The following is a 70,253-nucleotide window of genomic DNA, read 5'->3' on the forward strand; positions in this document are numbered from 1 at the left end:
TGGGGCATTGCAGGCCTAGTGGTGCCAGTAGTCAGCCATGGCTTGGCTGGGCCCGAGCAGAGGGGCCCTGCCTGTCCGTGGCGCTGGGGAGCCCCTGCTCGCCCCTTCCCCCCCTCCCAGCTACAGGCAGAGCCCCAGCAGCCCTCTGCCCAGCAGTGGGGAGCTGCGTGCAGGGATACGGTGCTCTCACCTGGCTCCCCAGAGTTGGGCGCCTCCTCCTCGTTCCCTTGGAACATGCTTGGCATCATCGGCGAGAAACAAGAGAGTCAGTGCTCTCTCCACACCTCACCAGGCCGCACTGAGCTCGGCCCCAGCCCAGCAGCCTTAGCTCTGCTCCCGGCCCCGCGGGTCACAATGGCCGCTCCCTGCCACCACTGTGACATCACGGTCACCACCTCACGGGGCTGAGGGCGCGGCACACACGCAGGAGGGCGGTGGCTCCTGTGGGTAGTGCGGAGCCAGGGGCCCGGTGCTGACAGCATCCTTGGGGAGCAAGGATGGCCTCCCTCAGGCCTTCCGCACCGCGCCCATGCTGGGACGGCACAGCAGAGAGTCTAGGAAAGGCCTGCGGGTCAACAGCGCAGCCGGCATTTCTAGTGCGTGTGCTGACCGACTTCCCAGGCTCTGATGGCCACAGGACAAGGGGGAACGGTATCACTGGCAGGAAGACACTCAAGATATCTGCACGTCGGGAGCACAGAAGCACACGGTGGCATTATTGTCTTAGGCCCAAATTAAAATAACTGCTGCTTGGACATCATAGTTGAAAACAACCTAGTCTGCCTCTGTAGTTCTATTTTTTAACTTTGTGTACGGAACACATTGACCTGTAATAAACATTTAGTACTGGGAATCAAAACCTTAAACTACACATTTAAAACTTGGTAATCTTCCTGGGGAACGCGCGGTTAACCTACATTCCTGATGATTCCGCCATATTTATCCTGTCCAAAGTAGTTAGTAAGCATTCGATCCATCAGCAACTGCTGTTCCCAGGCTACTTTTTTGATCTTGCAATTAAATTAATTTGATGTGGGTAACACACAGTTACTACGCAGACCTGTGAATGGTTTTGACCTGAGAAAAGAGGAGGTCGGGTGAACTGCGAGAGGGAATTCCTCGCTCGGATGGTGCTGAGGCCCTGGCACGGCTGCCCAGAGAAGCTGTGGGTACCCATTCCTGCAGGCAGTCCAGGCCCGGTTGGACAGGACCCTGTTCTAACCTGACCTGGGTGGCAGCGCTCCCATGGCCGGCACTTGAGGCTGCGCGGGTTTTATGATCCTTTCCTATCCGAGTCTTCACACATCAAAGCTTCAGCCCTTATACAATTCCCAGAAGCAAAGCGGCACAGGCAGGGCACAATTCCCTTCAAGCCTGCATGTAGAACGAGTGAGGAGAATTTCTGAAGTGTGTGCTTTCTTTGACCTGCTGGCAACGGTCACCGTGCCAGAGCAGGAGACGAACCATCCCTTGTCCAGGGCTGCAGTCCTGGAGTCACACTGGAGCATCCCTGCACTTCCAGACTGACCCCTTTTCTAGTTTCTCCGTGAACGTCAGGCCAACGCTGATGGGACATCCCCCATGTCTAGAGAGCCGCCCTCTGTGGGGATGTTCAGGGCCTCACTGGGTTGGGCTCCAGGCAGCCTCCTCTAGTGGGTGACAACCAACATACTGCAGGAGTTTGGAACTTGATAGACTTTACTGTCCCTTCCAACCCAAGCCAGTCCAGGATCCTGTGATTCAAAACGTCTGTCAGATCCAGCATTAACCCAGATTACTAAGACACCTACCCAGTCATGACTTCTACAAAGGCTACCCTGGTAGTCAAGTGTGATTTTTTCCCTAGTAAATCCAAGCTTACTACTCTGGATAGCCCTTCTACTACTTCTTTTTTTCCAACTGTTTTGAGATGCTATCCAGAATAAGTTGTTGCAACACTTTCCCAGGGATGGATTTGAGCCTGAGTGGCCTATAGTTTCCTGTGGCCTATAGTTTCCTGTGTCCTAATTCCTGACCTTTTCGAAGATTGGAATGACACTGGCTATCCTCCAGTCTTCAGGTATCTCTCCTGTTCTCCACGACTTTTTGCAGATGATGAACAGCCGGGCTGTAAACAGACACTGCTGGCTCATGTCCAGCTTCTCCTCTATCAGGACCCGCAAGTGCTTCTCTGCAGGGCTGCTCTCAAGGAGATCCTCCTCCAGTCTGTATAAATACCTGGGATTGCCCCGAGCCAAGTGCAACGGCTTGCATTTGGCCGTGTTGAACCTTATGAGGTTCACGTGAGTCCACTGCTCCAGCCTGTCCAGGTCCGTCTGGGTGGCTTCCCTTCCCTCCAGCGTACTGATGACACTGCTCAGCTTGGCGTGGTCTGCAGACTTGTTGAGGGTGTGCTTGATTCCATCGTCTGTGTCATCGATAAAGATGGGGAAGGGCACCGGTCCTGAGAACAGCTCTTGGGGGACACCGCTTGTGACCGACTTCCACCCAGATCACAACCCTGTGGTTGCGACCAGCCAACCAGTTCTTAATCCACTGAATAGTCCATCTTTCAAAAACACACCTCTACAATTTAGAGAGAAGGATGTGGTGAGGGACCATGTCAAAAGCTTTGCAGAATTACAGAGTCACAGAATCACAGAATTGTAGGAGTTGGAAGGGACCTCTAGAGATCATCCAGTCCAACCCCCCTGCCATAGCAGGCTCCCTACACCACGTCACACAGGTAGGTGTCCAGGCGGGTCTTGAATATCTCCAGAGAAGGAGACTCCACCACCTCCCTGGGCAGCCTGTTCCATCCGTCACCCTCACCGTAAAGAAGTTCTTGCACACATTCGTGCGGAACTTCCTATGCTGAAGTTTCAGCCCATTACCCCTAGTCCTGTCCCCACGCACTACTGAAAACAGACCAGCCTCGTCACTATGGCTCCCACACTTCAGGTATTTATAAACATGGATCAAGTCCCCTCTCAGCCTTCTTTTCTCAAGGCTAAACAGACCCAGTTCCCTAAGTCTCTCCTCACACGGAAGATGCTCCAGGCCCTTCACCATCTTTGTGGCCCTCCGCTGGACTCTTTCCAAGAGATCCCTGTCTTTTTTGTACTGGGGAGCCCAGAACTGGACACAGTATTCCAGATGAGGCCTTACCAGGGCAGAGTAGAGCGGGAGGATCACCTCCCTCGACCTGCTGGCCACGCTCTTTTTAATGCACCCCAGGATGCCATTGGCCTTTTTGGCTACAAGGGCACACTGCTGGCTCATGGCCAACCTGTCGTCCACCAGGACGCCCAGGTCCCTCTCAGCAGAGCTCCTCTCCAGCAGGTCTTCCCCCAGCCTGTACTGGTGCATGCAATTATTTCTACCTAGGTGCAAGACTCTACACTTGCTTTTGTTAAACCTCATCCGGTTTCTTACTGCCCAGCTCTCCAGCCTGTCCAGGTCTCGCTGAATGGCAGCACAGCCTTCAGGCGTGTCAGCCAATCCTCCCAACTTCGTGTCATCAGCAAACTTGCTGAGGGTGGTCACTATCCCCTCATCAAGGTCATTGATGAAGATGTTGAACAAGACCGGACCCAGTACAGACCCCTGGGGGATGCCGCTAGTCACAGGCCTCCAGCCGGACACCGCACCGCCAACAACAACCCTCTGCGCTCTGCCAGTCAGCCAATTCTCGATCCACTTCACCGTCCACTCGTCTATCCCATACTTCTTCAGCTTTGTTATAAGGATGCCATGGGGGACAGTATCAAAAGCCTTACAGAAATCAAGGTAGACTACATCTACCGCTCTCCCCCCGTCCACCCAGCCAGTGACATCTTCATAAAAGGCCACCAGGTTGGTCGAGCACGACCTCCCCTTGGTGAACCCATGCTGAGTACTCCTGATAACCTCCTTTTCTCCCAGTCATCTTCTAGGAAGATGACATCCATCACCCTTCCCCCATCCACCGACTGCCATCCCTCCATCACAGAAGGCCACAAGAGTGGTCAGGCAAGATCTGATGTTGGTGAAGCCACGCTGGCTGTTTCGCATCCCCTCTTGGTCTCCCAGAAAAGGAACGGACTGAAACCCCTCTGCCTGTACCTTGCAGTCAGTCGCTGCTGTTCTGGCTGGGGTGGCTCTGAAGCAGCTAACCTGGGCAGTCAAGGGTTACACCAAGTGTTACACTGTGTTACCTTGCATTCTGATATCATCTTTAGGAAACTGACTTTCCTCCTCAGATTGCTGCCACCCTTTTGTTTTCAGGCCCGTCTCCCACCTCCCTACCCCTCCCTCCTTTTCCCCTTTCCCCTTCTCCAGGGTGTGGGTCTGTGGGTCCCCTTTCCCCGTTGGTCACGGAAACGGCCTGAACTGGCCTGTAAACCATCGAGGCACCTCCGTCACCGCCCCTTTTTCCCCTTTTTCACCCCCGTCACAGACGCAGATGGACCTAAAGATAACTCCGTGGCAAACATCTGGGAAGGCGCTGGGGAGAAGACAGCCCTGTGGTCTTGGCTCCTAACACTCCCCACCCCAGGACAAAGCAGAGAACAACGAAGCCAAGATGTGGGGTGTATGTTAAGGGTTTATTTATTTTTTTTTAAATGGGGGAATCATAAAAATCGGGGGGGGATGGGACACGGTTGTTTCCGCGCTGTCTTTGGGGCTGGTTGTGGGGATGTCTTGTCTGATGTTGGGCCCGGGGGCGGCTTTGTGCCCGGGCTGGTCCACGGAAGGATGAAGTTAACACACGTGGACTCTCTTCAAGGTTGACTTTCTCTGCCGCCTGGGACAGCAGCCATCACGTGGGGATGGGACACGGCTGCTTCGGTGCCACCTCTGGGTCTAGCTTTGGGGATGTCTTCTCCGGTGGTTTGCCCGGGAGCGGCTTTGTGCCCGGGCTGGTCCGCTGACGATCGAAGCTCGTCCGGGTGGTCTCTCTCCAAGGTTGACTTGCCGCTCGAGACCGCAGCCGTCATGTGGGGTTGGGACACGGCTGCTACTGCGCTGCCTTCAGCACCGTCTGCGGGGACGTCTTCTCCGCTGGTTTGCCCGGGAGCGGCTTCGTGTCCGGGCCGTTCTCCGCTGCCTGGACCGGCTGCCACGGCCTCCTCGGGGCCGGCTGCGGGAAGCTGAAGCCCGACGCCCCACTGGGGATCGGCTTCGAGTGTTCGCCCGCCTTCGCTGCCTGGATGGTGTCCGGCGTGCAGGCAGCGGGGAAGCCCTCGAGGACACGGACGGTGCTGGCGTGGCCGAGGTGCGGGTGCTGCTCCGAGCACCTCGGGCCGTCGTACGGCTCCCTCCGCGACGTCTCTGGGGCCGAGCCCGGGAGCCCGAGGCACGGCCTTGCAATGGGGAGCGGCTCCTCGTGCGGCCGGTCCCCCTCTGTCTGGGACGCTCGGTGGGCGCGGGTACCGAGGATCTTCTGCAGGCCCGCGCTGGCCCCCGTCTGCTGGGGCTCTGGGAGCAGGTCTCGGCACCTGCAGCTGGTGCCCGTCTCCTGCCGCCGCGTCCTCGGCGCTGCTGAGAGGCGTCCCGCTCCTCAGATGGACGGGAGCGGGTGCCAGTCTGCTCAGTCGCCGGCGCTCTGGGCTGGACGCTGAGCTCAGGCAGCTGGGAGCTGCAGGGTGGGCTGGACGCTGCCCGCCTAGCAGGACCGGAGCTGGTGTTTTCAGGTCCTGTAATGATGTGACACTGAGGCACTGGTACCTCCCGGCTGGAAGTGCTGGAGGCGTCCGGCTCAGAGTCGGTGCGGGAAGCTGTAAGGAGAGACGGGAAGCTCAGCAGGATGAACATGCAGCCCCAGGGCAGGCCGGGCTGCCATCCCCCATGGGGCAGAGAGACTGTGGCAAGGCCACCGTGAGCACCCGTCCCGAGGCACGCGGCTCTTTGCCTCTTACCGGTGCCCGCAGCAGCGCAGGTGTCGCACTCCCAGCTGCTGCCGCCGGTGGCCCAGAAGGTGCAGTTCCGGTGCGTGCCTTCTGAGCCACAGGAGCTGCAGAGCAGCAGCTGCCAGCGCCTGCGGAAGCAAAGGGGTTGTGGCTGTGAGGACAAAGCAAGCCAAGGCGGGGAGCAGCCGGCACGGCTCTGGCACTCAATCCTTGCTCCCCCAGCCTGTGCTGAGGCTGAGATCCCACGCAGAGCCCCAGAGGACTGCGGAGGTCACTCACCCCGCTTCCTGTGCTCTCTCCCTGCCTCCGAGGTAGATGCACATCTTGGCATCACACCGCCTGTGCCTCTCTCGCAGCGGCTGGTAGTCCTCATCGTCCCACCAGGATGGTCGTCTGCCAGAGAAGAGAGGGAATGTGATGAGTCCCCAGTGCCCCAGGCGTAAGGCAGATCCAGGGCATCCGCCTTGAGCTCATTCTCAGCTTCTTCATGAAGCCGAGACCAATGCTCTCAGGACGGCAAGGGACTGGGCCTGCCGGGGCTGGCACAGCTCCTGTGCCCGAGTGTCTGCAGAGCCGGGCAGAAGGACACCAACCTGACTGGGATCTGGATCCCCAGCGTGGTCATTTGGGACCTGAACTGCGTTCTTCCTCCACAGACGGGGCAGAAGAAGCGCATGGTGGCAGCGTGCAAGGCATGTTTCTGCAGGAGAAGCACAAGGAGTGTGAGCGTGAGCGTGAGCAAGGCTGGGTGCTGCTGAGCACCAGCTGTGCCCGCAAGACAAGGGGAGAGCTCCTACCCTGATGCAGCCCCGGTGGAACCAGGCCTGTTTGCACACCGGGCACATCATGGTGTGGTAGGACGTGCTGTCCCCCACAGGCTCCAGGCAGATGACACAGGAGGTGTTCTGAGATGGAGCTGCCTCCGCTGCCTGTCGAGGGCGATGCTCCCAGCAGAAGGACCTGGGCAGGAGGACAGAAAGGGATGGGCACGGTGAGAAGCGCGGTAAGGAGGGCAGAGGACCAGGAGAGAGCTCCAGGCCTGGGCTCTGGCTCTGGCAGGATGCTGGGAGCTGTTGCTGCGGGTTCCTCCCCGGGAGGAACAGGGAGGGACGGCAGCTTGGCTGCTGCTGCCAGCCCTTACCGGTGCTGCCCAAAATATTGGGTGACGCACTCCCCGTCCTCGGCGCAGGGCAGATGGAAGCTGCGCTCACAGCCTGTCTGCGCGCAGCTGATGGTAGCTCCCCTCTCGCCGCAGACAAAGCAGTGCTGCAAAGAGCAGACCAGTCCCCATCAGTGGAGGGCTCGGGGCCTCCGTGGCTGACCCCGCTTCTCCGGGCAGGGCGCAGAGTCCCACCACAGAGGCTGGTCTGCTGTGGTGGGACTTTGTCCCAGAGCCGGTTGGAAAGGCTGCGATCACTTTGTTTGGGTCCTCACCTTCTGGTCAGCCAGCTGAACTGCATGCTGGACGGCATGAAGGGAGAAGCCAAAAAGTTCTCCCAGCGGGGTTCGCCACTCCAAAAGGCCATCGGCAAAGAACTGTAGGAGAGAAAAGAGTGTGATCTCGTGAGGCCAGGAAGGCAGGGAGCATCCCTGGCAGGAGCCCGAGGCCTTGAGCGAACTTACCAAGCAGAACTGGTGGGCACAGAGCCCACCGGTGGCAACCATCTGCCCGCAGGTGTCCGGGTTGACCCGTGCCCTGCGGCACAGCACGCACTCTGCAGAGGAAGGAGAGAGCAACCGTGAGCAGCGGTGAGCACCTGGCAGGGCCGGCTGTCCCTGGGGCATTGCAGGCCTAGTGGTGCCAGTAGTCAGCCATGGCTTGGCTGGGCCCGAGCAGAGGGGCCCTGCCTGTCCGTGGCGCTGGGGAGCCCCTGCTCGCCCCTTCCCCCCCTCCCAGCTACAGGCAGAGCCCCAGCAGCCCTCTGCCCAGCAGTGGGGAGCTGCGTGCAGGGATACGGTGCTCTCACCTGGCTCCCCAGAGTTGGGCGCCTCCTCCTCGTTCCCTTGGAACATGCTTGGCATCATCGGCGAGAAACAAGAGAGTCAGTGCTCTCTCCACACCTCACCAGGCCGCACTGAGCTCGGCCCCAGCCCAGCAGCCTTAGCTCTGCTCCCGGCCCCGCGGGTCACAATGGCCGCTCCCTGCCACCACTGTGACATCACGGTCACCACCTCACGGGGCTGAGGGCGCGGCACACACGCAGGAGGGCGGTGGCTCCTGTGGGTAGTGCGGAGCCAGGGGCCCGGTGCTGACAGCATCCTTGGGGAGCAAGGATGGCCTCCCTCAGGCCTTCCGCACCGCGCCCATGCTGGGACGGCACAGCAGAGAGTCTAGGAAAGGCCTGCGGGTCAACAGCGCAGCCGGCATTTCTAGTGCGTGTGCTGACCGACTTCCCAGGCTCTGATGGCCACAGGACAAGGGGGAACGGTATCACTGGCAGGAAGACACTCAAGATATCTGCACGTCGGGAGCACAGAAGCACACGGTGGCATTATTGTCTTAGGCCCAAATTAAAATAACTGCTGCTTGGACATCATAGTTGAAAACAACCTAGTCTGCCTCTGTAGTTCTATTTTTTAACTTTGTGTACGGAACACATTGACCTGTAATAAACATTTAGTACTGGGAATCAAAACCTTAAACTACACATTTAAAACTTGGTAATCTTCCTGGGGAACGCGCGGTTAACCTACATTCCTGATGATTCCGCCATATTTATCCTGTCCAAAGTAGTTAGTAAGCATCCGATCCATCAGCAACTGCTGTTCCCAGGCTACTTTTTTGATCTTGCAATTAAATTAATTTGATGTGGGTAACACACAGTTACTACGCAGACCTGTGAATGGTTTTGACCTGAGAAAAGAGGAGGTCGGGTGAACTGCGAGAGGGAATTCCTCGCTCGGAGGGCGCTGAGGCCCTGGCACGGCTGCCCAGAGAAGCTGTGGGTACCCATTCCTGCAGGCAGTCCAGGCCCGGTTGGACAGGACCCTGTTCTAACCTGACCTGGGTGGCAGCGCTCCCATGGCCGGCACTTGAGGCTGCGCGGGTTTTATGATCCTTTCCTATCCGAGTCTTCACACATCAAAGCTTCAGCCCTTATACAATTCCCAGAAGCAAAGCGGCACAGGCAGGGCACAATTCCCTTCAAGCCTGCATGTAGAACGAGTGAGGAGAATTTCTGAAGTGTGTGCTTTCTTTGACCTGCTGGCAACGGTCACCGTGCCAGAGCAGGAGACGAACCATCCCTTGTCCAGGGCTGCAGTCCTGGAGTCACACTGGAGCATCCCTGCACTTCCAGACTGACCCCTTTTCTAGTTTCTCCGTGAACGTCAGGCCAACGCTGATGGGACATCCCCCATGTCTAGAGAGCCGCCCTCTGTGGGGATGTTCAGGGCCTCACTGGGTTGGGCTCCAGGCAGCCTCCTCTAGTGGGTGACAACCAACATACTGCAGGAGTTTGGAACTTGATAGACTTTACTGTCCCTTCCAACCCAAGCCAGTCCAGGATCCTGTGATTCAAAACGTCTGTCAGATCCAGCATTAACCCAGATTACTAAGACACCTACCCAGTCATGACTTCTACAAAGGCTACCCTGGTAGTCAAGTGTGATTTTTTCCCTAGTAAATCCAAGCTTACTACTCTGGATAGCCCTTCTACTACTTCTTTTTTTCCAACTGTTTTGAGATGCTATCCAGAATAAGTTGTTGCAACACTTTCCCAGGGATGGATTTGAGCCTGAGTGGCCTATAGTTTCCTGTGGCCTATAGTTTCCTGTGTCCTAATTCCTGACCTTTTCGAAGATTGGAATGACACTGGCTATCCTCCAGTCTTCAGGTATCTCTCCTGTTCTCCACGACTTTTTGCAGATGATGAACAGCCGGGCTGTAAACAGACACTGCTGGCTCATGTCCAGCTTCTCCTCTATCAGGACCCGCAAGTGCTTCTCTGCAGGGCTGCTCTCAAGGAGATCCTCCTCCAGTCTGTATAAATACCTGGGATTGCCCCGAGCCAAGTGCAACGGCTTGCATTTGGCCGTGTTGAACCTTATGAGGTTCACGTGAGTCCACTGCTCCAGCCTGTCCAGGTCCGTCTGGGTGGCTTCCCTTCCCTCCAGCGTACTGATGACACTGCTCAGCTTGGCGTGGTCTGCAGACTTGTTGAGGGTGTGCTTGATTCCATCGTCTGTGTCATCGATAAAGATGGGGAAGGGCACCGGTCCTGAGAACAGCTCTTGGGGGACACCGCTTGTGACCGACTTCCACCCAGATCACAACCCTGTGGTTGCGACCAGCCAACCAGTTCTTAATCCACTGAATAGTCCATCTTTCAAAAACACACCTCTACAATTTAGAGAGAAGGATGTGGTGAGGGACCATGTCAAAAGCTTTGCAGAATTACAGAGTCACAGAATCACAGAATTGTAGGAGTTGGAAGGGACCTCTAGAGATCATCCAGTCCAACCCCCCTGCCATAGCAGGCTCCCTACACCACGTCACACAGGTAGGTGTCCAGGCGGGTCTTGAATATCTCCAGAGAAGGAGACTCCACCACCTCCCTGGGCAGCCTGTTCCATCCGTCACCCTCACCGTAAAGAAGTTCTTGCACACATTCGTGCGGAACTTCCTATGCTGAAGTTTCAGCCCATTACCCCTAGTCCTGTCCCCACGCACTACTGAAAACAGACCAGCCTCGTCACTATGGCTCCCACACTTCAGGTATTTATAAACATGGATCAAGTCCCCTCTCAGCCTTCTTTTCTCAAGGCTAAACAGACCCAGTTCCCTAAGTCTCTCCTCACACGGAAGATGCTCCAGGCCCTTCACCATCTTTGTGGCCCTCCGCTGGACTCTTTCCAAGAGATCCCTGTCTTTTTTGTACTGGGGAGCCCAGAACTGGACACAGTATTCCAGATGAGGCCTTACCAGGGCAGAGTAGAGCGGGAGGATCACCTCCCTCGACCTGCTGGCCACGCTCTTTTTAATGCACCCCAGGATGCCATTGGCCTTTTTGGCTACAAGGGCACACTGCTGGCTCATGGCCAACCTGTCGTCCACCAGGACGCCCAGGTCCCTCTCAGCAGAGCTCCTCTCCAGCAGGTCTTCCCCCAGCCTGTACTGGTGCATGCAATTATTTCTACCTAGGTGCAAGACTCTACACTTGCTTTTGTTAAACCTCATCCGGTTTCTTACTGCCCAGCTCTCCAGCCTGTCCAGGTCTCGCTGAATGGCAGCACAGCCTTCAGGCGTGTCAGCCAATCCTCCCAACTTCGTGTCATCAGCAAACTTGCTGAGGGTGGTCACTATCCCCTCATCAAGGTCATTGATGAAGATGTTGAACAAGACCGGACCCAGTACAGACCCCTGGGGGATGCCGCTAGTCACAGGCCTCCAGCCGGACACCGCACCGCCAACAACAACCCTCTGCGCTCTGCCAGTCAGCCAATTCTCGATCCACTTCACCGTCCACTCGTCTATCCCATACTTCTTCAGCTTTGTTATAAGGATGCCATGGGGGACAGTATCAAAAGCCTTACAGAAATCAAGGTAGACTACATCTACCGCTCTCCCCCCGTCCACCCAGCCAGTGACATCTTCATAAAAGGCCACCAGGTTGGTCGAGCACGACCTCCCCTTGGTGAACCCATGCTGAGTACTCCTGATAACCTCCTTTTCTCCCAGTCATCTTCTAGGAAGATGACATCCATCACCCTTCCCCCATCCACCGACTGCCATCCCTCCATCACAGAAGGCCACAAGAGTGGTCAGGCAAGATCTGATGTTGGTGAAGCCACGCTGGCTGTTTCGCATCCCCTCTTGGTCTCCCAGAAAAGGAACGGACTGAAACCCCTCTGCCTGTACCTTGCAGTCAGTCGCTGCTGTTCTGGCTGGGGTGGCTCTGAAGCAGCTAACCTGGGCAGTCAAGGGTTACACCAAGTGTTACACTGTGTTACCTTGCATTCTGATATCATCTTTAGGAAACTGACTTTCCTCCTCAGATTGCTGCCACCCTTTTGTTTTCAGGCCCGTCTCCCACCTCCCTACCCCTCCCTCCTTTTCCCCTTTCCCCTTCTCCAGGGTGTGGGTCTGTGGGTCCCCTTTCCCCGTTGGTCACGGAAACGGCCTGAACTGGCCTGTAAACCATCGAGGCACCTCCGTCACCGCCCCTTTTTCCCCTTTTTCACCCCCGTCACAGACGCAGATGGACCTAAAGATAACTCCGTGGCAAACATCTGGGAAGGCGCTGGGGAGAAGACAGCCCTGTGGTCTTGGCTCCTAACACTCCCCACCCCAGGACAAAGCAGAGAACAACGAAGCCAAGATGTGGGGTGTATGTTAAGGGTTTATTTATTTTTTTTTTTTTAAATGGGGGAATCATAAAAATCGGGGGGGGGGGATGGGACACGGTTGTTTCCGTGCTGTCTTTGGGGCTGGTTGTGGGGATGTCTTGTCTGATGTTGGGCCCGGGGGCGGCTTTGTGCCCGGGCTGGTCCACGGAAGGATGAAGTTAACACACGTGGACTCTCTTCAAGGTTGACTTTCTCTGCCGCCTGGGACAGCAGCCATCACGTGGGGATGGGACACGGCTGCTTCGGTGCCACCTCTGGGTCTAGCTTTGGGGATGTCTTCTCCGGTGGTTTGCCCGGGAGCGGCTTTGTGCCCGGGCTGGTCCGCTGACGATCGAAGCTCGTCCGGGTGGTCTCTCTCCAAGGTTGACTTGCCGCTCGAGACCGCAGCCGTCATGTGGGGTTGGGACACGGCTGCTACTGCGCTGCCTTCAGCACCGTCTGCGGGGACGTCTTCTCCGCTGGTTTGCCCGGGAGCGGCTTCGTGTCCGGGCCGTTCTCCGCTGCCTGGACCGGCTGCCACGGCCTCCTCGGGGCCGGCTGCGGGAAGCTGAAGCCCGACGCCCCACTGGGGATCGGCTTCGAGTGTTCGCCCGCCTTCGCTGCCTGGATGGTCTCCGACGTGCAGGCAGCGGGGAAGCCCTCGAGGACACGGACGGTGCTGGCGTGGCCGAGGTGCGGGTGCTGCTCCGAGCACCTCGGGCCGTCGTACGGCTCCCTCCGCGACGTCTCTGGGGCCGAGCCCGGGAGCCCGAGGCACGGCCTTGCAATGGGGAGCGGCTCCTCGTGCGGCCGGTCCCCCTCCGTCTGGGACGCTCGGTGGGCGCGGGTACCGAGGATCTTCTGCAGGCCCGCGCTGGCCCCCGTCTGCTGGGGCTCTGGGAGCAGGTCTCGGCACCTGCAGCTGGTGCCCGTCTCCTGCCGCCGCGTCCTCGGCGCTGCTGAGAGGCGTCCCGCTCCTCAGATGGACGGGAGCGGGTGCCAGTCTGCTCAGTCGCCGGCGCTCTGGGCTGGACGCTGAGCTCAGGCAGCTGGGAGCTGCAGGGTGGGCTGGACGCTGCCCGCCTAGCAGGACCGGAGCTGGTGTTTTCAGGTCCTGTAATGATGTGACACTGAGGCACTGGTACCTCCCGGCTGGAAGTGCTGGAGGCGTCCGGCTCAGAGTCGGTGCGGGAAGCTGTAAGGAGAGACGGGAAGCTCAGCAGGATGAACATGCAGCCCCAGGGCAGGCCGGGCTGCCATCCCCCATGGGGCAGAGAGACTGTGGCAAGGCCACCGTGAGCACCCGTCCCGAGGCACGCGGCTCTTTGCCTCTTACCGGTGCCCGCAGCAGCGCAGGTGTCGCACTCCCAGCTGCTGCCGCCGGTGGCCCAGAAGGTGCAGTTCCGGTGCGTGCCTTCTGAGCCACAGGAGCTGCAGAGCAGCAGCTGCCAGCGCCTGCGGAAGCAAAGGGGTTGTGGCTGTGAGGACAAAGCAAGCCAAGGCGGGGAGCAGCCGGCACGGCTCTGGCACTCAATCCTTGCTCCCCCAGCCTGTGCTGAGGCTGAGATCCCACGCAGAGCCCCAGAGGACTGCGGAGGTCACTCACCCCGCTTCCTGTGCTCTCTCCCTGCCTCCGAGGTAGATGCACATCTTGGCATCACACCGCCTGTGCCTCTCTCGCAGCGGCTGGTAGTCCTCATCGTCCCACCAGGATGGTCGTCTGCCAGAGAACAGAGGGAATGTGATGAGTCCCCAGTGCCCCAGGCGTAAGGCAGATCCAGGGCATCCGCCTTGAGCTCATTCTCAGCTTCTTCATGAAGCCGAGACCAATGCTCTCAGGACGGCAAGGGACTGGGCCTGCCGGGGCTGGCACAGCTCCTGTGCCCGAGTGTCTGCAGAGCCGGGCAGAAGGACACCAACCTGACTGGGATCTGGATCCCCAGCGTGGTCATTTGGGACCTGAACTGCGTTCTTCCTCCACAGACGGGGCAGAAGAAGCGCATGGTGGCAGCGTGCAAGGCATGTTTCTGCAGGAGAAGCACAAGGAGTGTGAGCGTGAGCGTGAGCAAGGCTGGGTGCTGCTGAGCACCAGCTGTGCCCGCAAGACAAGGGGAGAGCTCCTACCCTGATGCAGCCCCGGTGGAACCAGGCCTGTTTGCACACCGGGCACATCATGGTGTGGTAGGACGTGCTGTCCCCCACAGGCTCCAGGCAGATGACACAGGAGGTGTTCTGAGATGGAGCTGCCTCCGCTGCCTGTCGAGGGCGATGCTCCCAGCAGAAGGACCTGGGCAGGAGGACAGAAAGGGATGGGCACGGTGAGAAGCGCGGTAAGGAGGGCAGAGGACCAGGAGAGAGCTCCAGGCCTGGGCTCTGGCTCTGGCAGGATGCTGGGAGCTGTTGCTGCGGGTTCCTCCCCGGGAGGAACAGGGAGGGACGGCAGCTTGGCTGCTGCTGCCAGCCCTTACCGGTGCTGCCCAAAATATTGGGTGACACACTCCCCGTCCTCGGCGCAGGGCAGATGGAAGCTGCGCTCACAGCCTGTCTGCGCGCAGCTGATGGTAGCTCCCCTCTCGCCGCAGACAAAGCAGTGCTGCAAAGAGCAGACCAGTCCCCATCAGTGGAGGGCTCGGGGCCTCCGTGGCTGACCCCGCTTCTCCGGGCAGGGCGCAGAGTCCCACCACAGAGGCTGGTCTGCTGTGGTGGGACTTTGTCCCAGAGCCGGTTGGAAAGGCTGCGATCACTTTGTTTGGGTCCTCACCTTCTGGTCAGCCAGCTGAACTGCATGCTGGACGGCATGAAGGGAGAAGCCAAAAAGTTCTCCCAGCGGGGTTCGCCACTCCAAAAGGCCATCGGCAAAGAACTGTAGGAGAGAAAAGAGTGTGATCTCGTGAGGCCAGGAAGGCAGGGAGCATCCCTGGCAGGAGCCCGAGGCCTTGAGCGAACTTACCAAGCAGAACTGGTGGGCACAGAGCCCACCGGTGGCAACCATCTGCCCGCAGGTGTCCGGGTTGACCCGTGCCCTGCGGCACAGCACGCACTCTGCAGAGGAAGGAGAGAGCAACCGTGAGCAGCGGTGAGCACCTGGCAGGGCCGGCTGTCCCTGGGGCATTGCAGGCCTAGTGGTGCCAGTAGTCAGCCATGGCTTGGCTGGGCCCGAGCAGAGGGGCCCTGCCTGTCCGTGGCGCTGGGGAGCCCCTGCTCGCCCCTTCCCCCCCTCCCAGCTACAGGCAGAGCCCCAGCAGCCCTCTGCCCAGCAGTGGGGAGCTGCGTGCAGGGATACGGTGCTCTCACCTGGCTCCCCAGAGTTGGGCGCCTCCTCCTCGTTCCCTTGGAACATGCTTGGCATCATCGGCGAGAAACAAGAGAGTCAGTGCTCTCTCCACACCTCACCAGGCCGCACTGAGCTCGGCCCCAGCCCAGCAGCCTTAGCTCTGCTCCCGGCCCCGCGGGTCACAATGGCCGCTCCCTGCCACCACTGTGACATCACGGTCACCACCTCACGGGGCTGAGGGCGCGGCACACACGCAGGAGGGCGGTGGCTCCTGTGGGTAGTGCGGAGCCAGGGGCCCGGTGCTGACAGCATCCTTGGGGAGCAAGGATGGCCTCCCTCAGGCCTTCCGCACCGCGCCCATGCTGGGACGGCACAGCAGAGAGTCTAGGAAAGGCCTGCGGGTCAACAGCGCAGCCGGCATTTCTAGTGCGTGTGCTGACCGACTTCCCAGGCTCTGATGGCCACAGGACAAGGGGGAACGGTATCACTGGCAGGAAGACACTCAAGATATCTGCACGTCGGGAGCACAGAAGCACACGGTGGCATTATTGTCTTATGCCCAAATTAAAATAACTGCTGCTTGGACATCATAGTTGAAAACAACCTAGTCTGCCTCTGTAGTTCTATTTTTTAACTTTGTGTATGGAACACATTGACCTGTAATAAACATTTAATACTGGGAATCAAAACCTTAAACTACACATTTAAAACTTGGTAATCTTCCTGGGGAACGCGCGGTTAACCTACATTCCTGATGATTCCGCCATATTTATCCTGTCCAAAGTAGTTAGTAAGCATCCGATCCATCAGCAACTGCTGTTCCCAGGCTACTTTTTTGGTCTTGCAATTAAATTAATTTGATGTGGGTAACATACAGTTACTACACGGCCCTGTTAATGAGATACTCCCACTTAATACTCACTAGCCTTCCTGAGGATCTTTTAATCCGAGTTCTTGGAAGGTGTACTAGATCAAATGCTGCTTGTCAGGCAGATCACAAACATTTGCCAGATTGGCTCAGCAAAGTGGCACTGCATTTTTTTTCGTCACTTCAGTGCTTGCGTTTAGTCGCTTAGACTCCGGCCTGGTTACCTACCATCAGTTCTAAATCTAAATGACTGTTGTGTGGCACACAGAAGGACAAGCAGGCAGTGTGGAAGAGAAGCAACCAGAAAGCTGAGGAAGAGGAAGCTAAAAGCAGAGCACCTTTTTCTCCCACCATTGAAATAGCTCAGGGCTGTTATTTCCATCCTACTGAAAATGAGTATTAATGATAAAAACCGTGGCAGGTAAACGATTTGCCTGTTGTTAACTATACAGCAAAATAACCTATTTCTTAGGAAGACATAGAAGATCAAGAAAATTCACAGCCTATACCAGTTAGACTTTATAGCTTTAAGAACATAACCTAAAAACATTACCTTTCCAAGAAGATCATACACGTTGGTACTCACGGGATGTTGGAGAGATGTAAGGTGGCAGATGGAGGAAAGATATTCTGGAAGTTCTTAAAGCCAGGCTTCTTGAAGCGATGCAATGGGCTATTGCTATAGTCCTGTGTCAGACCATTATCCTCCTCTCCTACACGAGGGAGTTGAATGTTCTGATGTTTTGAAAGAGTTGTACGAATGAACTTTCCATAGAGTTTCTGCCCATTCAAGTTGCTGATAGCTAATCAGTGGAAATATCATTTGGACATGAAAACAGATGGTCAGAGGGGAACTAAAAATAGTTCTTTGGATACTGCTCTTGCCTTCCATTTAGTGACAGATTTCACAATCTCAATTTAAAGAGCAAGCTCCATCTCTACAAAATGGGCTAAGTTTTTTCCCTTCATATCACTGCAATCTAATGCAATGGAAATACAAAATTGCATTATTCTTAAACAGCTAGATCTAAGATAAGGTATATGAAAAGTGTATGACTTATTAATATGATCAACTACAGGAAAACTGTACAACTTTTTAATAGAAACATTTACCAGATTAAGACTTGTACCACCACAGGCAAACCATTTGTTTACATGAAAGCAAGCCAATCAATATCAACATTTGAAAGCAAAAGTTCACATATAGAAAAGTTCACAATGATGGATTTAATTTGGTTATGATAGCCACCGACAGAAGGCAAATTACTGAGTGTCATCATATTCATGATGGTTAGCACCATAACTGCCTTTAAAATCAGTACCTATTTAAGCCTGTATTGCATCTGCCATCTGAACCAAAGCGTTTTCTTTTTTCTTAAACATGATCTTCACACGAAGCACATCACCAAAAGCACCTGTGGAAATTCAGAAAGAAAATTTGTTCAGAGTATTACTACAAAAAGCACATGTGCAAGTCCGTCATTTTTCACTAAAATCAGCTTAACAAAGAATAATCATATCATTAAACAGCTTGGTTAGAACATTAACATGAAGGAGATATTTCAAGCTTGTATATTATTTTTTAAGGCTTAGAAATAGGAGGAAAAAAAAACCACACCAATAAGCAGAATCTCAGTCATAAAATTGTATGTCTACGTTCAGCTGTTAAGTAGCACAAGTGTTAAAAGTCCTCTCAACAGAGGAGTATTAAAACATTACTGTGTCAACATTCTTCCCTGCAAATAACAAATACGCCAGTTCTGTAGCCCATTTCCTCCAAGACAACCTTTACCTTTTCATCTTACTTTGCTTTGCCACTCTTTGTAGTGAAGAACTCAGAACACACACTGAAATTCTTCTGAAACTGCAACAACTCCGTCTTTTTGTACCTGTGTCTTTCAGCTGTTGACTCAAAACACCATCAAAAAACCTGCACATTCTTTTGTGCATTTTCTGGACAGAACCAGAAGTTTAACTGAAGTTTAATTAACTACCACTTGCCACTTAAATAAAAAGAACTCTAGCCCTGTAGTTTCTAAAGGTATACTTGACGTATCTTACCAAATAAGATGAAAAGTCCATGTGGTGTGATGGCCTGTTTAAATGATAAAATGAGTGTGTTATTTTTAAAGCCAGGCAAATGAAGAAAAATAGACCTTAAGAGCATGGTAAACTAAAAGAATGGAAGAGATTCTGAACACTAATACCATTAAATCATATTTTTATGCACATATCAAATACATACACAGGCTAACACTTCAGCTCATGCATTTTCATCACTCAAAACTCAGAGTCAGTCATGCTGGAGAAATTATTAATATGTTAAGTGGCTTAATTACTTGAAATGATTATTTCCAAGCTTTCTAAGACAGCATTTCATACACTAATAAACCAAAGCAATTTGCTATGCTAAAAATAGAAAGGAGCATTCAGTGACTCCGTCTTTTCTAAAATGCAGATACCACCTAAAAAAACTAAAACCTGTTGCTGCGATGTGTATTTGCTCTGTTTTAAATTTGGTCCCCATGGCCCCCTGTTAGTAATATGCACACCATTTGTGTATAGTTGAAGCACATACTGAGTGATACTTTATTTTTGTCGGATTAAAAGCTCTGAAAAGAAAGCCTGAAATAAGTAATTTTTCTTCAGAGATTTTTCATTAAATCCTAGTGTATCGAGTTCCACAGTCATCAAAGAAGTGAATTTGCACTCCAATCAAGCCAAACTTTATCCAGCTGAGACAAGAGTTTTGCCTATAACAGGCACTGAAAATTTATGTTGTAACATGCGTTGCAGTATAAAGTTCTAAATGGTAACTTCTTAGATATAATTACAGATATAATTAGTATTAAGTAAAGCAGCAAAGTCCTAAAAATAAGTTTGATCTATGCTTCACAGTTCCTTATTCTGAAAAAGCACAGTCTCTTGTGGCTCAAAGAATCATCCTTAATAATTATTTGTACAAAGCTCAACAGAAATCTGTCATTACTTGATAAGATACACTGACAAAGCACAGTATAATTGCTTTGCCTTACAGACCTAATCTATAGCTTTCTTGTTATGCTTAATGTGAAATTCAATTATTAGTAAGGAAAAAAAAGTATGAAATACAGCAATTACTTAAAGATTAAAGGAACTGGTCAACAGATTTTTAAACTTTTGCTAACATGAATATAATTTACATTCTGACAATTACTCTTAATTTCATCAGTTTTATGATTAAGTGAATCCATCAAGGGCGTAAAACAAAGAATTTTACATTACTGTTGTAGAATTGCTTATAAGCAGTTAAGTAGAACCCAGTAAAACTCAGTATTATGTTATGGCCTTTCTAAACTTGCTTATTAATTAAGAGATGTAGATTGCTTTTAAGTAAGTAGATCAATGTACAAAGTTTGAGTAACAAGGGTAAGCCTCTGAAACAAATCACTGTAAAAGTCACTACCCAAGTTATCCTCGGCAGTCTTACTGTGAACACATACAAGGAATAAAAAACAATTGTGTGGTACTATGAAATGAGAATATGCATATTTATTGATGTTAAAAAATGGATTTATAGATATGTCATACCAAGGGATGCCCATGCCCCTCCCCTTCAAGTTTGCCATGCTGGAATCACAGAATATACTGTGCTGGATCCAGTGGTCCTTGGGGGTTCCTTCCAACCCCAGTCTCCACACAGCACCACTCAAACCCATACCCTGTGTGTGAGAGCAGTGCCCAAATGCTCCTGAGCTCCGGCAGCTCGGGGCCATGCCTGCTGCCCTGGGGAGCTGTGCCATGCCCACTGCCCTGTGGGGTACAGCCTTTCCCTGACTCCCTGAACCTCCCCTGACACAGCTCCCTGTGAGGAGCTGCAGCTGCCATGAGGCCTCCTCTGCTCTGGGATGAAAGACTAAGAAGGTTCTGTCAGTGTTTTCAAAGAAAAGTCATTTCTCATGTTTTTATCTTCATTTCTCTTCCCTCTGGTTTCTCTGACTTCTCATGTATCAAACGAAAAAATTCTTTAGCTTTTCTAATGATAAAATGGTACCTTAAGAACTGTAATATCGCTGAGGTATCAATGAGTTTAGCCCTCCGTTGTGTACTACCTCAAACATTTTGCATGTACAACCTCAGACCTTTCACTAACCACAAACTCACAATTACACCGCTAAACTATTTTCTCTGAAGTAAATTGTGTTTAAAAGCTTTTCACTGCTGAACAAAATTTTTAAGGTTCATCAATAATAGAAATTAGCTCTAACAAAAATAAAGATCACAGAATCACCAAGGTTGGTAAAATCCTCTCAGGTTACCCAGTCCAACCCTCCACTTATCACCAATATTGCCGCAGTAAACCATGTCCCTCAGTATCACATCTAAGTGTTTCTTGGACACCCCCAGGGTTGCTGATTCCACCACCTCCCTGTTCATTCAGCTACTCCCCACAAGACCAGTGCTCCAGACCTCTCACAGATTCATTTCCCTTCTCTGAACACATTCCAAGGCCTCAATAACTTTCTTGCAGTGAAAGGTCCATGACTGATCGTAATACTCACGGTGTGGCCTCACTAATATTGAATACAGAGGGATGATCAGTTCCTAGCTCCTGCTGGCAACATAATTTCTGATACAAGCAAGGATGCCATTTTGCATGTACAACCTGGGCACACTGCTGGCTCATGTTCAGCTGAGCAATGACCAATATCCCCAGGTCCATTTCTTCTATACAGCTTCCAGCCACTCTGCCTCAAGCATGTAGTATTGACTGGGGTTGTTGTGGCCAAAGAGCAAGACTCAGCGCTTGGACTTGTGGAACTTGCTGGCTGGGCCTGATCTCCTGGTTGTCCTGCACATGCCATGTGATCTCTCTCAAGATAATCTGTTCTGTAAGTTATGCCCTCATTTTGGTATTATCAGCATAGAGCTTTTCTCATTTGTAGCTTCAGCTAAATTCAATTTGCAGTAAGGATTCTGGCAGCTGGTACAAGTGGTCACTTGCATCAGTACTACTGATCAAACCTACCTCAGGGTTGAGGCTGCTGACCAATAAAACAGAATTTCCTGGAACACCTGGATTATACATCTGTACAGATGCCACACATGTGGTGACTGCAAGAAAAGGAAGTACTCCAGGTAGACATGAAATTGAAAGATTATAGCCTCACTTGAGACATTATAGGAAACAAAAGCAGACTAGGTTCTTCAAAAAAATTGATCTTCAGTAAAAATAATGTTTGTACATTATTAAGGTATTCCTAGTATCTCATTAATAAAGTAAAATGCACTTCCCTCTACTGATAAAGAAATATTTAGCCACAACAGATCCACTGAAAAGGGGAGTTTAATTGCAGCCCAGAAACAAACAGAAATCAGCTAGCACCAAAGTATATCCTGTACTAGAAAGGGACTGCCATTTTTTACTCACTTTTTAAGTCTAATATTAAATGCCTCTCAGTGTCCCTCCCTAAAATGCAATTTAGACAAGTTTGACAATGAAAGTCCAGCATAGATTAGTATTCATTGAAGTTTAGGCATATGTGGTGTAATGTTTGCTAAGTATATTTTTGTACATAGAAGTGAAATACATTCTAGAAACTTTCTGGAAGTTTAAATCATGTAATGTTTTACAGTGATGAGATATCACTGCTTCCTAGATATCTGTGAGAAAGTATGGGCCAAATAATTGAACAACCCAAGCCAGTCTGAGCTTCTGAATTCTAGTAGCTATTGCAGCATATTTTTCTTTTCAAGCAGGAGAACCTTTCCAGTTTGTATAAGTACATTAAAAAACCAGCAGCTGCAGTTACAAGCATTAACAGATTTGGAATATCAGTGTAGAAAGATCTTGCTTCAAAGGTGGCTCACAGGCTTTCAGGCTGCTAAGCAGAGTTAAGCACTACCTTGGGGAACAAGTAAGGTTGTGCTAGATGCACATATTTCATATGTTAGTAGTTTGTAGTTAGTTAGACTGCTGACTATTTAGTTTAACAAATTGGGACACACATAATGAGCACATGAAACCTACAAATCTGGCAGCGCTTTAGTGCTCAAACTTCCATCACTGACTAAAACAGCCGTGCTCACTAACAAATGGTTGTCAGTACAAATAATACAACACCATATGAAGTTATGAATCACAATAACAACAAACGAAACAGACACCGTGGATCAAGTACTCATAAATATTGCATAATGTCACACCTCCTCTTATCTGTAGTGTCAAAGCACCTTTAATATAAACAACAGAATACATACATCAAACCAAAGCAAGTAATTGTGTTCTTTATAATACACGAGTGTGTGCATTGCTGACAAGTTCTGGCAATAAAGATATGAATAACTTATTCACAGTCCAAAAATGATAATGGAGACATTTAATGAAGAGATAAAGAGCTTTCATTTTGCCAAACAAGATCTGCATTTTGCACACTGATACCAAAAACATACATGTAAAAGTAGTCAAGCAGGACTAATGCAGAAAGATCTGGAACTCTTTCATGCATGTTGCATTTGTAAAATCATTTCCTTTTTTGGCAGGTAGCTTTCAAAGCATACTCGTTCATGCTCAGTGGGTAAGGAAGATTTTAAAATTCAAAGCATTCATAAAATATGCTTTTTTGCATATTTTTTTAGTAAAACAAAATTTTTTGTTTTACTATTAAGATACCTTCAAGTCTACAGTAAAATTGGATGCATTATTCTGATACCTGCTTTATCACAGAATTATAGAATGGCCTGGATAGTTCTCCATCAAACATGCTCATACATGTAATAAAATAGGAAGCATAAATACTGACATGACTCCCAGTAACTTTTTATCACATCATTCGGCTATGTGCTATTTGAACACATGTATGGCAGCATAACACAGTAATCTGTCTGATGATTTACACTTATAATTAGTGATTAATAAAGTTGAATAAACAAGCATGCACATGCTGTTTATGTCAAAAAAAAAAAAAAAAAAAAAAAAAAAAAAGCTTCCCCAAAGTCACTTCAAACAGATAATGCTTTCTCTATACAATGGAAGTAACTTCTAAAATTTACTAAAGGAATTTAATAAAATGTTCTTCTAAAAGGCAACTACAAAATGTAATTGTAATATTTGTGTATTTCTTATGGCTTATTCCTTAAAGCAAGCAGTCATACTAAAATATCAACAAACAAGAGCTAGCATACTTTAAAACATTTACTTTCAAGAAGCTTTGGGGAATCAGTCAATTTTGGATGGCTGCCACTGACTTTTCTGATATGCAGTGTTCATTATATTGCCTTACACGAATGATGCAATTCCACACCATCCTAAAGATACAGATTGTGATGATGCTTTTAATTTGCCCATCTGAATATATTCAGATATCATTTATCTGAACAAGGTTTCAGATACTCATTTATCTAGAATAGGATTTTCTGCTTTCCACACAAACTTTACTGAATCTAACAATCGGTGTTATACATAACATGTTCTTTTGTTTGTTTGTTTCTAACAGAATCTATTATATAACCAGGGAATACAACTCCTAAGAGTATGCAATGTAAAAAGCATAATGATCATAGTGCATATATGCCACTAAAAATAAGGACTTCTTACCAAAGGCAGCAATTACAGCTGGATCTAGGGGTAGCTGGCCTTCAACAGCTGGAAGGTCAAAGCGAGTGAAATCTCTGCTTTTGTCATTGTTGTACTTCACCCTAAGGCTTGTTAACTTGGAGAACTCAATGTGTAGAGTGCAGCATGAATTGTAGATATTTCGGCCATCCAGAATCTGGAAACAAATAGTTAAGTTTTCAGATAGAAAACACTTTGTGCAGACCTCCCTCATAAATTGATATTTTTATCTGTATCCAAAAGAAAAGCATGTGCATTTAATGTGCAATGTTTATGGGCATTTCCCCTCTTTGTAAATATCTATGGAAGTACAACAACATGGTAATGGATTTCCAACCAGCCTGTAAACTGGTTGGTTTGCTTTACTGGGATTTGATTCTCTTCAGTAACTGAGTTTTGGCAAACACAAGCTTAAAGGTGCACATCCTGTTTTTTCTCTTCCCAGACCCAAACTATCAGCCACAAAATAAAACACCTTTAAACTCTCTCAAGCCACCTCACAGGAATTTGAGAAGTCTGTATATTCATTTTTGATGGGCTTTTCTCAAAAAGATCTTTGGATCACTTCTAAGGGCCTTGTGGAGAGACATTTCCAAACATAGTGTTATGACTTGAAGCCACATCTCAGTAACAATCTTCTCTTGGAAGACTGACTAACCATGACACCAGGTGTGGATCTTACCAAGTTTCATGTAAACCTCCAGAATAAACTGTCTCTCAGAGCTGAGCCTAGATATTAAGACATCAGTAATGTAATGCTCAGTTGGTAAGCTAAGATCTCTAAAATTTAAATAAAATACTCAAGTGAAAGGGTCATAATTGAAAAATATATATATTTAAATACATACATATGTATTTTTAAAAGTAGGCAATTCTGTTTTTGTAGAGGCTGTTACCCATACCATACCCTTGAATCATGTTGCCTTATTTACTTGTTTTTGCAGGTAACAAACCAACCCAGCAAAGAGACAAGTGACATTCACCAGACTCACAAGTTAGCAAGATCCCAGTGTCTTTCATGCTAGCACAAGTTAAAGACGAGCACTGATGTTTGCTGTGAGCCCTATATTCAGTATGGGTACAGAAAAGAAAAACTGTTACCCAAGCAATTACATTCTAGAACTTATATAAGATACATCTATCTTTAAGAAAGCAAAATGTAAAAATAAAGCCCTATGTTTTTGTGGGAGGCCTGCTACTGTGTTCCTGGCACATTAACAGGAAAAAAGGAAATCAGTGAGAAGGGTTTACTGGAGAAGACATGGTTGTTTTCTTCATGTTCTGAAGCTACTGAGCTATTGAGATCTATCTTTTAATATTAAAGCTTATGAATGGAAAAAGTTCTTTCAAAACATACGATAAGAAGTAGTTTTAAGTTATGCAGAATATACGGGCTAATTAAAAAAATGCCTCAGTATCTCAAGCTAATACAAGTCAGACGCTTAAAAAAAATAAAAAAAAAATAAAAAATCAAAGCACTAATTAATACTCCAGAAATAAAACAGACTTCACAACATATAAACAAATATAATCCAGGCAAACTGACATGACTTCTTCTGAAGACAGCAAAAGTAGAAACCTTTTGGACCACCAAACCACTGAATCAGTTTGCTTTTACCATTGTTCAGAAGTACACAGCAAGATTTCATCTTCACGAATTTCTCATTATCAATCATATCTCATTATCACTCCTCTGAGCAAAATTAGGGAGAGAAAACATGTCACACTGGAGCAGAAATGAGCAGCAGAGAAATAGCAATACAGATTGACCACAACTTCCATTCCCTTTCTCCTCTACTGAATGGGAAGGGGAAGAGGCAACAGTCAGCAGTGAAGGGAGCAGAAGTGAAAGGAAAGGCTTGCAGGTAGAGGTTTGAGTTGTGTTGGATTTTGGTTTTGTGGTTTGTTTGGTTTTTGTTCTTTTTCTCTTCAGTTCTCACTATCCTACTCTATTTTTAAAGGGCAAAAAATTACATCCATCTTCTTCAAGTCAAACCTGCCTTATTTGTGATGGCAGCAGATGAACTGTCAGTATCACAGCTTATGAGTTTCTTCATCATATTTCCTTCCCTTGTCCTGCTGCAGATGGAGAGTGTGCAGCTCAGTGTGCACCTGACAGACTTTCAAGGTTTACACATGACAGGCATATAAATGTGTACTAGAAATCATAGTACTATGGTTACTTTAACAATAATGAATCTGATGACAGATTTCCAGGTAAAATTTCACATCTTCCAAGTGCAGTTCCTTAAGGTGTAATATGCTGACCACAGAGATCACTATTACTGAGACAGTCCTGCTCCATTTTTCCTCTGAATCCTCATATATTCAGCATATGTCTCCAGAAAACTGTTCATTTTTTAACTGCCAAGTTACAAGCTGAATCACTCAGAAGAATCCAGGAAGCACCAGAGCTTTAAAGCAGAGAGTAGAACGCAAAGCTGGAAGCAGGAGAAACATTTCTAGCTCATTTTGACAGTAAAATGCTGGTAGGTGAGTTCAATTACTCACTGAATTGCTACTTCAAGGACATCTCAAGCTCTTTCAGCTTTTAATACTTCTAATTAACAAGAAATGCTCATTAAAAAAGTATTATTAATGTCAGATTTCTGCTAGAAACCTCGTCCTGAAGTCCAATTAGAGAGCAATTAGTCTTTAGAGTAGCTGTCTCTGGAAATATCCCTTATTCACTTCTTCCTCAACTGTTCAATATTGAATGTAAAACCAATCACACTAGTGCTGTAAAATATAAATAAAACATTAAACATAGAATTTTTTTTCAACAAATTACATACTTTCCATTCCAATTCATAATTTCATCATTTAAGAGCTTGCTTTTGTATAGCTCTATGTATTGATGGATATTACAAATGTCAGCTTGTACAAAGGGCACGGGTAAAAATATAATATGTCCATCAGTGGAGCATGGGCATGTAGTTTCTAGAGATCAAAACATTGTATGACTGACATTATATGGCTATTATTAGTACAAATTACAGCAGTTTCAGGTAAGTGAAGCTAAGCCTTTATCTTGCATTAAGATTCACTTAAAAGGGCAACAGAGAGTATGCTCAGTCAATGCAAACTGAATCTATTTTTTGCATCTCCTACTAAACCTCCTCAGTGAAAATTCCCATTCTTTTCCTTGTACAGAAGGCTTGTTCTTTCAAAATGAAGGCACAATCATCCTATGACAAAAGCTCTTTCACAATGTTAGCCTTCAAGATCCCTGATGCAGTGCTCTGCCAGAGAAAAGTTTACATCTGACAAATGCCATTAACAAATAATAATAACTCATTATCTTATTTTTAGGAACAGGAAGTTATCTAGAATATCTTCATGGAACTGGACATCACAAAGCGATTCCTTCTGACATTACGCACAAGAAAACAAAAAGATATCTCAGTGCTAATATATTTTTCAACAGTCTGCGTTTCATATAAGAAAATAATACTAGGAACAGTTATCTCTACATCTGCAAGACATAATATGCCCCTTAGAAAACAAATATGGTTACATAGCTATTTGCTGAGCATTTATTGCCAATTGTTGGAAAAAAGGGGTTTAGGAAACAAGATTAGTATATGCGAGAAAGAAGTTGTAGATAACAGCTTCCATGTACCAACACTTTAGATATATCTGAAAACAGAAAAACAATTTTGCAGCAGTCTTGACTATTTATCAACTGGTAGGAACAGAGAGCTCTGAAGAATTCACTAACTTTATCTGTTAATTCCCAGAAAAATTATGAAGTTCTTAGAATCTACAAAGAGAGAAAGAGCCAGGAGAACTTCTTCCTTCATAATTTATTGTTTGATTTATAATCTGTGCTTTAAAGGAAAAAAGATATTTTCCGCACTAAGCCGGGCGTCTCCTCGCTCTCTTCAGGCGGCGCCTTGAAGCTCAGCCCGCACGAAGCATCAGCAGCGGAGATTTGCCGCACGGAGGAGGCGGCAGCAGGTGGCGGTGCGCCGACTCCCCGAACGAGGCACGGCGGCTGCGGGTGGCTCCGCACAGCGCCGGAGGGTTCACTCGGGGACGCCGAGGAGCAGCGCTCGGGCGCTAAGGCGGCCGGAGGGGAGCCGGGCGGCACGGCCCAGCCTACCTGCTAGAGGGGGGAGCCCGGCGGCACGGCGGCACTGCAGCACACAGCGGCACGGCACCGGGCACAGCACTCCCCCCAACGCAGCCAATGCACGGAGGGGCCGGGCCGGCACCCGCGCGAGGAAAGGGAGACAGAGCGGGACGGACGCAGGTCGGAGAACAGACTTTATTGACATCAGTTACACGTACAGGACGCGACAGCTTCCTTGCAAACAGAAAGCACGGCGGTCCTGAAGGGACATACAAACCTTGTACAACTGCTGCACAAGTAGAAAAATGGGCCACAACTTCCCGAGAACCCAAAATGCTCATAGATAGACGTGCACAGAGAAGGCTGCTCTGTTTCCCTTTTAAGTTTCCTAGACATGCACCAGTCAGAAACCATTCCCTGCAGCAGATCAGTCTCTCAGAACCTGAACACAGCATGCCCCCCTGCTCACCTGGAAGCGACTAATTCGTTGTTTCTCACAGCTCAGAAATGCAAAGACATTCAGAAGCAAACATACCATAACTACAGCATCAGCAGCTATGTTGTCATACTCCACAAATGATGATGTGCTTCTAGAGTGCGGATGTGTGTTTCTAGTGTGCTTCTAGTGTGCTTCAAGTGTGCTTCAAGTGCGGACACACTGGCCATTGGGCCCGGGAGTGCCCAACTGGGTTTGGCTGTGGTTGTGGGATGAGAAGCCGTGGCAGAGCAGGCTTCCAGTTCATGTCTTCATCTCTTCCGGACATCTGTTACCGCTGTGGTGAGTCTGGCCATCTTGCTAAGGACTGTGATCTTCAGGAGGATGAAGCCTGCTATAACTGCGGTAGAGGTGGCCACATTGCTAAGGACTGCAAGGAGCCGAAGAGAGAGAGAGAGCAGAGCTGCTACAACTGTGGCAAACCTGGCCACATGGCTCATGACTGTGACCATGCAGACGAGCAGAAATGCTACTCTCGTGGAGAATCTGGTCACATTCAAAAAGACTGCACCAAAGTGAAATGCTATAGGTGTGGTGAGACTGGCCACGTAGCCATCAACTGCAGCAAGACCAGCGAAGTCAACTGCTATTGCTGCGGCGAGTCAGGGCACCTTGCATGGGAATGCACAATTGAAGCTACAGCCTAATTATTTTCCTTTGTCGCCCCTCCTTTTTCTGATTGATGGCTATATTATTTTTCTCTGAATCCTCTTCACTGGCCAAAGGTTGGCAGATAGAGGCTACTCCCAGGCCAGTGAGCTTTACTTGCCGTGTAAAAGGAGGAAAGGGGTGGAAAAATCAACTTTCTGCATTTAACTACAAAAATGTTTATGTTTAGTTTGGTAGAGGTGTTATGTATAATGCTTTGTTAAAGAACCCCCTTTCCGTGCCACTGGTGAATAGGGATTGATGAGTGGGAAGAGTTGAGTCAGACCAGCAAAAACCCTCTCTGGGTTCCATGGAAGTGATCCTATGCAGGAGAAAAGATATTCTAGAGGGAAAGGAACAAGATGCCCCATCATCGTTATTAGATGCAGCTGTTTCCTTCAGACTTTGCTTTGTGGTCCCCATCTGTGGGTTTGGGATCTCTCCTCTCCTCCTTTGTATTTCTTCTGCAAGTTCAGAACTGCTTTTTCTGCAAATTAAAGATAAAAATCCCAATGGTTTTCATCTACTCCTGCTCAAAACAAGTACAGTAAGAATGTAATAGAATCGATCCATAAAAGTGATATGTAAATAGTATTACAGGAATCCAGTTCATGCTACAGCAAACACACACCTCAGAAATGCTTGAAGACTCTCAAGGAAAAAAGAAGAAGTGATCCCAGGATTCTGTGTTACTGACTATTCTGGCACATGGGAGTTTATGAAGCGTTAAAGGAACACTGAACAACCTCCACCCTTGAGAACAAGAATATGTGACTCGTCTCTGAACTAGAGCCTGTAACTACCAGATGTTCAGAGCGGTTTCTGAGAGGAACAGAGACACAGACCTGCAGGAAGAACTCAGAAGAGCACACGTCACGTCATCAGTGGGGAAAAACAATATAACACCATATAATATAAACATAATGTAACATCAGAAGGCACAGCAATGAAGTAAGGATAGAGGAGGTACAAACTGTATCAAAGCAAGGATTCTTTATTTCAATTCATCGTTTCCCAGCTGCTGCAGATATACCAGATACAAATAACAGTCAGAAACAGTGTGCACAAGTACAACAGAGAGAAGAAACTAAAGCATTTAAATACTGTAGAATGGTATATTAAAACAAGAAAACATAATTCAGATAGCTGGATGGACAGATAAGAGCAATATCCTCTGAGCTGTCAGGCTAGAAAGTCCCACGGGGAAAAGACAAAATTAGTACTTGTAGAAACATGGCGAGTACTGCATCAAACCCAAATCTTATTGGCAGGAGGCCGAAAATCGTAACAAATGGATGGGTGCATATCTAAGCATTAGACTGAGCTAGGAAAAACAATGACCCCAAGTCTGTCTTACAGCCTCACGGATGTCTGTATCAGAAGAGGCATCTGTCAGTGCCTAAACAGATCGTACATCAGTAGCATCATCCCTTGGTCAATCTGCCTATTTAATGTCTAAAACACTCCAAATTTCAAAGGAGACAGTTTAATCCTTTTCAATTTCTGAGGACAGACCTATAATTCTTACAGGTCACAGAGGAGGGCAGTGCTGCTCTAGTAGTACTAACTGGAAAGAGGATATCAATGACTGAGTATGGAAAAACATCTAACAGAAAAGGCTGACAGAAACATTCTGTCAGTACCTGAGTAATGGAGCTTTAGAAGATTCTGTTTGGCTTTCCGTGCATTCCAACTGTGCTGCTTCGTGTTTATCTCCCGCTTTTCCTTGTTCACCTATTTCTGTTTTCCTGCTGGAGGTTAACCTGCACATCACCTCCTCTTGGCTGGACGCTACATTGTGAAACGATGCTTTCCCTGAATTCTCTCAAGTTTCACACTGGCTTCTCTCATCTACTGCTGTAATAGGCTCAGGCAGCAGGGCAGCAGTAAGAACATTTGTATTTGTTGAAGCCCCTTTCATTTGGAAAGGATTACCTGTAAGAGAGTTGAGACTCATTAAAAAACTTCAGTGATTCCCTTTCATTGATAACACTGTAGTCCAAAAATGAGCATAACATTAAAATGGCTTAAAAGATGAGGGCTTTTTTTTTTCTCTTCAGTTTTTTGTCATTTTGTTGTTCAAAACCACCGCTAAGACTAGAGAATTCACAATCTACTTTTAAAGTCTGTAAAATCTTACAGACATTGTATGGAAAGAGCTGGAGAAATTTAGTTGTACAGCCGCACCCCCAATCTTTACAGCACACAACAGAGCTTAGTGAAGTCATCCAGCTGCTTACAATTCCACCATCTCTCTTTCAAGTTCACTTCAGAACCAAGAAGTACATCTCCAAACCCTTCAAAGGCTCAGCTGATTGAAAACTGTACTGTCGGGAATTCTGCTTTCCTTCTGTTGATTTCTTCAGAGACTGATTAAACAGCGCATGTACTTTTTAAAAGACCAACAAAGACTAAAAAGTGAACTGTGTTACAGCACAGTAACATGAACACCTTCAGTTATTAGCACTCTCCAGCAGGGGAAAATATTTGCTAAGCAGACAGTAACAGGTTCAGTCCAAAAATCTCCTGAAATTCACAAGTAGAATAAATCCAGCATCTTCTCATTGAAGATTACTTAAAATGCTCTACGAGACACAAAATCAGAGCATGGTGATGGACATATGGCAATAAATATTGACCCTGCTTTTTGCACATGCCTGTGGATTTGGCAGGAAGAAAGTATTTTGGGCTTCTAATACCGATTTTCCCATATCTTACCCAAGTCTTAGTTCCAAACCTCCAAGCTCTGTTTTAGTTTCTTTTACCAACAAGCAGTTATCACCTTGGCGCCCTGCATTACTTTTAAATGATTAGCAGCTGAAAAGTGTGTTTTCTTCAATTATCACCTCCCATTCTCCTCTTCCTCTTGCTCTACACTTGCACAGTCCAGCCCAGCCACTCACATTCACTGCTGCTGGCATTCACTTCAACATTTCAGGAGCCACTACAGCTCACTAAGCTACTGGAAAAATACACGGGCTTTCTCCCTCTACCACCTTCAGGTTTTGAGGGGTATGTGAGTCAGTGTCACAAAGAGCTCTAACAAATGCTGAACACGGCAGAGGTAATAAGCAGGCGTTCACTGCTGAGAGAAAAGAGCAAGAACTTCCCTTCATGGAAGTTCTTAACCTTCTTCTTTAACCGTCATGGTTAAATGTGACTATATCTGTGCAAAAATAACTAAATAGAATCAGAAATACCAGGTCTGTAAAACAGGTGAACACATTTGCACCAAATATTTCCCTCTACAGAGTTTGAGAAACCGGGCACTTCCAGGCTGTAATTGAATGAAATGACTTACCTGAGCAAAGCTGACTGTACGCTGACTGTCCTTGGCAGGGCAAGGATTTTGCACAGCTCTGTCCAGAGAACTTTCATCCAGATCATCCTCTGGCCCAAGGTGAGATTCCACACATTCTGGTGACAAGTGCCCAGAACTTCCACAAACATCTTTCATCTCTTTCTCTGTTCTGTAAGATGTATGATCAGATAGTTTGAAACCAATTAAGGGTACCCTGCGTAAGGGCTTAAACTCTGTATAATATGATTCTAATTGTGCCTTTACTGTGAGGCTTACACAGTTACCTGTTTAAAAATTACTAAAGAACATACACAACATTCAAACAGATCTATATGAAATATTTCAGTAGAAAATCTCCATAACACCACTAACTTGAGACTTTACTAATAAAGGCACGACCAAGCAAGAAAGCTTAGGAGCTCACTAATGTTTGCAAACTGATCCATCAATGAATGTTTCCTTCCAGACACAGTTTGTTGGCAGGCAGTGAAGTAGCAAGTTGATCAGTAAGTACTGCAACAGCAAGCACAGATTAACATTGACACTCAAAAGTCTTCAGGTAACATCTGAGAAATAAAAACCTTAAAAACAGAAGTCTAAATTAAACTTCTGTGCAATTAACACACAGTGTCCATAAGCACACAATCTCCATCATGCACACACTTCAGCTCTTATTTTAGAAGAATCTTAGCTGACGATTTCTTCCTACCTCCCTTTGTTGTCCGTTTGCTTGACAAGTTCCATCCTAGTTCCAAAATTCTGAAGGCCTGAAGCATCCCTTGAAGTTGGTCCGACCCTGACCTGTTCCACCTCCTGCATTTCTGTACTGCCTCTCAAGTCCATAGACTCTAAGAAATATGAAGTTGTATTTTAAGATTAATAAGTTACGTTACGCAATTTGAGCATTTTCTTGTATATCATTTTAAATACGAGTTTTTGTATTTAATGCATATGTATGTAGTTCTGTATAAATATACATACCGAAGTTTACTCCTATATACGTCGTATACATACATTCTTTATTAAAAAATGCTGGCATATATGTAGGTTAAAATTTATGTCTTGTATTTATGATCTACACATCTTGCCTTGGTATCTTGTGCTCTTTGCCACCTTACATATCACTACTTTCCATAACTGCGTTATGAAAAACAAAACTATTCTGTACATCTCCCCTTCCAGTTCTGATGGAAAGCAATGACACTAGCAACAGAAGGAAAGCACACTGTACTGTACTTCTGTCATTGCCAGACCAGTAATTGATTTTGACATTTCATTTAATTTTAAATTGAGGCTTTGGTTTATGTATAAAACTACAATAAATGAGTATCTCATGGTACAGCTTTGACACGTAATCTGTGAACGGGAATTGGAAAAATCACTTCAGTTTTATGTTATAAAGAGCCACTAATCCGCTAGAAGAAACTATTTTAAAATCCCAGGATAAGAAACAGACTTACCACGTTGAACACTGTCTAGCTGTTCCACAACTACATTCATATTAAGAGGCTTCTGAACTGCACTTTCATTAGACTTCAGTACTCCAGTGTTTGGATCTGACTTCTGGAGACTGTCTCTTCCCAGTCTCATACTGTTCACCAAAGGCAGAGAACTGTTGCTAAAGGTAAGAAGGAGAAATGCCATCAGCATAGCTCTTGATTTCTTGACATCTAGCAATAAGATATTCTCAGCAAAGATGCTGTACAAGACAGATGAGAGAGGTAAAACAGATGACAATGAACAGATGTAACACAGACTGCAGCTGACAGAGGAGGCATTATTTGGCAGAAAAGAAAACAAAACAAAAGCAAACATCAGCTGCTTTGGTAACTGGAACAAGTACATTTACTGCAAGCTAGTACGTCCTCTATCAAAATAACTGAAACATGAAAATGTGAGATGATCAGTGATCTAACACTGATCACATGCTACTAAGTTTTGGTTAAAAATATAGCAAAAGAACTGCTGAACTTAAGTAAAAGCTTCAGTTATGTTTTTACAGAAGAGTACAAGCTGATAATTTGTTCAAGCAGTCAACAGTCTTCCAAACAACAGAACATGATGATCTCTAGATTCTTTCTGAAAAAGAGTTCCATCTATTTTAACTATGACGAATATCTGAGTAAAACTGACAAACACAATGATAGAAGATCACTGCTCCTTGATATTTGTTCTATATGGAGAGCGCAGTAGCAATGACAGTTAAGCAATCTGCCTTGGCCCAATTAGCCATAAAGTACTTTGGGAAAATGATCTTAAGGATTAGCAGCAATTTCATACCAAGAAAGTTCTATCATTCTTCCCTCCCAAACATAAATTAACTGCTGGAGTGAGGAATAAATTTCACATCTCTCAAATCACAGAACAACATCGCAAAAATTATAAAGAAAAGATACAGGTGCTGGTTCCATGTGACACAGAAAATTACCCAAGCTGAGAAATTTTCACTAAAGCAAGATTGCTTGCAATTCAAGACAAAATTCCAGAGAGAACCTTGCAAAAGTAAGCAGCGTCAGAGCATTTGTCTCTACAAATTAATTGAAGTAGTAATTTAACCTGGCATCTGCTGCATTTTCCTTGACATATTCTTCAGCACCTGTTCCTGCACAAGTGCTTCGATCCTTCACATTAACGTTGCTTCCATCCTTGCAAGGTACCTTGGCAGAAGTAGCTGAAGAAACTACACACTGATAAGGAGCTCTGTTTTGCTCTGACTCATCGTGGCTCACAAGACTGTTGGCCACGTTCATCTCATCTTGCGCAGGTAACACGTGTGTCCATTCTAGTTAGAACAGCAAACAACACAGAACAGCAACATTTAGAAAGTTAATATTCAAAACGTCAAAGTAAATGATAAATTCTCTATGAAAATCTACCAAAAACTAGACTAAAAGCCTGGTAACCTAAGGTTACAGCTAGTCAGAAGGGAAGGCCTATGTTTCAATTTAAAGGTCTGGAAAGATCACTTATGTCCATTTAACTCTAGATCCTCCCTTTTGTCCAATCTGTGCAGCCAACACTGATCAATTCAAACACACCCTTCCTTAAATAGCTCTCAGAAACACACAGTGATGCAGTTGGCACTACCTGGTAAGGTGCTTTGCTTTTCCCATCCCAGACTCTTGTCCTCCTGCTATGCAGCCTCATGTAGAGAAGCTCTGCAGCTACTGCTCTGTTCCTCCTTAGGTGGACCCAGAATGCACAAGGAAGACTTTGTCTCATAAATCAGATCATACCTTCAGTGCTTGCTTTTCACTGGAACGTTGGATCACCCATTGCAAGTAAAGTCATGGCAGCTTCAGTGCTTCCATCGCTAATTCCTACAAAGTTGTTCAGAGGTAAAAAATCACAAGTATACTTACAAGAAATTCATGTACCCACATCCCAAAAGCATTTGATGTTATCATCCATACAGCACAGAATGCATTTTTACGCTGTTGCCACTCCTGAATTAAGATACTCATGGACAGATGGCAGTTCTCATCCACTACATTCAGAACTCCCTGAATGACACCCCCTGAAGGAACCGCAGTCTGGAGGAAATATGGTGGAGAAGGCTTACGCTGAAGGGTTGTGAAGGATTGTATCCCGTGGGAAAGATCCCATACTAGACCAGTGGAAAACCATGAGGTGTGGTGGAGGTAAAGTGTTATGGGCTGACTGCAGCTCCTGCTTCTTCTGTTCACGAGCAGCATGGGGAAAGGGGAGTTAGGAGTGAAGGTGTCAAGCTGAAGGTGGGAAAGGCCAGGATGGGGAAGTGTGGTGGGGACGAGGTGTTTTAGTCTTCCCTGCTTCTCACCACTCAACTCTACCTTTAGTTAGCAATAAAATAAACTTTCTGTCTTGTAAAATGATCTCTCTGTCTACATCTCAATCCATGATCTTTTCCATCTTACTTTATCCCACTGCATCTCATAACCAACCAAGCCACCAAGAATGGAAAGGGAGAAAAGTGTTTCAATGCAGATATCCATAACCCGTAGCACTGAACTATATCCCTGTTTCAACTTCTGTTTCCTAACTAACTGGTCATACAAAACTAAACATTTCCATCCTCCAAAATTATCGTACCGAAATAAACCAAAGCAAGACAGTAGATTTCACCTCCCTCAACTAAAACCATAGCCCAGGCAATATCAAGTGCTCCTTACAACGACTGAGAATGTAATTAAATTCCTAAGTGAGAGCAATTCTGAAAAGCAACAGTTCTGTAAGGGTTGGACACATATCTCCTATGGAAAGAGTACTTTCTTCTGGTCAGAGCTGAGTTAGAGACCTTACATACAGAGGACAAAGCTTAGATTCTGGCCACTTTATTATCACTTCACAACACTTCAAGGAAGCTGTAAGCTGGGGGTTGGAACTAGATAATGTTTAAGATTCTTTCCAGCCAAGCCATTCTATGATTCTGTGGTTTGTGAAGTTTTCTCTTCTCCCAGTACAGATAGCTACAGAATAGGACTCAGAAAATGCACATTCCAACTCAAAGAAACAAAACTTTGCAATGCTTGGTCCATCTACTTGATAGAGAACAGAAGAATGTAGATAGTTTAAGCCTGTTAAAAAAAACATGAAAGAATCCAGCACCTCGTGAGCATTTTTTTTTCTAAAATACATGAATTTTGAAATTCTCTCCAAGGGTAACCACAAATTGGTAGCATGTTAATGGAGAAGACACAAACAAGAGAATTGCATATCTACCTTTGTCCGCTTCTGGATTTTCATGCTCAGTTGCTTCCTTAAGCAAAAAGAAAAACATATCAGGTATTTACATAAAAATCAGTCTTTAATGCATCCTGGTGAATTCTCAGCCCAGAGGTCACCCTGGCTTTAAAATACATAGTAGGAGCTGACAAAATGTTACAGTTTTCCATATCTATACTGTCACAAGCAGGCCTGGAAACCAGTCAGAGGCCAGAGCTTCGTATCTGCTATAAAATAAGAGAGAGAAAAGGAAGGTGAAGGAGACATGGTGAGGACACAGTGGGAATCTCTCTCCTTCATCAACTGGCTCCCCAAGGAGAAAGAACGTAATTATCAATAGTTCCTGAGAGATGGTTCTCAAAGTAGATGGCAATGCTGAATAAGATGTGCAAAAAAAAGAGGCATTCTTACAGCTGGTAAGGTGTTTCCTTTTTCCTCCTCCTGTATGACTGGCTGGACAGACACATGAGAAAGACCTTCTACATTAGTAGCCACCGGCACATCAGGGATATTCAGAGATATATCCAGCTGTAAAAATTGGTTTGAAAACATTTCAGTTCATCAGCCCTGGTAGAAAATCTGTCAAATACTTTATTTTTTTTCCTAATAAACTACATGCTTAGCAGACATTGAACATCTCATGGAATCCCTCCACAAATCAAGTACTAAACAATACTGCAGGTTAAAGAAGGAAGCAACTGGAGGAAGAACTGGCAGTGCTGCTTGTAACCAACTAGAAGAATCAGAAAATCTACGTTATCCAGCTGAGACCTTTTGAGCTGGCTATTTAACTCAAACGGATTTTGTTGATTTTATATTTCTGCTTTAAATTCTCTCACTGTCATTCAGAGCAAGAAACAGTATGATTAATTTATGTAAATAAGAAGGATTTCAACAGGAGAAAAGAGGAAGAGAACTACTAGTAGTAAACCAAAAGGAGAGCTGGAAGCAATGTCCACTCTAGTGTTTGTTCAATTGAGATGATACTCAGTCTTGTTACATTCTTAGAGTTCTAATTCTAGTCTAAACCACAATTAAACACTAGGCCTTTACTCCAGGCTTAACTATAAAAGCAGTTCATGGGAGAGGACAAAAACAGCTTTTGAAAAAATAATTGCCAAAATGTAAGGACCACAGGCTTTGGATCTGCCCGCACCAGACAGAGCAGGATCTTCCTTGAAATACCTCCAGCCTGTGGAAGGGTTACATTGGAGCACAGGGAAGGAGTGGATTCCACTGCTGTGTCAACCACTACAGCCTAAACTAAAGAGATATAGGGCTGTATCTTGTAACAGATACATGTTTAAACTTAACCCATTACTTAAGTTTTATGTTACAGGAAGTATATCACAAGAACAAAGGAGGACAAACCTGCGGAGAAACCAGAAACTGTACTGGTAATCTCTCTCATTCCCTGACATTCAAATGTAGAACTGAAATGCTCCATTTGCTCCACCCTAGGCCTCAAAACATGCAGTAAGCACATCAGACTGTGCCTAAATCTAGTCCCAGATTAATTACCTGGTGAGCACCCTGCAGACCTGCTGATAGTTCATAACACTGTTTGGATCCCAGGCTGATGTACATTCATCTGAAATCAAGTACATGTGTCAAGTAAACATCCTTGCTACTGTCAGCACTATTCTTAACAAACTAAACAAGTACTAGCAATTGCAATTGGAGTAAAAGCTTCTGTTTGAAGAAACAAAACAAACATGGACACAGAACACAGCTACATTATACCTCTTGCATCGTCTCCTCTATCTGAACAGGAATAGGTTTAGGAGATCTAAGACCTACTGGAACAAACACTGGTGCTTTGTTTACTTCCTCTTCAGCAAAACATTCGTCTTCATCATCAGGCTCAAAGTCATCTGCTTCCTCCTCATCTTCTTGAGAAGCCCGGAGGGTCACCAGGCTGCTTGTTTTTGAACTTCTCTGCTCCTTCACCGGTTTCTTTCTGTGGGCAGTTTTCATGCTTTTGCCTCTAGCAACACTTGATTTCACTTCTTGTCTTCGATTCCCCTTCTCACAGTAACTGGCCTCGCATTCGGAAGCAGAAGATGGATCAGTTCTCAGCTCCAATCCATGTTTTGGTAGTGCTGTCTGTTTTGATGACCTCCTAGGTTGTCTCCTAGAACACAAAGCAAGAGCACATAACATGAGTATACTAAAAATATCAATCAAGTCTAATACAATCCAAAACATTAAAAGAGACACCACAAGTAAAAACCAACTCAATGAACAGAAAAGAAGAAAAGGAGCACTGTGATCAAGAATACAGTCCTGTTACTTCCTGCAACACGCTGGCAAAAATGCATTCAGGTATTACTCCATCCGGAAACCAAATCTTCACATGTGCACAAAAGTACTGATCTTAAGCATGGAGTAAGCAGTTTCAGAGAGCTGAGAAGCTGCAGTATGAAATCTGCAATATATGGAATTATTAGAAACAATGAAATTAACTTTCACTTTGAGATAGGTGAAGCTTGCAAACTTTTTAAATCATGGGAAATTCTCTAGTTTCTCCTTTGCTAAAAGCACAGTACAGAACCCAAACGATGAGATTTTAGTTCATCTTACTAATGCCTAGAAACCAGAACTGTTAGATGATCATTAATTATCAGCTCCCGTTTCTTAGAACACAATCCCTTTGAATTAGCTACCGCTTCCATCCCCAAAGCGATGGTCGCAATTGCTCTAAGCAAGAAAAATTATTCCAAATTTCACCCTTAGAAGAGCTTGCATTGTCAACGGATAGAGAGATGAAACCAAGTACAGAGGACACTTCCCGCACAGTTTGTTTGGATAACTCTCATAATCCCATTGTCCCCAGCATGGGTATTTTTAAAGCTCTCCTTTTAAAATCTGGAACTGTTACTCAGAGCACAGTGGACTCCGGGGTAGGCTGGTGAGAGTGCTGGCTGTTCATTTTATGAAGCTGCAAACAGAGGAAAGGGTGCAGGGATTTCTGCACGCCTCTGGTATGGTTCAGGTGTGTCATGGTTTTGTGCTGTTGCTGTCAATATTCTACATCATGACATCATGTGCAGTATGAATCATTAACTGAGGGTACAAATAGTGGCAAACTGTTTTGGTGGTAAAAGAAAGTGTAGTTGTTAATGGCATACAGAAGTACAACAGAGGGTATGCGGAAGTGTGGAAGGTTCATGCTCCAGTTCTGTGGAATGGCAGCATCCTGAGTACTCAGCTCTTGGAGGAGAACTACATATCCCAGGGGACGACGCGGCCAGAGACGAATCACCGGAGGAGGACACGTATATAATCTCGCTCCCAGGCTGGAAGGTCCTTCTTTTCGCTCTATCTATCACTTTTGGAGCGCACCATCCCTGCCGTCTCCCTCTATCAGCAACGTTCCAGCCTGTTGCCTAGAGATTACAGTAGGCCCCCTGGTTCTCGGGGACTCTTTTTCTCTCCCTCTTCCTTGATGGCCCGAGGTCTCATGGGCCCATCGAGCTAGAAATAGTTCGCCCTTATTCTGCCAGTCCAAGTCAATTTGAGCCACCTCAATTCTGGCAGCTTGATCTACTTGGTGGCATCTGACGTGGAAGAGCGTATGAAGCAGAAATGAGTTGCTGAATTCCTCCACACAGAAAAAACAGCACCCAACGACATTCATCAATAGTTGCTGAACTCTTGTGGAGCACAAAGAGTAGATGTGAGCACGGTGAGGTGGTGGATGCCGTGTTTCTGCAGTGGTGACAGATGTCACCTCTGCTGGTGCAGATTTATATGAGGGTGGTACGCAGGCCCTCGCTCGTCACCAATGAGAATGCATTGCTAATGGTGGTTACCATGCTGAAAAATGGCACGTGGTAATGGAGCATTATGCTCTACCAAGTGATCCATCTGTTGTAGTTTGCACAGGAATAAACAGGAGGCATTACTTTCAGAGCGACCTATGCAGTACGCACAATGATGGGAAATGAAAACATTTCATTAAACGACAATTGCCACAATTTTCAAGCGTGGGTGCTGAATGAAACCCCTGAGCAATTCTTAAAGGGCGGAGGAAGAAATGAAGCACGTCTGGTCAGCTCCAAGACAGAACTGCGTTCTGGGCTTGACACAGACATCAGTGCCGACACAGACTGTTACAGTGCCTGTATCAGACACGCTTACAGCACAGCGCTGCAGCAGCAGACTGTGTTATCCACCACATGGGTCTGCCAGCACGAGACAAGCCACCAGTTGCAGGCTGGGCCTAACAGATGCCTCACGCCCTTAGCAAGGCACAGCAGGCGGGGCTGGAGCCGCCGTGTGCTGGCAGTGCAGTCAGCAGCGCAGTCGGCACCCCCCCACCCAAGTCCCGTCCTGCACAGCCCGGCTACGACGAGCAACGCGGTACCGGCACAAAGGTGAGGCAGGAGGGCCCGCTCTGCTGCGTGCCCCTCGGGGTGACTCGGGTATCCGGGCCGTGCCTGGACCGCCTCTATGGGCAGGAAGGGCTGCTGTGTGCGGGCGGCTCCCTTACCGCCCAGGCAGCCCGCCGGGAGACCCTCACGGCCCAGCCCGCGCTGCGCCCCTCCCCCAGGGGGCCGGTCTTACGCACCGCCGCCGTTACAGGCCCGACGAGCCCCGCTCCAGGCTCCTCCTTCAGCGCCGGGACAGCGAGGCGGGCGGCGGGGCCGGGACAGACGGCGGCAGCCCACGGGAGGCCCACCGGGCCGAGTTCCGACCGGGCCGAGTTCCGACCGGGCCGAGTTCCGACCGGGCCGAGTTCCGACCGCGGGCCCAGCGCGCACCGAACCCGCCGCGGAAATGACGCCGTAGCGACGAGCGGAAGTGACGCAATCTCGGAGCGCCCGCCGGAAGCGGCGGCATCGCGGCGTGGCCAATGGGCGGCGGCGGGGCTCCGTGCCGCGCGTGCCGATCCCGCGCCATGGGCAGCGCCACGTGGTGCTACCGCGGGGACCCGGAGCGCGAGCAGCCGGCGCTGCTGGGTGAGGAGGGCGGCGGGGCCGGGCGGGCGGCGGGTGGCGCTGCGGGACTCACGGCCTCTCCTTCCGCCCGCAGTGACCTTCTCCAACGGGCAGCTGCAGCGGCCCGACGCCGTGCGCTTCTCCCTGTACCGGAGCGGCGAGGTGGGCAATGCCCGGAAGAGGCGGCGGAGGATCCTGGTAAGGCCGGGCGGTCCCGGCGGCAGAGCCGTGTGCCTTAGAGCCGAAAGCGATCGGCGCGTTGTCAGCTCGGAGCGAGTGATTTCTGATCCGAAACCCACAGCGAAACACCCCTGAGATGAGACACAAACACTTACGACGTGTGTGCGAGCTCCGCCTCCATCGGGTTAATCGCGGCCACCGGGTGGTGCTGAAGCTTTACGTGCAGCACGGAAAACTGCGCGTTGAGCTCCCTGCTTTGTCACGGTGGCTCTCCGCAGTTCTGTGCCACGCGGCCCATGCTGACATCTGTCACGCTGCTTCTGTAGCCTTAGAGAGGCGCTGAGTAACGGTGTCACGCAGCCGGAAGCGCTGCAAGCAGGAGCAGACTGGTACAGAACGCTCCTTTCTGCTGCCTCGTTCACAGGCTGCTCCCGCTGCTTTAAAGCTGGCGCTTGTGGCAGCGCTGAGCTTCGTGTCACTGAAGGACGTGCAGGAAAACGTGCGCTTTCAAACCATGCGCTCTTCAAGTCATGGTTCTTTGTCTGCCAGGTGTCAGAAACTGAAAGGCTTTCATACGTGGGGAATAACTTCAGCAGCGGAGCCATGAAATGCAGCTCCCTGTGCAGGTATGGGGAGCTGGCCACACTGTGCGAGAGACAAGAAGGTGAAAGCAGAGGAACTGCGCAAATGAAATGGCCTTGTAGCCTTCTGTCAAGGTGACTGGTGAGTTCCCATTGAGGCCGTGGTGCGAATGAGGAGGATTTGGGCAGTTGATGTCATCTGGCAGCCGCACCATTTTGCACGCTGCTTCCTCGGGAGCTGTGATCTTACACATAAGTGGAGTTTAGATCTGCTGGAGAAGAGTGAGAAGGTGTCTGCACGTGGCTGAAACCTGGGGACAACAGCATTATTCCTTCTTAGCTGTCCAGATCAGTATCCAGGAAACCAGTGGGTCGTTGGTCAGCATTTAACTTCTGGGCCACAGTCCGGAGGTGCTGTATGAATTAATAACTTGTCTGTGCCTCGTGCTGTAATGGGAAGCCTTGGTGAAATCACCAGTTTTCACATGTGCTGGTTTTAGAAGGTGACCTTTGTAGCCTCGAGGCAGCTCCCATGAATTCCTAAGAACTATTTTGCATGGGGGATCGTTCCCATCCTCTGGTAGAAGAACCTCTTGTATAAGTGGAAACCAAGTGTAAAATCATCTTACTTTGTCATAGCTAACCTACAGAGCTCTGAAGTACATTTGGTGTGTGTGTCAGGCTCCTGTTAGTGAGTGCTGTGCCCCGTGAACGCGCTACATTTGTCCTGCAGCGTTTGCTCGTGGTTTATGTCTACTCTGACCACGGGGGTTACTTAAAGTAGAAGTGGGGTGACACAACGTAGAGTAAACAGAATTGCAGAAACTGTTAAGACGAGGTGCTTCCAGCCATTTAATGTCCTTGTGCTGGTTCTTTTGAAGGGGTCATGATATTATTAAATTTTTCTCTCCAAATACAAACTGGATGATGCTTAAAGGTCCAACTCTAAGGGTTCTATGAGTCTGATCTATGATTCTGTGGTGAGGAGCAGCACAAACTATTTGGGTTTGCTCCTCTGAAGTGTGAAATGAAAAATAACTTGCTACAAATTAACCTGTTCTATAGATTTCAAGTTAATTTTTCTCAGCTCTGAGACTGTAAATGGTTATCATTTGCACTTGTTCTCCCCAGGTATTTTCTTGGTGTTTTAAACAAGGATTCTGGGCAAATGGAAGTCTATAATGCTGAAATATTCAACATGCAACCTTTACTGTCAGGTAGGACAGTTCTGTATTTAACCCTGGTGCCGAGGTCACAATGTCTTGGAAATATGTATGCATTCAAAACTGACTAATTGGCTACTGACAGCATTGCCCTGTTTCCTCCTACTCTTATTTCTGCTGTGCTGCCTTAGAATGAGGGAAGGAGGATACATCACTGTCCACGCCTGGGGAGCAGTATGGAATGAAAAAAGGGAGAATGAAGCAGAATCACAGCTGATAGTCAGGGGAAGAGTTAAGCAGAGAGCTCGGGTGTGGGAGGGTGGAAATACCAGAGTTAGAAATAAAGTTGTCACTGCTTAGGATAATTGCAGCCCTTCTCCTGCTGAGGGAAGCTTGGAAATAATCAAGTTAGTAGACTGAATCGTTCACTGAAAAAGAAAACAGCTTTTCCCCAGCAGAACTGCTTTTTATTACTGAATCTAGTGGAAATAATCCTGAGAATATGATCTTTAAGGAACTGTTTTCTTTTTTAGGCAACAGGAGCTTAGTATTGCTGCAACCTGTGCATTATGCTTTTAGATTTTGTAGCAAAAATTGTCCCTCTTTATTTTAGGTACATAATCTTTCACATTCAACGTATTTTATTAACAAAATCCTGTAGAGAAGACCCTGAAGTGGTGTACCTAGCCCTTCTGTAATTGATTAGAGGGGTACCCAGTACATGCACTTTCCTGCCTGCTGCAAGCCAAGTGTACTAATTTTTATTCTTTTGTAGATAATTTAATTCCTGATGACACAAGGGATTATCAGAATAAATCCTACAGGGAAAAGGTAAGGTTGAAACCTGATATCATAATGTGCTGTAGTTATCCAGCAGACAGTGGTAAATACTTGTCTGAAACTGAGATGTTTGATTTGTTGCAGGACAAACTTGTGCAGGGTCAGCATTCTTTCTATGCACTGATGGTTTTTGAGACAGCATGTTGTTAGTGTCTAGCTTAGCAGTATGTTCCTAAATACTTTAGACTTGTCTACAGTCCCAGGTAAAACATGCCCTTTTGCATTTCTTTGTCATATGCTTTGTTTGTACCCAGCGTTATGTTTGGAATTACTTTAAAAACGTACCTGTAGAACAAGCAGTGGTTATCTGGGTATTCTTCCTGCATGCAAAGTGTCTTGAGTTCAGTGTGTTGTCGTTGCTTCTGTGTTATACGCAGGTGGATTTGTGCATTGAGGCATTTGGTACCAGCAAGCAGAAGCGAGCTCTGAACTCTCGGCGAATGAATGCAGTGGGCAATGATATTCTCAATACAGCTGTGACAAAAGCAGCAGCAGATGTTATAGATGCAAAGGGGGTAACAGGTAAGAATGTTGTCTGAGATGTTGAGGAAGGCAATCAAAATTACCATTTTCCTGTTTTTTCCTTGCCAAACATGGTGGGAAGAAGAAGGGTGTTTTCCTTGAGTAAGAAGGGAGGAGGTTGGTTTAACTGCTGAGATGGGCACGTGTTGGGGACCTTGCCAAACTTTTTATTGGAAAAGGAACTGCTTTATTATTTCGCTAGGAAAAACAGTGTTATCACTGTCCATCTCTGCCCATTTTTGGTGGTGTTCTAGAAGTCCACTCTTTGTGGCTTTGTCTGCACGGTCCAAATACTCTCTTCTTTCCTTCTTCCCTCCAAAGCTTTGATCCAGGATGTGGCCCAAGACGATGAACAGAACATGTCCATTTTCCTACCACCATGTCATGAGGATGCTGACAATCCAGAACATGTTTACAAGTTTGACGACAGTATCTTTTTCAGTGACCGTGTGGTTTCTGGTGCCTGTAAACTTTCCTGTTGGCAGTCTGGCATGTGGAGAAAGTGCTGCTGGGCATGTGACAGCAGGGCTGAGCCTTCTCCCCTCACAAACCAAAAGCTGATAGCAGGAAGTTGGTATGTTGAGGCTTTGGGGTTCCCAGTTCTGTATTCTTCCTCCCTACAAAGACAGGGGTACTATGCCTGCCTGTTGGGAGCTGTTCAGCTAAGAATAGCAGTGATGTCAGGAGTATATGAGAAATTATTTGTGTTTGAGCCACTGTACCTCAGAGACACTTGGTTTGGTTACAACAAGTTCTGTTGTTACTTTCTGCTAATTTATAATTTTTTCCCCACTTCCCTATCTCACACCTCCCATAGCAAGAGCTGACAGACCATATCTCACTGTGAGCTATTCAGAACCAGAAAGAACCATGTTCTTTTCTTTAAAGTCCATCCAGTTCTGTCTCCAGCAGAGTATGAAGCATTGCAGGGTCCAGCAGCAGCCTTTATTAACATCACTCCAGAGGAAATTGCCAAGAAAACAGAAGAGAAAAGGTAATACTTCCACAGGCAGCCTTTTAATAGCTAAGGCTGGCATTATGAAATCGTGGTTCTTCTTACAGGCAGGATGGCAGCTGTAACCAGCTAGTCCTAATCGTGTGCCCCTGGTGGCGCATTGGTATAAAGTGCTGCTTGTGGCACCGAAGGGCCCGGGTTCGAATCCCCCTTGTGGCGCAGGGGGTAGAAGTGCCGCTTCGCTACACAAGGGGCTCGAAACCCGGGAGTTGGACTCGATGATCTCTAGGGTCCCTTCCAACTCGCAGGATACTATGATACTATGATACTATGATACTATGATACTATGATACTATGATACGTTATGATATTCTCTGGTCTTCATGTTCCCTCTTTCCTCTTCAGCCATTGCTCCTTTGTCTTAGAAGAGCTGAAATTCCTGCCTGCTGATGAGAAGAGCAGGGACCGCAAAGCTCGATGCCTCTGGTTCCTGGACATCCTTATTAAGTTCAGCTTCCTGAAAATAATCAAGAAGAAGCGTAAGACAATTTTCAACTCTTACCCTTTTCAGCTGCCTGCTGGGACTTGGTTTGTAGTTACCATAATAGCAAACAATGAAGCTTCCCAGAGTTACCTGTTTGATAAATGGCTACATGCAGCAGTTACAGTTCAGCTTGTTTCATGATGAGGTTCAGCATTTCCATGCCATTGTGGAGTTTTAGATCTTCACCTACTGGGATATACGTGTGTCATTCTCTTCAGTCCTTTTCTAACTGTCATACATCAGGGTCCTGCAGTGAGATCCTATTTGTAGGAGATAAAATAGTTTACATCTGAGTTTGAGATTCCTTTTTTGCTTACAGACAGTTCATGGTTTCTGTACCTGAAAACATTTTATATCGTCAAGCTTTACTCCTAAGCCAGGAGGCAGGAAACTATCAGTGCTCTTCCTCATCTAGCCTCCATTTTTTAGCTGCAAGAGGCATGCAGTACACAATGCAATCTTTAGGTGTTTTTGTGCTGTCTTTGTGTCAGACTTTTCTTAGTATCTCAGTGTGTGGATGACAGTCTTCAGAATGTTTCTTATAAAGTGGCAGGAACTGCTTTTCTCAAAAGCAGTGCACAAATGTTTGGATTGAAGTTTTCAGGACTTGCTGTATTTCACAGACCTTGTGTTTCTGTTTCTTACAAAAATTCCAACGTTAGCCTTTTCAGTGACTGGTAAGATGGGTGAGGAAGGTAAATCTGTCTGTAAATATCTTTTTGCATTGGTGGAGACGCTGGGGTCATCCAACAAGAGTTAGTCTAGGAGGCTTGAAATGGATGTGAAAATAGCCAGTCTTGGTGCTCACTGTGAAACCCCTTTTTATTCTAGATCCAATGGGTCCTGAATGCCCCCACATCATTAGCAGGAAGCTTATGAAGAACTTCACTTCACTGACCTACAACAATGGCGGGTAAGGAACTGTGATTGCTTTGATGTTATTGATGTTCAGAGGATGTAGAAAACAGCTTGAAGGGCCACAGAGTCATTATCAAATAGCACTGCACCAAAACGGGAACAGCAGAAGCTTCTCTTGAGTAGCAGGCCAGGCCAGGTAAAATATTCTGTTATGGCTGATGTTCATCCATGAATAATGGAAGTCAGAAACATAACTGGGAGAGGCAGAGTCATGTGTGCTTAAACAAGCCTGTACCTGTGAATTTAGCCAGGCTCACCAGGCTGACTTGATCAGCAAGAGGGAGAAGATTTGTAATTGCTGCTACAGTGCCTTTTCTCAAGAATCCAACAGCCTCTGCGTAGCATAACTGCCATTGCTCAGCCATCATATATCTGCTGTTTGCTGTGAACTGGAGGTTAACAGAGAGGTTGAATCCGTGTGGGCCATCAAGGGTGCATTTGTTTATAAAGACTCAGACCAGAGGTGAACAGTAAAAATAAATGCTTTCAGACCTGCTCTGTGTGTTGTGTATGGCTGCAGTGAGTACCTTCAGATCAGCTTCACCTCGCTGTCATCTTGCCAGTGTGCCACAGAGACAGAAGTGTTTGTAGACAGTGAATCAGTCAAGTCTATAAACCTGTAAACATCTCCAGAGACCTGCACTTTTGAACAGAAACATAGGCAGTTGTTGAGGAAGACCTTGAGGCCTCTGTGATCAGGGACCTGTGTTTCTTAAAGCTCTTTTTTCATGTCTCGGAAATGCTTGTCATAGCTAACTGGGGCTCCAGTTCTGTCTGCACCTGGTGGGTGGTTGTGTTTTGGGTTTGCTAACTCTCTGCTTTTCATCTGTTCTCACACTTGCTGTTCAGTGTTCAGAATTTAATCTGCGTCGCTGAAGACTAAAATTGCAGCATATGTCATTGCACTGGCTCTGCACATTAGAAACTTCCAAGTTGACCTCACTGTCCTGCAGAATGACTTGAAGCTCCACGAAAGTAGGTGAGTCATTTTTGCTTATGCCTGTTAAGATGCCTGTGGTCCTCGTGCAAGCAGTCCCTGGGGAAGAGGGCTCTGGAGCCTCTTCTGTGCCCAAATAGTGCAGCGATACCCGCTGTGAGTTCCCTATGTTGCAGTTAGACTCTGAGTGTGTTGAAGTTTTATATTCAAGCCCTGCTACGTCTAATGGGGTAGTTCTATGTGTCAAAGCTTTGAAAGAGTGCTTTTCACAAACCTGCTCAGGTGCACTGTGAGGCTTTTTGTCCATCTGAAAGTGGAAAAACTTGAGGCAGGCAGCATCAAAATGGCAGAAAACCTATCCAGGTGCTACCCAGTGCTGTATCTTGCCTGCTAAGTCATGTTGCTCCTCACTGAATCCCTTCTTTCAGCAGAGATCTGGTGTCAGCTCGGTACCAGTCTGGATGCAAGTACAGATTTGTATCTGACTGTAACTGGAAAACTAGAAACAGATATGTTGGGGCTTCTAGAAGGATTTAATATCAAGATTCTGGGATAACTGGAAGTTATCGGGGCTGTTACCAGCCCTTGGTTTTGTGAGCTCTGTAGTCAGATTTGATGTAAAGATTTCTGGGCTTTGCCTCCAGTTCTGCTCTTTGTTGACTAATAGTGGCATTAACAGTATAATCTAATGTTGGTTTCCCACCTTTTTAAAATTTTATTGCTTTGGAAGTAAGCTTTTCAATAAAAGACATGCTCTTTTTCTGCAACAAACACCAAAGTTTTTGCTTTTAAGTGCTCTACTGGAGCTGGGAGCATAGATTGTAGCGTGGTGATAAGAAAAAAGTGGGAGAAGCAGCAACATGTTAGAAAAACAAAGATGAGGGATATGGCTGCGAGGCTCTTGATTTAGCCATGGAATGATCATTGCTTATGGTGGGAGGTTTGTTTGAATAGCACCAGATATCTCTTGCCATCTGAATCTGTTTTTCTTTTAAAGACGTAATGTCAGCTGAGAGGATTCTGAGGTGTGTTCTCATGGCCCCAGATGAGGCAGAACTTTCATTTCCTTGCTGCGTTTGCTCAAACATGCTTCATTCTGTGTTTGACAAGTCTCCAGGTGTGTTCTGGCTGGTGACATCTTGATCAAGCCCTGCTCAGTACCAATCTCATCCAAAATGTGTTTACATCTAGGACTGCTGTATTTCAGCAGTTAAGAGGAGATGCTCTCTGTACTAGGTTCTTTCCATCCTGTCACTCGTGGTATAGGATTCTGTTGGAAATACGGGCTGCTTGCTTTTTTTTTCTCCAAGATTGCTGTACACTGAGTAAGGCACCGTGGGTTTATAGTACTCTCTGGGGTGCTCGTGTCCAGTTTGGTAGTGTTCTAGCCTTTCCAGCAAGGCTCCCTGCCTTGTAGTATTTAAATACTTCCAGTTTGCGTTCTGGTGGTTGTGTTGGGATGCAGAGCAGACATCCTGCTTGCTTCTGCCTCCTAGCTTCCCTCCTGAGGTGAAAAAGCTATTGCTCATTTCTGCAGTGTCTTTCCCAGGAGACCACTCTACCCCACTAACACAACGTTTCTCTGTTGTTTTCCAGGTTGATGGACATTGCAAGGGCCATGCGGTTGAAGGTCTCCAAGGCAAAGGGGATGCCAGGACTTGAGAAGGATCAAAATCACAAGCTTGGCACCCTTTCTCTCCCCTTGCCTGTGCAGAAAGCATCAGGGAGCCAGAGGAAGCGCAAAAAGATGAACTGAGAATCGGGGAGGTGTGAGCAGGGGTGAAACAGTTCTGTTCTCAACAGTTGTTCTGCACACACAGCATCATGGGGATGCATTTGCCTGTTGGATTTGGCTTTCCAGCATCATGGCACAGCCCTGTTGAAGTCTCTGTGCTGACAGGAACAGCTGTTATTTCATTAAACTGTTTACCTTTCTTACGTATTTGGAAAAAGTATCAACCCTTTGTCTTTCCTCCTGTCTGTGAGGGGAGAAAGATGTACAATGTGCCAGAACGAAATCACGTTGTTAGGAATTGTAGGTGCTGTGCTGACTGCGTACTTCAGGCGGATTTTACCCCTTTTTGACACAAATGCAGAGATCTTGGAGGTTACCCTGAGGATGGTGGCCATGCAGTTCCCTGAGAGCTGTCCCAGCACTCCACCAGGAGCTTGCCCCAAGGCAAGAATGCTCCTCATCTCTCAGCTGGACCTCCCACAGGCCAGGAAGCACTGCAGCTCATGCTGCTGACCCTTGCTCTGTTGAGCCTGACAGTGCTGAGAAGGGCTTGGCTCTGACTGCCCTTCAGACAGCTGAGGGCTTTGCTGTACTAGTCAAGCTCAGCTCCCTCCATCTCACCTTGTTGGCCACATTCCTGTCAGGCCTCTGCTGGACCCTTTCCCTTTTGACCATCTCCCTCTTGACCTGTCCCACACCAGGCACAACATTTCAAATGCAGTCTGGAAAGGGATGGTAACTTCTGCAACCCCACTCCTAATGAAGCCCAGAAATTACACCCCCTCTAATTTGGGTTTAGGATGTGATACTGATGGTCTGTGCCTCCTGCAGGTAATGCAAGGGCACCCTCATCATATGTGCTGAATGAGAGCCTGCTGACTGCATCCACTCTGGGTGCAGGCTCTATCAGTGCCAATCACTTGCCCCCTACTGCAGAAAGACCTGAGAGATGTGGGGCAGACAGGCTCTATGCCACCACAGCCCCCTCCAGCATGCACCTCTGCATCTAGTGCCTGGAGCAGCTGAAGGCCGTACTTGTGGCTGCTGATGACATCATTTTCTGTGATTATGCCCTCTCTGGAGGTGGTGCTGTGGGTGCAGCTCTGCCTGGCACTCTGCCTCCACCTGCACCCCTGCCTTGCCATTGCAGGAGATGCTGTTGGTAACAGATGTCAGCTGGCGGCCCTGAAGGACTGCTCCCCACTGCTGCAGTGGTTCTGAGGGACACCAGCAAGGATGCTGAGCGCTTCACTGCTCTTGATGTGCATTCCATTAGCTGCCAGTAAGAAAAAGGGAGCACAAAATGAGTGATTTAGAGCCCTGCAACATCCCTCCAGAAGGCAGAGAGGATCTGCAGAGGTAGAGCTCCTTCTGGCGGGCCAGCAGCAAAGCATGGACATACAGGCATGCCTTTTACTGTGTCACCTCCACATTAGCGAGGCTTAACTTAAAAAATAAAATAACCCCAGTGCAATGTCTCTTCATCCTGTTCGCTTCTCTCTTCAGGTCATATCTGTTGAGATCTTGGAAGCTCTGCCAGGAAGATCAGAACTGTTTCTGTTCCTGAAAGTAACTGTGGTTCTTCTGTCATGATAGGACCTTCTGAATGGAATCCTGAGGATCCATCAGCCCCCTTCTGTGCAGCTCAGGCAGAACCAAATCTCAGAACTCTCTCTCCTATATTTACTTTTAACAGTTGATTTCTGTTTGCCTTGTTTACTTTTTTGGGGGCAAACAACTCGTTCTGATCTACATCAGTATGAACTGTGCAAAGGTAGGCATCACTTCTGGTGGCAGCTTTCTTTTCTTCTACCTGGAAGGAACCCCATTTTCCAGGGACTGGCTGCTGGAATTGCAGTGAATGAGGACGGAAGAGGGCAGATCACAGATAGAGGAACAAAAGTGTCTTTGTTGTGCCAGTTCATTTCTCCCAAGTGTTCTGTCTGTTTATTTGATTGCCAAAATTATCTTGTTGTGTTTCTTGAGTGATGCCAGGTATAACAGTCTCCCAGTTTGCATTTCCTAGTTGTCACTTCTGTTGCTGTTGAGGCAACATAGCTTTCATGGAATCACCACATGGTTGTGTTGGAAGGGATCTGGCAGCCACATAAAATGCGGTTTCTCCATCCCTCACTGTCTATTTAAAAAAGTAACATACAGTTGATGGAGGTTTTTTTGTCTACTTTTATTTTGCCTGACACCCATGACAGAGGGAGGCAGTGATTGTGTAGAACTGCTAATGGCTTTGAATGGCTTTGAGCTTAACCTGTTGATCTCTGTGTGGACATGGAAGAGGCATTTGCAAGTGAGCCTGATGATGGCAATTACATACTTTTGTAAAAGCACGGAAGAGGTGAGGGGAAACATGAAATAACAGCCACTGGAAAAGCAAAAGGGGCTCGTGTACACGTGGCCACCAGGTTGGGCAATCTGTGTGCCCACTCAGTATCCTGTCTACTGTGGTGAGCAGCTGCATCTGCACGCACAGGGAATGTAAGGAGATGGGGTACATGGTACTGCCTGCTGCAGCATGGCCTCTCTGCTCCACCTCTTACCCAACCTCCTGCTTACAGCTGCACCTGATGGACTCCGCACCTCCTTAGAATTGAAACTACCTCTTACTTCAGACTGTCTTATCTGCCTGTATTTCACAGCATCCCGCAGCAAGAGGGCTGTGCACTGGGCAGGCTCAGCAGGTGGTGGATCACCTGCAGCAACCCTGTGGTGTCTGTACTTTGGGGGGCAGCAGTGTGGGGCAGAGGTATGTGCCCCCACAAAAACATGATGGAGCAGCAGGGAGTAGCAGCTGGGGCTCTGCATTGGATAGAGAAGCTGCAAAACAAACAGGCAGCCAGCAATGGTGCCAACGTTGAACAAGGTGGAAGGAGCACAGGCAGTGCCACGCTGGGAAGGATTACCAGGGAACATTAATCAGGCCCCATGCTGCAGCTGAATCACCGTGTGCCATCCCCAGCATTCCTGGCCAAGGGACAACTCAATGTAGATAAGAAGGAATGAAGACAGGACACCCCACCCCATTATACCAGCTAAGATACCCCACTGCAGGCTTTGCATTATGCAGAATATAAATGTCAGTTTTTTTATTCCCTTAGATCCAATTGCTACAGATGATGCCTTTTTCTCTGCCAATGACCACAATGCCTGAGCAAAGGCCACCTTGTATCTTACTGCACTGCAGTGCACGTGTGGAGAGAATTAAAGCAAAGGAAGGTCACTCATTCAAGCGAGCAAGAGGAGAGCACAGAGAAACATTGAGTTGAGGGACATGGTTCAGTGGGAACTATTGGTGATGGGTGGATGGTTGGACTGGATGATCTTGTAGGTCTTTTCCAACCTTGGTGATTCTGTGGTTCTGTGAAACCCAACACCACCCAGCACTGCTAGAGAAGAGGGAAGGCAGGTCATTAATCCAGCAGCCAAGAAATCACTCTCAAAGGGCTGAGGCACACCGAGACTTTACCTTCTGTGGGTTTCCAGTAAACTGTGCCAGCTCTCCCTTCACAGAATCACAGAATTATCAAGGTTGGAAAAGACCTAAAAGATCATCCAGTCCAACCATCACCAATACTTCTCAGCTAAATCATATCTCTCAACACAACATTCAAACATTTCTTGAATACCCCCAGGGTTGGTGACTCCACCAGCTCCCTGGGCAGTCCATTCCAGTGCCTGGCCACCCTTTCTGAGAAGTCCTATTTCCTAATGCCCAGCCTGAATCTCCCCTGCCGCAGCTTGACACCATTCCCTCTAGTCCTATCAATAACAACACGAGAGAAGAGGCCATCCCCCAGCTCACTACAACCTCCCTTCAGGAAGTTATATGGAGCAAGAAGGTCTCCCCTGAGCCATCTCAGCCTCGCTACCCCCAGGCAGGTCCACACTCCCAGCCAATTTAGTGTCATCTGCGAACTTACTGAGGGTGCACTCAATGCCCTCATCGAGGTCATCAATAAAGATATTGAAGAGGACAGGCCCCAGCACCGACCCCTGGGGAACACCACTCGTGGCTGGTCGCCAGCTGGATTTAACTCCATTCACCACCACTCTCTGAGCCCAGCCCTCCAGCCAGCTCCTTACCCAGCCAAGAGTTTACCCATCCAAGCCACGGGCTGCCAGCTTCTGCAGAATACTGTGGGGGTCAGTGTCAAAGGCTTTGCTGAAGTCTAGGTAGACCACATCAACAGCCTCTGACTACATCAACAGCCTTTACTCCCTTCAGCATAAGGACGGCCCATCCCCATCACGTCCCTCTGTGTGCTAAAGGTGCAGTTGGATCTCTTACAGCCTGCTGGCTGCGGCTCACAAACGCAGGGAACTGCACCACACTGATTCTAAAGAGAGAAAGGAAGAAACGGTGGTGGGAAGGGGCACCCATGGTTTGCAGAGATGCTCCAGATTGTGCCGGAGATGGAATATCAGAGTGCTGGGACATTGTTTATCACTAAGGAAAACACTTGGAAGCATATTCAGTCTGCATAAGCTGTAATTCCTGGGCACAGTTAGCTTGCCTATGGCTCAGCTGGAGGAGGCGGGTGCTCTCAGACACCTGCTCAGGGGGTTCAGCTGAGACACTTGCACAATGCTGGGATCATTCTGATGGAAGCTATGTCTTCAGACACCGTGGTTCAATCCATCCAGAATTATCATGCAGAGCCTTAGCTCTTGAACAGCACTTCTTCCCCACCCTTCACTACTCCAAGCAGCTCCAACAAACTTCTCAGAAGAAACCCAGGGCAGCAGAGACCTGGCAGACCATAACCAAGTGCAGCCTGCACTTGGGAGGGCAGTGCCCACTCCTTGCTTCCGCCCTGCTCCAGCAGGTTAAGGAGTCTGAGCCTCACTGTCCTTTTACAGCTGAAGACTTTCAGCACCTCATGCCAACATTTCTCACTAAGATACACCCAAGGCATTGAATTCTCTTCTCACTACCTCCTCCCAGTCCTCCCCTAGGAACAGAAACCACTAAGATTCTACAGCAAACGCATCTACACTGCAAGAGCACACTGAACCACCTGCAACAGTGAAACACGGTTTTCTAGAGTGGCTTTGAAAACACACCTTTCGACAGCTGTCTCCCTGTAGCCAAAAGGAAACTGAGCAGGAAAAGAAGAGTCCAGCCTGAAACACGCCCGTGCTACTAGCCCAGGTTTTTCACGGTGAATGCAGAATCCATCCTGTTCTTGAGGTAACAAATGACCAGTGGGTCTCCCCTTGCTCCACCCCTTCTCCTTAAAAGAGAGAACAAGAAAGAGAAAACAAGCAGAAGAAACCCAGGCGTACCTTTCCACACATAGAGCAGAAACTGGAACAGCAGCTGTCTCCTTCCTGAGACATGGTGGGGAGCATCCCAGAGGAAGCCCAGGTTCTTTGCTTCTCTCCACAGGGACTTCAAGCACTCCTGGCAAGAGCTGGTTTTGTTCTTTCTTCAACTGCTTCCATCACCAAAATCTCCTTTTGAAAAGGAACCCTAAAGAAAGAATCAGCAAATGAAAAATAATGAGCAATAACCACTTTCCCAGCTTTCTTCTGACACGCAATTTAGACTCTCGACTAGGGCAAGGTCTTAAAATCAGCTGCTTACAAGAGCTGTCCCCACATATATCCAGCTTCTGCACAGCTGCCATTATTTCGGACAGCGAGTGTAATCGCAGAACCATAGAACGGCCCGGGTTGGAGGGGACCTCAAGGATCATGAAGATCAATCACCTCCCTGTCCCTGCTGGCCATCCCCTCTTCTGATGCAGCCCAGGGTACCATTTGCTCTCTGAGCTGCAAGAACACGCTGATGGCTCACGTTCTCTTCTTCATCCACCAGGACCCCCAGGTCCTTCTCTGCGGGGCTTCTCTTAAGGACCGCTCCTCCCAGTCTGTAGGAATGCCTGGGATTCCTCCAGCCCCAGTGCAAAACCTTGCACTTTGCTGTGCTGAACCTCATCAGATTCACCTAGGCCAACCTCTCGGGCGAGGTCCCTCTGAATGGCATCCCTTCCTTCCGCTGTGTCAGACGCACCCTCAGCAAACAGCAGAGGGTGCACTTGATTGCATCACTGGTGTCCCTGATAACGATGTAAAAAAGCACTGGTCCCAAGACAGACTCCTGGATGACACCACTTGTTATCGGCCTCCACCTGGACACAGAACCATGAATCACCACCCTCTGTCTGTGGCCTTTCAACCAATACCTTCTCCACCAGGTGGTCCACCTGTCAAATCCACGTCCCTCCAATTTAGAGAGAAGGATGTGGTGGAGGGCCATGTCAAAGATCTTGCTCAAGTCCAGGTCAATGACATCTGTTTCCTTCCTTTTGTCCACAAATGCCGCCACTCCATCGTAGAAGGCCGCCAGACTGGTTAGGCATGGCCTTCCCCTGGGAAAGCCATGCTGGCTCTATTTGATCACATGCTCATTCCTGATGTGATCAAGCATGTCTTTCAGGTGGATCTGTTCTTCGCCATCTTCATAGCAGTTATACATTTGAATCAAATCATTGGTGTTGCTCTCACGAAGAAAACTTCTGTCTTCTACTCCTGCTGCAGCTGCAATGGCTGCACCAGCATGACGCACGTGTTGGACAAACCTCCAGCTCTGGCCTAGCCATGCACAGCAGCAGTCCGTCCCCCTCCCAGCTCACTCACCACTGTGCTGCTGTGCCACAAACTCGGTGCAGCAGCGAGAGCAGGCAGCACCCATCACCCTCCTCCAACTCTCACTGCCAGCTGGGATGAGGACTGACACAGCGTGCACACCCCAGCCTGGCTTTTCTGCTGAGACACCTCCCAGCAACCACCCAGCACCAAACCCAGCTCACCTCTTAGTTCTGCTCAGCCTAAGCTGCGCCCAGCTCACGTGCACACCGCAGCAGTGCTTCTGACAGGCTCTCACAGGGTGGTCTTTAGCAAGGGGGTCCAAAGCTCTGTCTCCACGTGCAGCACGCTCAGGAGAGCAACAGCTCTGCTCACCAGCTGTGGGACAAATGATCCCACACCAGCAATGACTGCAACCTTAAGCAAAGGGAGAGGCCGCCTCCTAGATCCAAATTTTAGGAAACCAACACCCAAGAGGTGTCACCTGAAGTCAAATATCAGAGAAATTAAGATGACTCTTCTGCATCCAGCTTGGATCACTCCCTCACTCAGGCACACCACGATCAGATCAAGGACATGCTGCCTCTGGGCTGCCTTCAGCTTAGAGACCATAAGGGTTTGGGCTTCCAAACACTCAGCAAGCGTTTGGATGAGCCAGCTTCCTGCTGTGGAGCCCCCTGCATCACTGCTGCCCGACACAAAAGCTGCCTCCTTGGTTCCCAGCCTTACCTTCTCATGCCGTTCATCCTGCTCTGCAGCTCCTGCTCTGAATAGTCTTCTTATGTTCCCACGGGACAGGTAGAAAATGAAGACACGGCCCCTGCCACCAAGGTCAGCTCTGCAGCACACATGACCTCAGGAGCACTTGGCTACTCATGCAAACTGCGTAGTGCAAGGAAGATTGTTGCCTGTTGCACTTCTTCTTCTCCTGGCTCAGAAAGTAGCTTTCCTACCTAGTAAATGGGAAAAGAATAGTAATAACTAAAAAAAAGAAAACAAAAGCCTGACACAAAGCAGACGTGATTGTTACTGTGGAATTCAGGAGGGCAAGGGATTTGCCCTCTATATGAAGAAGCTGACTGCTAAGGACTAAGAACAGCCATGATCACATGGAGAACTTGCAGGTCAAATTAATGACTGAACCAATCGTGGGCTTCTGGAGGTGAGGGTCTGCTCCAGGCCGCCCGGTGAAGGGAGCCTGTTGATGGGCCCTGCTTACTGCAGCTACCAGAAGCACCGCGCTCACTGACTCTTAACTTGATGGGGGATTCCAGTCAGGCTGGGAAATCAGCATGGCTGGCTGCAAGCTGTCTGAGAGACTGCTGGAGTGCACAGAGATGAACTGTGTGGCCCAAGCATTAAGCACACCAAGCAGAAGGGAAGCATTACTGGACACGGTGCACAGCAGGGCTTAAGTCTGGAGGTGGTCAGGCCTGTAGTGACCATGCCCTCCTAGAGTTCCTCATCTCGAGGAATGCGGGCCTGGCCAAAAGCAAAGTCAGGACCCTGAGCTTCAGGAGAGCCAGCCGCAGGCTGTTCCAAGAATTCTTGGACGAGAGCCACTGGAAAACCGTTCTGAGGGGCAAAGGAATGGAAAAGAGATGGGAACTTGCTCAGAAAAACTTGCTCAGAGCTGCCTACAGCTACCACAAACATCCCTGTGTGTGCACCTGTGTGCAACCCAACTCCTCAGCACACCCCTGTGCAAGCACACATTGGTGCCACCGCATCCACGCACTATCCATGTGCTCACACACACTCACGCAACCACATCCCTTAGTGCAGCCCTGTGCGCACACACACAGACACACGCGCAACCCCTTCCTTTCACTCCCAAAGTGCACACACACACCGGTACCACAATGTCTTTGCACAGCTCCAACCTTTACACACCCCTGTGCACGCACATATATGTGCGTGCTTGTCCTTGCTCACATACCCACTGACATGCACAGACCTGAGCAACCCCACTGGTTTGTACACTCATGAACACAAACGTGTGCAACAGCATCTGTGCACAAATACACACACACTGGTGGAACCCCACTGCTTTGCACAATCCTGTGCACACTCACGTGTGTCATGCACTGATTTCCCAGCCAGTCCTCGTGGGGTCTCTTACTTAGGATGGGAGTGCAGGGGAGCAGCCAGAAGCTGTTTGCATTCCCTGCTGTCTGCTGGGCAGGTTTGTTGGCGATGCTCGGGTTGCTTTGCTTTCCCTTGGGAGGTGGGAAGGAGCTTTGGGTTGGAGGCACATCCCGTGCCAGAGCTTCCCGATGGGATCAGCAGGTCTGTCAGAGAAGTGGGTGAGGTTGCACGCCAAGCTGCAGCAGAGGAAGGGGAGGAGGTCCCAGCACAGCTCTGCACCACGCTCTGCCACGCCGGGCAGCTTGTTCCTGGCTCAGCAGTGCCATCAGACAAGAAGCAGGGAAGGAAATCAAGGATGGGGGGTACCATCAAACGCAGTCGGTGCGTGCCTGTGCAGACTCACAGACTCAGAGCTTGCGGGTTGTTTCTGCTTTTGTAGCATTCGTGTGCTGTAGTTGGGCAAAAGGTCCTGCTGCTTGAATCTTCTTCTGCAAGAGCCGCCTACCAGTAAATGGCTGCGGGGATGGAGGATGTGACAGAAAGCATTTGTCTCCACAACAGCGTAGTTACACTTGGTCTAGAGAGTGAGAGAGGCAGGCAGCACTGCCTGATGTTGGTCAGGGTGAGCTCCTCCTGCCGCAGCGCCATGATGGCAGGGCTGGAGATGATCTGCAGGGCTGGCTCAGAGGTGGGAGCCGGGAATGGAAACGACGAGAGGACAGAGGTGTTAGAGCATCCAAAAAGCAATAAAGAAAAAGCACTGAAAAGCATCACAAAGCCGCAGCCAGGAGGCTTGGAGTTTTCATGAGCAGTTCCAGGATGCTAGGATAAAAAATGGTAGCAGAGCTCTCGCTGCAGGCATCCCAAAGTCAGGCAAAATGGGAACACACCCAGAGCTCGGCTGCACGCACCCCACAGCCAGAGCACTGCAAGCTGAGCTGCCTTGCTGTTTCTTGCATTCATCCCAGTCCCTGTGAATGAAGAATCGGAATGCAGCCAAAGTGTTGATTGAGCACGAGCGTGCCTTTATTCAATGGGACAAAGGAGGGCGTGAGAGGTCCAGGCTTTAAGATGGGACCAATCCTCTGTTGTTAAGGAGAGAGTAACTCAGAGCTCGTGCTGTTGCTTGGAGCCTGGCACTGGTGGCCTGATTCTACACCCCCCTCCAAGAGGCTCGGCTTCTCCTCGGTGTTGCTGACCTGAGCCTGCATGGTGGTGCTGCTGTCGGGGCACTCGGGCTGTGCTTGGGCTGGGCTGTCCTGGGACCCCTGCACTGGGTCCCAATCCACGCTGGTGCCTGTGGTGTCTGGCAGGCTCAGGTCAGCAGCTTCCGGAGGGATGGGATGAACGAGGGCTTCAACGACGATGATGTTCTTGTCTGCATTGATGGTGCCATATGGAAGGCTCTCCACTGAAATGCAGCACCCTGTGCTTCCTAACAGCTCTTCATTGATGGAAGCACAGGATGCGCTGTCGTAGCATGCCCTGCGTCTTCGGGACACACGAGGGCTCGGGTCACCTAGGAAGGAGTAGATGGACAGCGGTTAGTGTCAAACGTTCACAAGATGAATCATGAAAGAGGTTCTTGACATCTGGCTACGTAGTGGTGGTGGGCAGAAGCAAATAGGCTTCTAGCAACAGTGTCACTGTCTTGACAGTGATCCTCGTGCAGGTCCAGCTCTTGTGTTGACAAGAGACTCATTTGGGAAAGACAGGGGTGAACCAAAGATGTCAGGCACAGGCTCGAGCGCCAGAAGGAGGTACAAGCCCACTGAAAGCATGAATCCTACCTGTGCTGCTGACAAGCAGTGCTTTGAAAGCTGGATTTGCACCCTTACCTGCCAGGACCACGACTTGTGCTTCTGAGGGATCCCTGGCACTGAGCTGCAGTTGGCGTTTGGCTGCAGGGGATGGTTTGCCCAGACAGAAACAGGAACGCCAACTGCCAGCTGGTGACTCCGTCCTCTTGCTGTGAGAACTTGGTCTGGAGAGAGAAAGCAGAGCGTGCTGTCAGTCGTGGTGCAGGGTGAGGGAAGAGCTGCTCCGAGCCCTTGCCGACAGTTGCCCGTTCCTGGCAAACCCACCCGACCAATGATGATAGCGGCTGGAAAGGGAAGTCCTCTTTACCTTTCCGATGGAGAATCAATGACCGTGTGGAAGTTCCTCATTACAGCTGCGGGGCCTTCCTCCACCTCGGTGTTGCTGCTCTGTGTCGCAGCAGGAGAGCTGCTCTGGCCTCTCCTCTCAGCCTGTGCCTCCTGCAGCGTGAGCAGCTTTGTGGATGGAGGAGACACCCACACAGACTTGGGCCCGTCCAGAGAGCTGTGCCCTGCAAGGGGAAACCACAGGTAAGAGGGAGGATCAGAAGGCAGCCGCACAGCCATCCCAGTTCTGCATTTCTCTCAGACTTGCTTATCAGAGCCACTGGAAGAAGAGGAGCTCAAAAGAACCGTGTGCTCAGAGCTATGCTCGTGGCAAAGGACACAGCCACAATTAAGAGCAGCTCACTGTATTGAAACAGGCAAACAAAAAACCTAGAAAAACTAGGGGGCAGGGACCTCGGAAAGCTTTGCTGCCACACTTCAATCAAGCTTCACCTGCTTGCAAAACATCTGAACGGCAGTGACGGTTTTCTCCATGGAAGCTTTGGGTTTGGACACTCTCAGGACCCAGGAACGGGGCACCATATTCTAATCTAAACCCCGAAGCCTGCTGTCTCCTCAACAGAAAAAGCATTTTCAAAGATCTTGGAGAAGGCCTGGCTTGGATCAAGGTGTCAGATCAAGATCAAGCTAATGGAGGAAGACGCTCACCTGCCCTCTCTCCCACGGCTGGCGTGGATTTGGAGGGGAAGAGGACGTCTGTGTGGCTGATGAGGAACTCCACAACATCTGACTGCGTCTGCAGCTCCTTGCACGCAGCTTCTCCGCTGGCGCAGGCGGACTGGCTCTGCTGGGATCTGAAGAAAAGGCAGATCTTACAAGTCATTTCCCCAGGATCATTTCCCCCAGTCTGAATTTCTGTAGCCAAAATCTGACAAGTTGGGCTCAGGAGACTTCCGCAGTGGGCAATCAGCGATGCCACTGACGAAATTCTCCTGGATGATCAGGGACACAGCAGTCCCAGCTAAACAAGTGAGTAGAAACTGTCACCTGGAAATTGTGCCCCTGGGGTTGGGCCAGAGCAGAAGTAAGCATTGTGTTGAAACGGAAGTTTACCTTAAGAGGTTTGGAGCCCACACTATCGCCAAGTTCTGAGCATGCATGTTGGTGATGGAGCAGTTCCCGGCCAGAGACGCCAAGTGTCTCATCAGATATTCCAGCGTCCTGGAAAACAAGAGGGGCAGATGTTCAGCACCAAAAAGCAAGCCGTGCTGCAGCGCACAAAACAAACCTCACTTCATGCCGGTTGTTGTCATTGCTACCGTCCCTGAATATGAAGTAGGTAAAACATTCCCAATGCCACCACGCTGCAGCACCAAGCCCCAGCACAGCACAGCCGCAGCCATCGGCTGCACCAACCGTGCCCCCGTACCAAGGAACTGACCCAATCAACCGACCCGACGCAGCCTTCAGCCGCTTCAGCGTGCACAGGCATGATGCTGCCAGCGTGAGGCAATACCTGGAATCGCATCATGGCCCTCTGAAAGGCAGCAGGGCTGAACTCAGCAGACCGAGCGCAGCACTGACCTGTAGTGAGGAGCGGGCAGCTGCTGGATGGCATCCTGCATGCTGAGCAGCCGCTCCTCCTCCGTCGCAGCACAAACAGCGTCCTGGAAAAAGGCAGGAAGGGATTCAGACACCAGGCGGGAATAGCAAAGGAAAGGGAATTCTTCCAAGCGTCGTGAATAGCTTAAATAAGCACCTCCTGGCACCACCAAAAGTGGCATCAGCCTGAGGCAGGATGTGGCAAAGACATGCCTCATGGGGCTAACAGAAATAAGACCTCGGAGCTGGGGCACTGCTGCAACCATCAGCCAGGACGCCCAGGGGAGAGGTGAGTGTCATTTCCAAGACATTGCCCTGAGCTTACCGAGAACTTGGCATACAGCTGCTCGGTCAGCAGAGGGTTCGGGAGCTCCCTGAAGTACATCTTGCAGAGGGAGCTCACGCTGTGAATGTCTCGGACGCTGAGCTCGGGAACCTGCTCCAACTCAAACTCATGGCTGCAGAGAAGGACACAGGATTGGGCAGAGGGCTTTGAGAAAGAGGAAAGCAAGTCCAAAGCCACACAGAATACAGTCAAGAAAAGGAAGGGGTTCCTCTGAACGCCCGCAGCATGGCACGTGCCCCTGCTGACAGCTGTGTCAGTCGCAGCACTCTTACCGTAGGCGCTGGATCCTGGACGCCACGCCGGACAGGCGGTAGATCCCCTGCACCACGCCATGCTGCTCAATGAACTCGGCGCAGCTCTGCAGGACCTGGGGGACTACAGAACAAGAGCCAGCGGTTAGCTCAGCTTCTTACTCACGTCCTGCTTCAGGCCGTGCTCTTCTCACATCCCACCCAGTATTCCCTTTCATCTTCAGATGCCCAATGGAGGAAGATCTCAGCAATGGGCTGTTCCTTACCATCACGGCCAGAGCGGAGAAGGTGCTCCCCCAGGTCACACCCAAACACCCCTTCCTTCGCCGGCTCCGGCTGCTCCGATCTCTTGGGGCGGGCCTTCACCAAGGAACGAAGGAGGGTGCTGAGCTTGCCCCGTTTCCTCGGCACTGCAAAGAAAGAAAACAAAGAATCCAGTTCATTTCAGGCTTGGATCGGTTGGACGAGGCCGAGCGTAACGCCTTCGACCGAGCACGGAACAACGGGAAGAACATTCCCAACAAGGACACGCAAGAACGGATTTTGCCCATCCCTGCAAGTGCCCGAGGCCAGGTCGGAAGGGGCCCCGGACAGCCTGCTCTCGTCTCCTGCTAAATGCGCAGGCTGGCCACCCAAACTGAGGCAGGGGCCTTGGAGCCTGAGGATGATCCTTTAGGCTCCTTCCAAGCCCAAGCCATTCCAGGAGGATTCCGTGACTTCCCCAAGCCCAATAATAAACACAGTGGGATTGGGACAGATCTCTGCGTGTTCCCATGGACCTTAATGCAGTCCTCTTGCTAAGCTTGCTCAACTCGAGCATTAACGAACCCCCTGAAAGCCACGATCTGACCCCATTTTACTAACCCGCATTGTCAAATGTAACATGTGTACCTGGCTTTGGCAATGTATCGACAAGGGACTCGGGAAGTTTTCCGCTGATGAGCTCCACGCACTCACCAGGGAAAAACCCAACCTGTAACAAGAACAAAAAGACAGGAGGGCATTAGCCCGTGCCCAGGGCCAAACGGAAGGTCCTCTGACAGCAACACAGGGCAACCGTTTGCGTCCAGAAGCCATCCTGTGCAGGCAGAGCAGCTCCAACCTGAGATTCCTGACTCTACTGAAGCTGCGCTCTCTAGTTGGAAGCCGGTGCCTACCTGAAAGCCACGCTTGCCTCTCCACCAGGGGCTCAGCTCCTTTGGTGGCATAGCGACAATGCTCACCATGTCTCCCACCTGCAAGAGATTGAAACGTCAATCCCAGCTTCAGCACAGCTGGCAGGAAAGCACAGCTCAAACAACTGCCTGCTTCTGCGCCGCAGAATATCCTAGAGCTTGACAACAATTGCACCAGTGCAGCCCCCAAGGCTTTTTTCCTTTCTAAAACTGAACTTGGAGGCAAAAGAGTCACACAACACACACAGTGCAGCTGTGCAGCAGGAAACAGGTCTAAAAGCAGCAGGCTCTCTGCCAAAGGCTATGGAAGAGCTCCACTTTAACCACGGGCATCAGTTAGCAGGGCTTCCTGAACACATCTGCACCCATCACGCACCGTGGTGTCTGCTGTTGCTCAGAGACCAGGCTCCCATACTGGGCTTGTGATCTGCTTGATCACAAGGTTCAAATGCCCAATCCAACCATACTGGAGAGATGGCTGAACTCCTCCGGCCCAGCACAAGTCTAAGCTGGAACCGAACCTTCAAAGCTTCACCTCACGAGACATTCTGAAGGGCTCTGAGAAGATTCCTGAGGCGTTCACACCCTAGACTACTCTCCTGTGCCTGACAACAAGGAACGCCTGCAACTGCTTACCTCCAGGGAGAGCTCATCCGGCCCCTGGGCGACGTAGGTCTTGATAACATGGGCTGCCGCAATCGCTGGAACGTTAACAGATGACTCTGCACGCACCAGCTGCGGCTTCCGCATGTCATCAGCCTGCAAAACAGAGCACAGGCCGTGGTCAGCAGCTGAGGACAAACCAGGAGGATTTCAAGGGGAGGAGCACATCTGCAGAGAAAGCTGCAGGCAATGCGCTCCGTCCTGATCAGGAGCACTTCAGAAGGAGCTGCGCGTCTCATGACAGTCCTTTCTCTTCCTGGCGTGCAGTGCCAGGCCATGCCAAGATGCATCTCTCTCTACCCAGACTCATCAGCAATGGCACTGGCACAGACAGGTGGCCAGGCCCTTTTTGGCCCATTCTTTCCTGCAGGAGAGCACATCTGCGCCTCCCTCTGCTGGCTCAACACAGGGAACAAAGACCAGCCGGAGCTTCACACTGTACCTCCGTGCCCGCCACCTCAGGCTCACTGCTGATCTCACTGCACGCGATGCCCATCCCAGCAGGTGTGACAACCTGGAACAGAGCAGAAACACACTTCTGTTTATCTAGTCACACAGCACAGTATGGAGAGACTTCTGCAGCTGGAGGGCAGTGGAAAATCCCACCCGTGACCAGGGTCACATCTAAGCTGGATGAGGCTGTGTTACTAAACACGCTGCCACACGGCCTGCAAAACCATGCGGGGGGACAAAACACGGCACTTACCCGGCAGAGAGATCACCTCAAGCTATCTGCAGCAGTTCCTTGTCGCTTTGCTCAGATCTTCTGAGAGCAAAAGCTGCACCGAGGACGTGGGCAGAGGGTGGGGAGAGGAGAGAGAAAGAGCAGGTTAATGAGCAGGGCTAAGCCAGCCATGGAATAATGCACACGGCCCAACCGTCCCCATCCACATGCTGCAAGACATGCTGAGTCTCAGGCTACGTGATGCCTGTCTGCCCAGCAACTAGACGATGCTTCCACAACTGAGCAAAGGAGACAACGGAAGAAGCACAGGACGGGTGCCACCTTTACGGACACCCCCTTTGGAACGTGTCTACCGGGGGAAAATGACGTCTGATGCTCAAGAGTAAGCAATGCGGTGCTGGGAGCTCCGACAGCCAGCACTTCTCAACACCTCACTGCCCACCCGTCCATCCCACGCCGGCTCAGCTTACCTACAGGATGCTGCGCACGATGGTACTCAAACAAAGGCACTAAACGCACAAGAACAACAAGCCAACCAACCACTCCGAACTCCAACTCTCCCACAAAGGAACACAGAACGCACCGCTCCTCCCCTCAGTCCAGACGCTTATGACATCACCAACGGCCACCAGCCTGCTCCACCATGACCCCCCACAAGGGGGGGAGGCAAGACCACGGGGTCACATCTGATTTCAACAACATTCACCACACACTCCAGAACTCAGGCTGGGCTTGGAATTATGTCCTGGTGTGGCAGCGCAATGGGAGGTGTTTGGGCACAGCTGAAGAGCTGGCAGACACCTGTCGTTTCCAAAGGAGGGTGCCAGATTCACTCTCAGCACTCTTTTGCAGGGCTCTTAGGGATGCTTCAAACCCATTTTCACTGCCTACGTCATTTCTAGCAAGTCCAGCCGACAAATGCTTGCTTTGTCTGGGTAACGCCTCTGCGCATCTACGATCATGAATGAAAAATAAAATAAAGTGGGCACGCAACCCTATGAAACTTACCTCGCTGCTCTTCTTCTCAGCCAGACACCCAAGATGAGCATTGCATGTCCCTGCTCCTGAATGAAGACTCACCCAAGTCTGTGATCCACCTCAGGGTCTAAAAGAAACACAGACAGAGATGATTAGAAGATCCTTTGCGCAGACGAAAGCGCAGGGTGCACGCATACTCTATTTAGCAAGAAATACTACTTGAGAATCCACAGACAGTTTTATGAGAGGTAGTAGGAAAGATGAACAGAAAGGAAATAGATTCATTAAAATAACCTAGTTAATCCTCTCCCCATCACAAAGGAAGCCTTCTGGGCACTGTTAGCAGCAGCTCCTACAACACCTTGCACCACAAATTGCGCCACATACATTTTCTTCCCACATGCCCCTCGCCTCACTCGTTAATGTCAGATCCACTCAGGTTCAAATACGTGGATCAGAACAGCCATTCAGTTCTGCTGAGGCAGGAACCCACCGCCAGCATGTCCCCCAGTCCCATTCCCTGCTTTTCTCAGCCGGGGTGGGGAAATCAACAGCAACTGACATCACCTACCCAGACTTCTGCAAGGCCTTCCATTCGGTCTCACATCACAGCGAGAAGTGGGAGAGCTCTTGTGGCACAAAGCTCAGGGCTGGAGATATCAAGGCTGCCTCTTAGATGGTGCTTTCAAACAGCACGAGTAACTGGACATAGCACTTGAAACACAAGGGTAACGTGAAAAAGCCACCAGTTCCCATGGTGGGGCTGTTGGCAGAGACAACAGCTGCGTGCTTTCCAGCAGTGTGATGCTCACCCAACAAAGCGCTCAGCCAGCAAACGCGTCCAGCGTCTGAGCACCCATTTGGAGATGGTTTTCTTAACATCCAAGCTGAATCTCCCCTCATACAACCTGAGGCCGTTCCCTCCACTCCTGTCACTAGTTACATGGGAGAAGAGCAGGACAACCCTCACCTCCACATAACCTCTCTTCTGTTAGTCACAGAGAATGATAAGGTGTTCCGTGAGCCTCCTCTTATCCAGACTAAATAATCCCAGTTCCTTAAGAAGCTCCCCATAAGACTTGTGCTCTAGACACCTCACAGCTTCACTGGTCTCCTCTGGACACATCTCAGGATTTCATTGCAGTGAGGGGCCCAGAGCAGAACACAGAACTCAAGGTGAGGACTCACCAGTGCCGAGTACAGGGGCATGATGGATTCCCTGCTCCTGCTGGCTCCAGCCTTCTGCATTCCTATTCCAATCCAAACCATTCCTGCTGTGGTAGGACTTGAATCCTCATTTGGGGCTGCAGCTCAACAGGTCAACACATCAGAAATAACACAGCGTGCCACTGGAAGACGTGTCTCAAAGCCCAGAAAATCCAGCTCTCTGACCTCGGCACAACTCACCAACCAAGAGCCAGGCCTTGACAGCTTGGCTGATCTGAGCACGTGGGAGGGGGCCAGACAGGGGACCACAAGTGTCCATTTCCATTGCAGCTCCCTGTAGAGAACAGCACCAATCAGCAGGCGTGAAGGAATTCATTCACAAGCTGCACAATGAGTCTGTTCTTTATGTAAAAAAAAAAAAACACACACATAGATTCCTGACCAAAAAAGGTGGGAGTTAATAACGACCAAAGAGGTTCCTGTTCCTACGCCTCATCCTCACCCAACTCTGGGATGATGCCCACAGGCTTCAAGTCAGGTCTCAAATCCATTGGACTCCCGTCACAGAACTCTATCAAAAAGGATGCCACACATGTGACACTTACATACGTTTTGCAGCAGAAGCAGCGCTGCCAGCAGGAGCAGAGAAGTGACTGTCCCCCTGTACTCGGCACTGGTGCGGCTGCAACTCAAGTTCTGTTTCCAGGATTGGACCCCTCACTGCAAGAAAGACACTGAGGCTTTGGAACGTGTTCAAAGAAGGGCAACAAAGCTGGTGAGGGCTCTGGAGCACAATGGGACCATATGAGGAGAGGCTGCAGGAGCTGGGAATGCTCAGCCTGGAGAAGAGATGGCTCAGGGGAGACCTTCTTGCTCCATATAACTTCCTGAAGGGAGGTTGTAGTGAGCTGGGGGACGGCCTCTTCTCTCGTGTTGTTATTGATAGGACCAGAGGGAATGGTGTCAAGCTGCGGCAGGGGAGATTCAGGCTGGACATTTGGAAACATGACTTCTCAGAAAGGGTGGCCAGGCACTGGAATGGACTGCCCAGGGAGGTGGTGGAGTCAACGACCCTGGGGGCGTTCAAGGAACGACTGGATGTTGTGTTGAGGGACGTGCTTTAGTGGGAGCTATTGGTCATTGAAGAATGGTTGGACTGGATGATCTTTTAGGTCTTTCCCAACCCTGGTGATTCTACGACTCCATGATTCATACGCTAAGAAGCAAGCAGAGGCTCTTTTCTTAAATCTTTCAATAGAGAGAAGAGTTGATATCCACTTCTCCCAACAACACAAACACGGTACCAGCTTTCCAAGCCCACCCGCCATACAGTAGGCGGACAACGCACACGTAAAGGAGCACGCACATCCCCTCTGGCATAACTCGAGTCCCCCAACCCACCTTCAGATCTCTTGTGGATTTCTCGTGTTTTACACCGATGCAGCCTCGCTGCAGCTCCATGGGTGTCACACAAGGCCTGCAGGACCTCTTCCTCTGCAAACCGCAACCACAGGCCTTGGCTCCTGAGGATTGCCACCTGCCCTCCTGAGCAAAAACAAGAACTAAGAACAAGAGCAAAGCACACTGCCCTGGCCTGGCCCAAGCCCCTGTCCTACCAGACAGACCCTGGGATGAAAATTGCTCCACACACCCTGTCTGGACACCTGCACACAAGGAGTTGATCAGATCCATCCCCAAGCAAGCACCTAGCCTCCCCAGGAAGCTCTTTGCCATCAGCTCCGTCATCGCCCTTCCTTTCCTCCACACCTCAATCCCAAAGTGGTTTCCACATCTGCCAGCAGGTGTTACCTCCCACCTTCTCATCGCGCAGTGCTTCCACAGCACCCAATTTGCTTCCGGGGCCCTCCTTCGCTTCACTACGCTAACACTCATGATTCAAATTACACTGACGTTCCAGGTGAGAACTGTACCTAACATTCCTCCTTCTACAAGCAAACAGGCCCAACACATGGTAGTAGAAATGCTTGCATCCAAAAGAAACAGAGATGGCACGGCACGACAGACGTACTCGGTGTGCACGTTTGAAGCCATTCGAGAACCAAGTCATTCTTCCTGCAAAACCCCTGACTTCTGTTAAATGCTGAATGGTCA

General features: G+C 48.7%; 3 protein-coding genes, 2 long non-coding RNA genes and 2 pseudogenes across 5 annotated transcripts in view; 1 reads left to right on the forward strand and 6 right to left on the reverse strand.

Annotated features, from left to right (window-relative positions):
* Window positions 1-245, reverse strand: part of LOC140264594 (PHD finger protein 7-like) — a 2,900-nt gene extending 2,655 nt beyond the window's left edge. The window contains exon 1 of the mRNA XM_072360445.1: window positions 191-245. Within this exon, the coding sequence (XP_072216546.1) occupies window positions 191-245 (55 nt within the window). The remainder of the gene's footprint in view (window positions 1-190) is intronic.
* Window positions 246-4,992: 4,747 nt separating this feature from the next.
* LOC140264595 (PHD finger protein 7-like) lies at window positions 4,993-7,892 on the reverse strand. The gene is made up of 9 exons (XM_072360446.1): window positions 7,838-7,892; window positions 7,494-7,585; window positions 7,305-7,406; window positions 7,012-7,136; window positions 6,668-6,830; window positions 6,464-6,570; window positions 6,150-6,263; window positions 5,880-5,998; window positions 4,993-5,738 (listed from the first exon to the last, which is right to left on the reverse strand). The coding sequence occupies exons 1-9, from the start codon at window positions 7,890-7,892 to the stop codon at window positions 4,993-4,995; spliced, it is 1,623 nt and encodes a 540-aa protein (XP_072216547.1).
* Window positions 7,893-12,568: 4,676 nt separating this feature from the next.
* LOC140264596 (PHD finger protein 7-like) lies at window positions 12,569-15,546 on the reverse strand. Its single transcript, XM_072360447.1, has 9 exons — window positions 15,492-15,546; window positions 15,148-15,239; window positions 14,959-15,060; window positions 14,666-14,790; window positions 14,322-14,484; window positions 14,118-14,224; window positions 13,804-13,917; window positions 13,534-13,652; window positions 12,569-13,392 (listed from the first exon to the last, which is right to left on the reverse strand). The coding sequence occupies exons 1-9, from the start codon at window positions 15,544-15,546 to the stop codon at window positions 12,647-12,649; spliced, it is 1,623 nt and encodes a 540-aa protein (XP_072216548.1). The 3' UTR covers window positions 12,569-12,646.
* A 1,375-nt stretch (window positions 15,547-16,921) lies between these two features.
* LOC140264597 (polypyrimidine tract-binding protein 3-like) lies at window positions 16,922-24,838 on the reverse strand (annotated as a pseudogene).
* A 5,292-nt stretch (window positions 24,839-30,130) lies between these two features.
* Window positions 30,131-33,296, reverse strand: LOC140264633 (uncharacterized). Its single transcript, XR_011906064.1, has 2 exons — window positions 32,454-33,296; window positions 30,131-31,087 (listed from the first exon to the last, which is right to left on the reverse strand). It is a non-coding gene; the product is annotated as an uncharacterized lncRNA (long non-coding RNA).
* Window positions 33,297-35,030: 1,734 nt separating this feature from the next.
* Window positions 35,031-38,784, reverse strand: LOC140264632 (uncharacterized). The gene is made up of 5 exons (XR_011906063.1): window positions 38,679-38,784; window positions 37,569-37,685; window positions 37,155-37,191; window positions 35,690-35,773; window positions 35,031-35,235 (listed from the first exon to the last, which is right to left on the reverse strand). It is a non-coding gene; the product is annotated as an uncharacterized lncRNA (long non-coding RNA).
* A 3,224-nt stretch (window positions 38,785-42,008) lies between these two features.
* Window positions 42,009-50,496, forward strand: LOC140264235 (DNA-directed RNA polymerase I subunit RPA49-like; annotated as a pseudogene).
* Window positions 50,497-70,253: the final 19,757 nt, after the last annotated feature.

This window comes from Excalfactoria chinensis, chromosome Z (assembly GCF_039878825.1).
Source record: "Excalfactoria chinensis isolate bCotChi1 chromosome Z, bCotChi1.hap2, whole genome shotgun sequence".
NCBI classification, from domain to species: Eukaryota; Metazoa; Chordata; class Aves; order Galliformes; family Phasianidae; genus Excalfactoria; species Excalfactoria chinensis.

Bases quoted from the DNA above. Each gene is read 5' to 3' on its own strand.
- LOC140264595 (XM_072360446.1), bottom strand. From the start codon at position 7,892: ATGCCAAGCATGTTCCAAGGGAACGAGGAGGAGGCGCCCAACTCTGGG. The intron at 7,407-7,493 runs GTAAGTTCGCTC...TCTCTCCTACAG, and splicing joins GTGCCCACCAGTTCTGCTTG to TTCTTTGCCGATGGCCTTTT. The intron at 6,264-6,463 runs GTTGGTGTCCTT...CTTCTCTGGCAG, and splicing joins GGGATCCAGATCCCAGTCAG to ACGACCATCCTGGTGGGACG.
- LOC140264596 (XM_072360447.1), bottom strand. From the start codon at position 15,546: ATGCCAAGCATGTTCCAAGGGAACGAGGAGGAGGCGCCCAACTCTGGG. The intron at 14,791-14,958 runs GTGAGGACCCAA...TGCTCTTTGCAG, and splicing joins TTCAGCTGGCTGACCAGAAG to CACTGCTTTGTCTGCGGCGA. The intron at 14,485-14,665 runs GTAAGGGCTGGC...CCTCCTGCCCAG, and splicing joins CAATATTTTGGGCAGCACCG to GTCCTTCTGCTGGGAGCATC.